Source organism: Thamnophis sirtalis, unplaced genomic scaffold (assembly GCF_051295495.1).
Source record: "Thamnophis sirtalis isolate CommonGarterSnake01/CBP01778 unplaced genomic scaffold, rThaSir2_p1.2 scaffold_10, whole genome shotgun sequence".
In the NCBI taxonomy this organism is placed as follows: Eukaryota; Metazoa; Chordata; class Lepidosauria; order Squamata; family Natricidae; genus Thamnophis; species Thamnophis sirtalis.
This window is the reverse complement of record NW_028261390.1, coordinates 55,874,647-55,946,735: the sequence shown is the minus strand read 5'-3', so window position 1 is coordinate 55,946,735 and position 72,089 is coordinate 55,874,647. Positions and strand designations below refer to the sequence as shown.

At 37.3% G+C, this 72,089-nt stretch overlaps 2 protein-coding genes across 3 annotated transcripts; one reads left to right on the top strand and one right to left on the bottom strand.

Moving 5' to 3' along the window:
* The first annotated feature begins 32,005 nt into the window (after positions 1–32,005).
* CTSO (cathepsin O) lies at positions 32,006–41,889 on the top strand. The gene is made up of 8 exons (XM_087724653.1): positions 32,006–32,170; positions 32,422–32,530; positions 32,796–32,935; positions 34,481–34,648; positions 35,283–35,404; positions 38,843–39,006; positions 40,319–40,411; positions 40,852–41,889. The coding sequence occupies exons 1-8, from the start codon at positions 32,030–32,032 to the stop codon at positions 40,884–40,886; spliced, it is 972 nt and encodes a 323-aa protein (XP_087580779.1). The 5' UTR covers positions 32,006–32,029; the 3' UTR covers positions 40,887–41,889.
* An 850-nt stretch (positions 41,890–42,739) lies between these two features.
* On the bottom strand, positions 42,740–71,864 carry TDO2 (tryptophan 2,3-dioxygenase). Of its 2 annotated transcripts, XM_087724652.1 has the most exons (13): positions 71,810–71,864; positions 63,667–63,735; positions 63,273–63,378; positions 59,698–59,788; positions 56,209–56,279; positions 55,558–55,685; positions 53,085–53,271; positions 52,647–52,754; positions 47,334–47,445; positions 46,756–46,813; positions 45,863–45,942; positions 44,658–44,748; positions 42,740–42,997 (listed from the first exon to the last, which is right to left on the bottom strand). In XM_087724652.1, exons 2-13 carry the CDS (start codon positions 63,699–63,701, stop codon positions 42,844–42,846), a joined length of 1,221 nt encoding a protein of 406 aa, XP_087580778.1. In that variant the 5' UTR covers positions 63,702–63,735; positions 71,810–71,864; the 3' UTR covers positions 42,740–42,843. The 2 variants fall into 2 exon arrangements, with proteins under 2 accessions (XP_087580778.1, XP_087580777.1); XM_087724651.1 differs by lacking the exon at positions 71,810–71,864 and having other exon boundaries at positions 63,667–63,960.
* Between the last annotated feature and the right edge of the window lie 225 nt (positions 71,865–72,089).

Genomic DNA, 72,089 nt, shown 5'->3' with positions numbered 1-72,089 from the left:
ACAATAAATACAAAATACAAATACAAATAGTATGCACCTTGTGTCCCGTCTAATGTAGTAGGCAGTATGGGTCTGGTACTTACTGCCTTATATGTGTTTACTGTGCTTATATGATCAATGCCTCAGTGCTATCTTTTAATCCAGCCCTTTCCAGCCACTAGTAGGTCTTCCAGTGTCAGTCACTCAGCTATCTATCGATGCACATCCCATACAGGGTCTTGTCTTGCCATGGCATCAACTCTACTTGATTTTTCTCCCATGTTGCTGCTACTCCAGGCATTTTCTTGGCAGATCATCTTTGGGTAACAGCCATCTGAAGTACTCCTGAATTCTCTGCAGCAGTTCTAACATTCATCAGATATCACTCACCCTCTTTGCAGCTGGTGTACAATCTCTGATGAACTTGGGATAGAAATCTCCATGTCTTCCTTTGACCAGCTCACAGAGTGTCTGATGACTGTCAGGATATGTATGTTGATGGCATGTGCCCAGTCCTTCCCATTGAGCCGGCTCTTCAGGACCTGCCTTATCCTTTGGTGGTACTTGAATGTTGCTGTCTTTCTTACATCTTTCCAGGTGACTGTGGGACACCAAGGAACTTGTAGTTGATCTGCAATATGGCCCACTAATAGTTCCATTCCATCAGTCTTAATGATCTTAATTATCTTCCCTGTTTTTACTGCGATCTGAACAACACATGTATATAGGTACATACACATACATGAACACACACATACACATACAGACAATCCCTTCCTGCGGCACAGGAAAAAACTTGGAAGTCACACTAGCAATAGCAGTTAGCAATAGCAGTTAGACTTATATACTGCTTCATAGGGCTTTCAGCCCTCTCTACGCGGTTTACAGAGTCAGCATATCGCCCCCACAGTCTGGGTCCTCATTTCACCCACCTCGGAAGGATGGAAGGCTGAGTCAACCTTGAGCTGGTGAGATTTGAACCGCCGAACTGCAGATAGCAGTCAGCTGAAGTGGCCTGCAGTACTGCACTCTAACCACTGCGCCACCTCGGCACTTGGGGTAACTTCAGCCAAGAAACTTATCAAAGCCAATTCACTGTCTTTGTTGCTTGCATCAACTTCAACTTTCCCAGACAGAAATGGGAGTGGGGTTGTTGAAGTACTGTAGGTTGTTGGACTATCTTTCGGAGTGATTAACCAATTTCATTGTATTTATTTTGTACAATGACAATAAAAACTATACTATTAAAAGGAGACTTAAGTAATCATTCTGAAGAACTATTTATATCCATGAAATACTCTTACAGTACAAGCAGTTAGATTTGTTATGATGCTAGCCTTCCTTCTAATTTTACTGAGGAGACCAGCACCCCTTTAAAAGCATTGGGATTGTACTGTTTTTCATCTGTCCCTGTTTCTCAAGCTAGTAGCAGTCAGTATCTCAAATAATAGGTCTGCAGAGAAAGGAGGAATCATATTTACTCCTGGAACCTTGCATTTTCTCCTGTTGAACTGGCAAGATTGTCTATTTGGCAGGAGGAATTGCTACAAAGGAGAAGGATACAAAGCTTTAGCCAAGTAGATTTAGATCTCCAGCAGTGCATTTTTTCCCTTTGGATCCTATCCATTGCAGTAAATATTGAAAATCCATTTACTATCTTAAATGTCTTTGGAAGTTGATCTTTAAAAAAAACAAAATCTTAGTATGCTTACAGCAGTCCTTTTGAGTAGTAGAAGCTTATTTCAAATACTTTTTAACAAGGCCATGTAAGGAATAAGCTCTTTGACTTCGCTTTTTGTGGCTGCATATCAGTTGCTAGGAAGTCACATTTTCTACATATTGGCCATCCTTCTAGCTTGTGTCTTTTCTAATTAGATAGGTTTGGATTTTAACTTCAGAAGTTGTGTGTCAACAACTGGTCTGTTCCGGTTAAATCAAAACATCTGCTCAGTTCTGCTGCAGCTGGATGCTTGCTCTCAAGTCATGTATAGTTCTGCAGGTGCTGGCTGATTCTTGCATCACCCTATGAGTACAATAATTTATATTAAATTATGTATCCTATTTTCCTTCCACGCAGATGTGTCCAAAACAGTCAATATCAATTAAAAATGAAACAAGCCATAATGCAAACCCTTATAATCTCATTGAAGTAGGAAAAAAAATAATTACAGCAGTATACTATATCAACAAATTAATAAGCAGAAGAAAGCCATACTGATTTAAAACTTTAAAAACAATCCAAAATAAATCCAAATGTTAGATTTAGAATAGAAAAACAAATTTAAAAAAGTCTTTGCAAAAACAACTGCTTTCAAGCAGTAGCAGAAGAAAGAGAAAAACAGAGTTTTCAGGACACAATGTTCCATGTATTGAATGCCATTAGAGAAATTATTTGTTATGTGTTGCCTTTAGCTGTATCTCAGAAAGCTATGAAAAGGACAAAACAGTTTCATTAGGTAATCTTAACTATGTCTGAGGAAATCAGCACGAACCCTCCCTCCCACCCCCCATCCCCCACCCCCATCCTCCACCCCCACATCTTAAGTACAACTTAAAACAAATTATTAAGTTTACATAATGATCTTAGCAGCCATGAGAGATCAATGTTGTATTGTGACTACTTTATGCAGCGCTAATTCCCATGATAGAAATATTGCTCAGTTCCATCTACATAAGCTTCAGTTACTGTATTTTACGAAGTAGTTTTAAAAATTGCAGGATTATCTTTTGGTCACAAGATTGTGTTTATCAAACTCCTGGGCTAGAATACACACTCCCATCTTAAACTGGTTAGGATTAGGATGAGAATATTTTAAGAACTGTCAATGTATAGTTTAGCATTTATTGTCATTGTACAAAATAAATACAAAGAAATTAGTTGCCACAGCTTTATCTTATTGACTGAATAGATGCCACAATAAGACTTTCAAATCACATGCTGCAGAGGCTGTTTCAGTTACCCTTTTTAGTTTAATAGATGATCCAACCCGATTTAGTTTACTGTTACATTTTTTCAGAGCAAATAAGCATACTGTCAAGTTTCAAAGTGTATTCAGGCTGCTTTCATTTTTACGGATTCTTAGCTTGCCAATGAACTATGGAGGAAGGGAGAATTGGAATTGGATTTTTAAACATCAAGCAGTCAAGCTGTGAGAACCAAGGTCACATCAGCAGGTGTTTGGCAGACTTTCAAGACATCTTCTCACAACAATATTATGACACTTAATTGGACAATATGACCTGCATTAATTGGAGGGAGGGAGTATTCTATGTTTCAATTATATTGAATTTCCCAGAAATTAGTCAGAGCTGGTTTTGCTTTCATTCCATGCCGAAATGATGAACTCAAGAAAGTTTTGCATAAAGAAACTGCATCGTCTCATCAATGCTTGCTGGGTTGGGTTCGTCAGTCGGAACCTTGACACATACTTCTAAAGTACTAAGTTATAGCCAATCGTAATAGTTATTTCCTAAAAATGCCAATCTACATGTATGAATTGCAAGTGCTTTACTTCATACCAACCCAGCTTCTTTAAAAAAGTAACATATAGCTTACAAAGTCAGGTGAAACAAGAACCCTTTAGTTACCAAGGAAGTATTTGTTATGATAGAAAGTATTTGTGGTATATCCTACTCAAAAAAGATAATATAAGATCCTTTTAGAAAATTAGTACTGCTTTACAAAGCCTTAGTAAGACCACACTTGAAATACTACATCCACTTCTGGTCATCACAATATAAAAAAGATGTTGAGACTCTAGAAAGAGTGCTGAGAACAGCAACAAAATTGGGAGGCTGGAGGTTTAAACATATGAAGAACGATTACAGAAATTGGATATGTCTAGTCGAATGAAAAGAAGCACTAAGGGAGACATGATAGCAGTGTTGCAATATTTGAGGCTCTACACCTACCTACCCCTACAAAGATAAGGGGGTCAAACTATTTTCCGAAGCATCAAAAGGCAAGACAAGAAACAATGTATGGAAACTGTTGTGGCCCAGCAGGAGCCGTTGGAGCTGCCACCAGACTCCGACAGCGAGGGGCCCTATGAGTCGGCTCTGGAGAATCTGGACAGGGTTCCGACTCTGAGCAGGGCGCAGAGAGGCTGGTTAGCCACCAGGAGGTGCCTGAGCCTTGGACCAGTGGGGAGGAGACATGGGAGTGTGATCCGATGTCAGCAGTGAGTTGTTCCTGGATGCCCGGCACCGAAGAGCTAATAGGCATCAGGAACAGTTGCATAGTTACAGGAGGTAATTGCACTCAGCTGGTGGTCATTAGGCTCCTTTCCAGACTCTAAAAGGACTGCTTGTGCACACGCCCCTTTTGCAGAAGTCAACGCAGGAATTAATGTTGGAGAACATTAGTGTGAGCTTGGCAGGCTGGATTGCTACCATGGCTTACCTGTGCTGGATTGCTGCCCAAGCTTGTCTGTGCCGGTTTGCTGCCAAGGACCTGTCTGTCTGTTAATTAAATGCCGTAACTTATCTTTGGCTCGGAGTGTGTTGGTGTGGGACGAGGGGGGTCAGAACAGGAAACTAACCAAAGAGGGGAGTAATTAGAACTAAGGAGAAATTTTCTAACACTAAAAGCAATCAACCAATGGAATAGTTTGCCTTCAGAAGCTGTGGGTGCTCCATCACTGGAGGCTTTCAAAAAGAAACTGGACAATAATTTATCTGAAATAGTATAGGACCTCCTGCTCAAGGAGTAGGTTGGATTTGAAGATATCTAATGTCCCGTCCAACTCTATTTTTCTATATTCTAATCATATTCATATTTATGAATAATTGCATATGTGTTGATTCTAAAGAATAAAATTAAGTCCACCGTGGTTTTAATTCCTGATTACACCATCATAATACAGTTGCTCTTCTTTCTTTTATTAGTCTAAAGCACATTTTACTAAGGAAATCTGTAAATTTTGGATGTTGATTTCCATAAACTCCAATAGCTGGACTGATAGGTGATAGGAAATTTAACCTAAAAATCTGGACTCTATCACACTGATGAAGTTTTTTCTAAAGCAGAAACCCAAGGTGTCATGTGACCCTTAAAACTTTGAGTATGATTTCAGGGACTTCCAAACTTTATATTTTTAATGATTATTAAATCTAATGAATTATAATTAGATTAATTTAAATGTAACCAAATCATGTTAAGGATTGAAGGCTTTGTTCATGTTTGTAGCCCTCTTCACCCATTTCTTTTTGCATTGTGTTCCTAGGGGCATTTATTCAATAGCCAAATGTAATTTTCTATCTAGAAAAAAAATGTGTAACCCTCTTCTAAAGCATTCAAAGCATTATATGGCTAAAGCTGTCTTGGAAGAAATCTTAACCTCCATATCTTTATTTAGCTCTTCCAAAGCAAAGCATAAAAATAGCTAAGAATTGTCAGTAATTTGAAATATGTGTGTGATTATAAGAGACTGGTATTTCTTTTTCACTGTGAAAAGTCAAGATTCACAACAATCCAAACCTGACTTTCTCTTGATAAGATCCTGTTCTAGAAAACTGGTTCTAATTTTTACCCTCTGAAGGTTTCACTGTGGTGCCTAAACTTTATAATTGAAATGACTAATAATATGTTTCCTATCCTTTTAGCTGAATTTTATTCCACTTGGGAGGTATTATGCAGATACAGATGAAGACTGAAATGCTTATGTCTATAAAAAAATTAGAAGAGGTGTTTTTGGAATAGGCAAAGGGTAAAATCTTTCCCCCCCTTTTTTTTTTAACATTCACTGGATGTTAAAACTGGATAGGGATATTTTTGACAGGAAGTACTCTTACTAATGTGGTTTATACCCTACATGATAGGTATTTTATAGCTTAGTATATTTATGTGGGCCATGTTAATGTGAAGTAAAATGTGACCACCTCAGTAAGCTCATCTCAGGGTTAACATATAGCTTACTCCACAAACTGAAACTGATAGAAATATTGCTGCATTTTAGTTTTCCCCAAAACATTTCTAGAGTTCAGAATTTAATTTCTCATTATAAGTGGATAGCAATATTTCTCTTTGTACATAGAATAAAACAGTCACTTTATTCTAACATTAGAGAACATTTAAAAAAAAGAAGTCGCTGCATATTCCCAATGGGGTATTCCTGAATGACTAAACCCACACCATAATCTCAGTTTGAAATGACTAAACAGCACTTTGCTGATTGACTAATGCTGAAAATCTTTTTTTTTTCCTACAATTAAGTGAAACCTATAATACAGTGTAAAAGAAAGTACAATCACTTTCTGTAAAGCAATATGAATCATTTGTAACTAAGAAGTTTCCAACTAACTTCATAGTGCTTGCTTTGAAAAAGTTTGCCACTCCAGGAAATTGCGCAAGAGGTGTAAAAAAGAGGTTCCAAGTTCCTGAATTCACATATTGCCTGAGGAAAAAAAAAACGGTTTTGTGTTATTTCATTTTTGAAAGAACTGTTATGTATTTCCAATGTAATTGAAAGGTAGATTTTACAAAGCAAAAAAAACCCATGTTGCCATGAAACAGCATAGAGGTCTGACACATTTAGAAAAGAAAATGTATTGCTTATTTTTAGGTATCATTTGTTTGGTTTGAACACTACAAAATGAAATGTTGGGCGACAATGAAAATCATCAAAAGATAAGGACCGTTCACAAAAATGATGTGGCATAAGAAAGAATATATAAAATATATATAAAAGCCTCTTGTGGGATACTCTTCTACACTTCTCAGAAAGCAGATTACAATCCCTCAAACTCACGCTCAAACTTGAAGTCAATGAAGTGGTGATCCCAACATTTTATATGCCGCAAACCTCACGTCACAAAAGAATTCTTCTGTCAAAAAAAGCTGTAACAGTACGTGAGAATGATCTTGACAGATAAAAGGAAGAGTTGCAGACTACACAACAATAAGATAAGAGGCAACCGAATCTACTATACTAAAGGAATGGAAGTGTAGGAAGTTATTACCCAGCCCTCTCCCAGAAAAATGAAATATCCTAGGAAATATTGAAAAGGCAGAATATTTCTCTAGATGTGAAAAGAAAGCAACATGTTATAAAAGACAGAATAACTGCCTGTAGCTTCCTGCCCATCCCCACTTTGTCAATGGGCCATTAAGAAGGCCAAGCCAGTCCACTTTACATAATAAAGACTTCTCCATTGCAGCTCCAGGGGGATGGAATTAAAGCATGATAATATTGGCCCCAACTCACCACATGGCATCTGAGAACTCAACCAAACCTGGATTCAAAACACAGCCTAGAGAGTTGCCCCTGCATGGCCCCATGGGAGTCTGACAACCAATCAGAATTCATTTCTTACACAGGAACAGGAAACAGAGAGGTGGGACTGAACAGGTTATAAAAAGCCTAGCAAGCCCTTTTCTCAGCCCTCCTCTTCTTCTCCACCAACATTGAAGCATGTGATCACCTTTTCTGTTCAGGACTCAAGCCATGTGGTCCTGTCCACCAATAAACCCTCTTTCCAAGCAGCCTCCATGTCTCCAGTGTCTTTTTCCCCACTTGGAGCCAAACCCAGAAGTACATTTCTTTCATCAGAAGTATGACAAAGGAGCCTCTCTAGTTTATTTGACTGTTAAGATGACTGTAAAGGGAAGATATATATTTTCAAACTTGCAAGATTCTGTTAAGGAAGTAATACAGGAACATTGGAACTAGTACTTCTGGGTATGTTTTTTTTATCTGGACTACCTTCCAATGCTGACAGAAATTCACTTTTGTTACTACTAAACAATTCTTCCCCCCAAAAATTCTAGGAAATCTGAATTAACTTTTATAAGGTTATACATAATTATTAATAACACTAACATAAAAGAAATCATATATAAAAGTGAAATAGCACATTTACATCATTATTGTGAATAACCAAAACCTAGATTATCATATAATATTAATTACTTTTTGGGATAGGTTAGTTTTATTCCCCAGCATATGTCATTTCTCCAATCATCAGAAAAGTAAGCAATAAATAATGCATGAGGTTTCAGAAGAGCAAACAGTTTAGGGAAATTTAGAAGGTGAAGCACTTTCAGATCTCTATCTTAAATGTTTGCTTATGTTGATTATAAATATCATCACACATTCCTTCCCTTCCCTTTCCTTCCTTCCTCTCACATGAACTCTCTGTTTCCCAAAGACATAAATATTATATGGCAGTATCTGAAATAATCTGGAGTAGATTAATTGCATTATGAAGCATGTGTTCATTTTAAGTGAGTAATTATAGATATATATAGAATAGGGAATCAGCTGTTTCTCCAAATATAACCATTTTTATCTTCTTCCTATCAGGAATTTAAGCAAACAAAAGAAAAAAGTAAATAAAATAATTTATAGATCTCCAGTTGGTTGTTCCACAATCTTTAAAAAATAACCTGATCGTACAATAGTTAATTTGTTAGAATAACTTAGAAGAGAGGCAAAAGGGAACTTTAGGCAATAGTATAGTCTACTTCTTTGAAGCTGGATCATGCTTACCTTCAATTTATGAAAAGTATAATAAATTGTTATTTGGTCATCAAACTTTGTGGATATATGTCACCTTTCCTGTGAGAGCTGCATTGGCTCTTGATTTGCTTCTGGCTGCAATTCAAGTGCTGGTTATTTCCTTTAAAGTCCTTAACGATTTGAGACTCTTCCTGGCCTATTAGAGTGGGAAGGCAGGCGATGTTCCACATTATAAAACTTGCTAAAAATATAAATGTCAGACTTAGCTTTACTCTATTTATGAATATATAAAATTGCCTAAAGGATGTGTTTTTTAAAAAAAAAATTAAAATTTTATTTTACACACATAAACACATCAACAACAAACACATGACTTAGGACAACATAGGAACCAAAAGTTCCATCAAAAATCATAGGGCAGTTCCGTATCGGTTTCTTTACAGTTAGTATTTTCCCTTTCTATAATTAGCTATTTATAACCAAATATTGTTTATCTCTAATGTGCTATATATACATACATACAATTCCAGGTAAACATGGTTATTCTTTTTCTTTGCCCATCTTATACTATTGTTATTCCATTTAAGAAATTATAGAGTAAAGTTTCGATTGTCTTGATTACCATCCCAGGCCTCTATTATGACACCACCTTATTTTCTTTTTCTTCTTTTCTCCCTCCCTTCCTTCTCTACTTCCTTCCTACCTCCTCTCCTTCCCCTTCGTTCTTCCCTTACCTCTCTCCTACTCTTATCCCCTCTCTTCCCCTCCTACTCTCCCTCCTTCTCTTTTTTATCCCTTCCTCCCTCCTCTCCTTCTCTTACTCTCCCTTCTACCCACCTTTCCTTACCTTTTTCTTCTTCCCTTACCTCTCCTCCACTCTTCCTCTTCCTTCCCTACTATCTCTCCTTCTCTTTCTCTCCCTTCCATCCTCCTCTCCTTTCCCTTCCTTCTTCCCTCCCGTCTAAAGGATGTGTTAATTACACTTTTTTATAAAAAAAATAGCAAACTTTTTTTTGCATGTAACATTTAATAATCTCATTTTGTGCTATTTTCCTTATACATTTTTATACAGTAGTTTCTGTCATATGTAACTTTGAGCTAAAGTGAGAATTCTGCAAAATTTATAAAATGGAAAAAGAAATATGAAATACTTTTAAGAATTTTTCAAACCAAAAACAAATATTTTCAATAATTGTGCAGCTTATAAACATGACCCAAACATTTTTTTAAAATCCAATTAATTTGCTTAAATTTTCAACATCCTTCAATAGTTAAATCCTGAAATTAGTGGGAAATTGAAACAGTGACACTTGCTAGATTGTGCTCAGAGTTAATATTTAAAACAATTTATCATATTTAATTAGCTACACACAACACTTATAAAACAGTCAGGAATTATGCCAGATTGGCCTTCCTTTAGGTGTGATAATAATTTCAAAAACATTCATGCCAACATAATAGGTGATATGATTTTTGGTAGATAAACAGCATTTTCCACTTAAAGTCATCAGTAATCAGCTGTGCAATGAAATATACCATCACGACTCAGAAAAATGGCATGGTAAATGGCAAAGACTGGCTTAGCAAAATGTCTAAAAATACAAAGGTAGCAAGGAAGTGAAAATTCAGCAATCTAAAAAGTGCCAAAAACACAATACACAGCAAATAAATGATATGTCTAAGCTGATAATGAAAGCAAAGCCTATTAATTGTGCCATACAAATTCAAGAATGATTTTATCTTGGAACATTTCTGCATCAGTTGCATCTCAAATGAACTTGTTACAATATGCTTAATGAAGGATGGTCTCTTAAGAAATATTGCTCCCAAAATCTTGACTGGTATCATGTTAATGAATTAATCTGATTTTTGTTTTATTGAGCCTGCTGCACTGGCTCATGAACATAATTCAATTGTTAGCTTTTACATTTAAAGTCTTGCAACTCAGTTCCTCCCACATGAAATTGATTTTAACTGGCTGTCCATGACGCTGTTTCCCAAAGTCTGATAGCAACAATCTGAATGGCTTCTTCTGCCCTAGCATTCTGTTTGGAGAACTCCTGTCCCTAACATCCCAAAAACTTTACTTAAGTGTGCTAAGCTTAATTGAATTCAAGAAGAGGGGGATCACAAATTAAACAAATTGCTTTATCACGAGTGCTGTAGATTAACTAAAATGTTCCTCTCATTTCAATTGTATTTCTTGCTTGTATTATTTCAGAGTGTTAATTGTTATTCTTTATGCATGCATGTACATGCACACATTCATTTTATACAGCTGATTGAATGAAACACAAGTCCAGATTTATGACATATAATTATAATATAGCCAGTTAGCAATAAAATAAAAATAAAATAAGAATGGAACATCAGCTGGTATTTCCCAAGTGTTAGGCTTGTTGATCAATCTCTGATATTCCATTATGGATTCATTTTCCAACTCTCCCCTGAGAGTGCTCTGTTGATTCAGCTGATACTACAGGAAATCCATACCTGATGTCATAATTAATAGTCATGCCTTAAAGATGTAGTCAATCTGTCAGACAAAATAAACAGGAAATTATACTTAAATGAATTTTGGAACCTTGTACAAGGCCCACACTGAAATATTTCTGGGAACTAAGTTTTATTTATTTCTTTTCCTTATTTGCTCCACCCCTCCCCGCAAGAAATAACAACAAAATGACAAACAATGTTATACAAATATTAACAATTTTATTAAAATATTAAAGTAGCATATGGTATAAATTAATAGAACAAAAAGTCTTCTTCCAGCTATTTGTCCTATTTCCATATTTATCATTTCAAAAAAGATACATGAAATATAAAACAAAAGAAGGAACAAAAGAAGAGCAAGATGTTGAAAGTTTTCTCAAAAATCCACTTCCTTGCCTGCTGTCCAAAAACAACTTCTATAATAATAAATAAACATTTATTTATTTTTGTATGTAGAAATAATTAAATAGCAAGTTCCATCTGACAATCATAAACACCATTTCTTGTATCCAGTTCTTGTAGATGCTTTGCTGATATATTACAACATCATAGATCCATGGGAAGAACTTGATGTATATGAAAGCCAACCACATTTAAAGACTTGGCAGCTGTGTTTTCACATTTTTTGTACAATCTTCTTCTTCTTCTTCTTCTTCTTCTTCTTCTTCTTCTTCTTCTTCTTCTTCTTCTTCTTCTTCTTCTTCTTCTCAATAAACTGATATCAAGCACACTGAAGTCAAGAAGAATAGAAGTGAATGCATCCTGAGAATTGTTTTTGTTTTTGTTTTATTAAACATTTATAGGCCGCCCTTTTCCCTGAGGGGACTCAGGGCGGCTTACAATAATAGGGGAGGGGAGTGCAGGACAAAACACAAAAAGAAAATGTGAGTAAAAATAATTAGCGGTAAAACACAACATTCACTCAACATTCGGGAGGGGCGAGAGTAAAGTCTTATCCCCAGGCCTGACGGGATAGCCAGATCTTGAGGGCTGTGCGGAAGGCCTTGACGGTGGTGAGGGTGCGGATCTCCACGGGGAGATTGTTCCATAGCGTCGGAGCTGCAACTGAGAAGGCTCTCCTCCGCGTAGTCGCCAGTCGGCACTGACTGGCGGATGGAATTCGGAGGAGGCCTACTCTATGCGATCTGATGGGACGAAGGGAGGTAATTGGCAGAAGGCGGTCTCTCAAATTCTCTCAAAGAATAAAGAAGATCTTAATGTCCAAGTGGAGGAACATCATCAAGGGATCATCATCTGGACCAGAAAACCAGAAAATATTGACAATGAATCATGCCCTTCATCCATGTAGTGATACTGACATATTTTATTTACTAAGGACCATAGGTTTACATGGAATGTTGCACATTTTTTAATTTGATAGTTAAAAAAAGAAAGGTATTGGAATAATATTTGAAAGACACACAACTATGAAGATTTAAAATCACATAAAAACAATAACTGGTAAAGTCTAGGAGCAGGAAAATTGAATATGAGACAGAGGGGCAAATTCTGGCTACATAATACCAAGCCTTAAGAACAAATTCAGAATTGAAAAAACAGCAACAGAAAGTAAATGTTGCTTCTCTGCAAAAAAGCAGACCACCTACTGCAAGAATATTGCACCTACTGTATAACAAAGTAGCAACAATGATGCATTGGAATATCTCCAAGAAATCTCACTGCTCTGCAAGCAATTACTTCATAATAGACAAAGTAATAGAAAATGAAGAAGATAAAGTGCTCTGGAATTTTAGAATTCAAATAGACAAGCATCTGCCATTCAACAACACACAGGTTTAACAATTGTTGATAAGAAATAAAATAATCTGGGTAATGGACATTGTAGTACCTGGAGATGGATGAATAAACTTGAACTGGAGAAAATCACAAACTACAAAGATCTGCAAATAGAACTAGAACGACTGTGGGAAATGAAACCAAGGGTAGAACCAATAGTAATTGGTTGATTGCAATAGCAATGCAATCCCAAAACAATTAGAGCACCACTTGTACACCATTGGCATTAATAAATTTACCATCAATCAATCATTTGCAAAGGCAGCTTTACTCAGAACAGCTTGTACCTTGTGAACAATACTTCTCAATAGGTGGGTAAAAATGCCAAATTCAGTCTGAACATCTGGCTGACTGTATGACGAACCATAATAATAATGCTTATTAAAGAATAAATGGTGGATTTCATCTTTTAAAAAATGATGAATATGGAAACAGGAGAAATTTAACCTGAACATCCCACAATTCCATGAGACATTAAGAACAAAGAAAGAGTAGATCAACTGATCCAAGAATATTTTGAAGAACCATACATAAAGACAAGGAAATCTGGCTCATCAAATTTTATTGGATTGCAGCTCCCATTAACTTTAGTTCACATAGAACTGCCATTACTACTTGAGCCCTTTGTGCTAACTGATGACATGCAGCACCTACTGCTTTATTGATCAGGACAGTGACATCCTATTATTCTATGACTGCTATAGTCATAGCTGGCAGGGACGTGCAGTCAGGGGAGGCAGAGCCTCACCACTGTCATCATGAAAAGAAAAAAAAATGTAAAAGGAAAAAGGCAAGAGCTGAGGTCAGGCTGAGCTAGTTGCTGCCAGAGTCACCGTGGATGACTCTGCTTAACTGTTTAAAAAAGCCTCTAAAAAGCGCCCTCTATAGGAGGAGGCAGGAGAATGACGTGCCTCATCTAGTCTGACTTTAGGCGTTTTATGATCACTTGAGCAGAGTTAAGCAAGGGTTAAAAGCCTAAAAAAATCCTGATGTAGGTGAGGCACATCGTTCTCCTTTCTCCTCCTGTAGAGGCCGCTTTTTTAGAGGCTTTTTTAAACAGTTAAGCAGAGTCATCCACGGTGACTCTGGCAGCAACTAGCTCAGCCTGACCTCAGCTCTTGCCTTTTTCCTTTTACATTTTTTTTTCTTTTCATGATGACAGGCAAGAGCAGAGTTGAAATCCTCTCTGAAACAGCTGGAAAAGGTACGTGTGGGTCGGAGGGAGGGGGAGGAATTCAAACTTTATCCTCAAGTGTAGATCCCTCCCCAAGTGTAGTTTGATTGCAGGCAGGGCCACGTTGCCTTTTCAAAAACACATACACATACACACAGAGAGAGAGAGAGAGAGAGAGAGAGAGAACTATATAAGCCCAGCTTCACTGATTACAAGTTTGAAAAGGCAACGTGACTCCACCTGCAATCAAAGGCTCGGATCAGCTCCCCTCCGGCTTCTCTGTCTCTTCTCTCACCCCAGCCTGCAAGCAGGACGTGAGTGGGTGGGTGGGCTTTATTGCATTTCAGGCATTTCCCACCCAGACAGCAGGCTGCATTTGCAATGGTGGATGTGTTTGGGGAAGGCAGCAGGGGAATGGAGGAGTATGGCAGAGGAGCTGCTTTCAAGCCATTGGAAAATATATCCAATCCAACTTCTGTGTTTGTTTGAGAGAGAGAGAGTGAGAGAGGGAAGGGGGTAGGAGAGATAGTCAATCCAACTTCTCTGTGTGCATGTGTCTGTTTGAGAGAGGGGGGAGAGGGGAGAGAGGGAGGAAGGAGGGGGAGGGGGAAGAAAAAGAATGAAGGAAACGTTTTCGCAAAGGAGAAAAACAAATGCTGTTGCTTTAAATTGTAACTGAGCATGCCTGGTTGTGGAATTCTGGGAGTTGAAGTCCACAAGTCTAAAAAAATTTGAAACCCACCACTGTGTCAGTGCCTCACCAGCCATAAACCTCACCACATGTTACTGATAGCTGGCATGACCAATGGTCAGAATAATGGGAACAAATTACCTGTAGGTTTGCAGTTGTCCATTTCACAAACCGCTCTGAGGAAGAGAAACAAAAATGATTAGAGAGCTAGAGACTAAAACATATGAAGAACAGTTACAGGAACTGGGCATGTCTAGCAATAGCAATAGCAGTTAGACTTATAAACCGCTTCATAGGGTTTTCAGCCCTCTCTAAGCGGTTTACAGAGTCGGCATATTGCCCCCAACAACAATCCGGGTCCTCATTTCACCCACCTCGGAAGGATGGAAGGCTGAGTCAACCTTGAGCCGGTGAGATTTGAACCGCCGAACTGCAGATAGCAGTCAGCTGAAGTGGCCTGCAGTACTGCACTCTAACCACTGCGCCACCTCAGCTCTATTTAATGAATAATGTCTAGTCTAATGAAAAGAAGGATTTTGGGGGGGGGGGGATATGATAGTTTTGTTCCAATATTTCAGGGACTCCTACAAAGGTGTGGGGGGGGGGGTCCCAGCTATTTTCTAAAGCACCAAAAGGCATGACAACAAACAATGGTTGGAAACTAACAAAGGAAAATGTCCTAATGGTGAGAGCAATTAACCAATGTACAGCTTGCCTTCAGAAGTTGTGGATGCTCCATCTATGAAAGGTTTCAAAAACCATTTTTCTGAAATGATATAGTGTCGCCTGCTCACGCAGGGGGTTGAATTAGAAGACTCCACGGTCCCTTCCAACTATATTATTCTATGTAATGCAGCTTCCAGTGATGTAGGCATCCAAACAAATGGTTTATTGATACATTTTAGAAGGACAAAAAGCAAAAATAAACTTTTTATCAACCTAAGCTTTTGCAAAATAAATTTTTTCATAATCCAAATTTTTGTGATGACTTATAAATATTTGTGTTCTTAATGCAGAAGTGGATTGTGAAAGATTAATATATTTTATTCTTGATATTGTGCAGTTATGCTATAATGCAAAGGCCTATACAATATTTCAGATTCTAAGAGCATTTAAAGGAGTGTTATTTAGGGTTGGTAGTGAATGAAAATACACTAGTTCCAACAGCGATCTGACAACATGACAAAATCACTCTAATTACATAATATGCAAAATATATTCAGAAGTCTGCTCAAAAGCTTGCTTATTAGAAAAAAATAAACCATGTGGCACAAACAGACACTTGGGACAGACATTGTGCATGTACTTGTATAACCCTTCCAGAGATGCCTATTTCTAGTGGAAAAACCCTGTCTTCCTCAGCCTACAAAAAGCAGCATTGGTTTTAAAAAAGCATTGCTCTGTATCTAAATCCATCCAAATCCATGACACATTGAGAGCACTATCTTTCTCTGGACTTTTCATCTTAAGAGGAAAAGTGATGGAAATAGCTTACCATTTCTAATTGCCAGCCCAGTAGAAATCTTTGCAAAATTAGATGCTGAATTCTAGGGAAGGGAGTGGTGCTGGTGCTCCTTCCCATTTCCGTTTGAAAGAAAACAGCCCCATCTTGAGGCAGATGTAAGAAAACTGGGGAGAAATCATTTAGGGCATAATTCAAATTATGAAAGGGATGGATCCATTCACATATTAAAGGCAAATATCCATTTTCTAAGGAAAAAGCAAATGAGTGTGATAAGGAGATAGGGTGCCCAATTCTGCTACTTTTCCATTCTATCTCGAAATTCCTTTTTTTATAGCAAAAATGGAATCAATTAACAGAATATTCACTCGTAGCTTAGAGTATCGTTTGTCAAGGTTTATTTATGAAGAGATATAAACCTACTGCAAATAGAAACCACAATATAATAGATATTTTAGCTTCACAGAACATTCTGTCAGTTACCTTTAAGCAAATACAAAGAATGATTGTAAAATAGCTGGATTATATTTTATTAGGTTTATTTTCTACAGATTAAACAGAAACCAGTATTATCATATAGCATCTGTAAATTAGCTCTCCAAAGCAAAAAAAAAATTACATATATATTTATTGGAGTCTTCTTTTGTTGGGGGTGTTACTTGGAATCCTGACATTATATTAGATAGATATTCTCTGAATAGCTTCTGTCTCTAGATAATTTATTTGCTTTTAGCCATTCTTTTTTAACTATCTCCCCCAAGTACAAAATCATGCATTCCTTTCTGAAGATAAATTCCATGCATCTGTTGATGAGAACCTTAGCCCAGTGCTTTTCAACCTTTTCCCAGATAGTACCACTTTTAGGATATGGCAATATTCAAATACCATCAGTTGCCTAGCAAGGTGTCGAAAATTTAATGAGCCGAAGTGGCGCAGTGGTTAAAATGCAGCACTGCAGGCTAGTTCAGCTGACTGCAGTTCTGCAGTTCGGCTGTTCAAATCTCACCGGCTCAAGGTTGACTCAGCCTTCCATCCTTCCGAGGTGGGTAAAATGAGGACCCGGATTGTTGTTGGGGGCAATATGCTGACTCTGTAAACTGCTTAGAGAGGGCTGAAAGCCCTATGAAGCAGTATATAAGTCTAACTGCTATTGCTATTGCTATTGCTATTGCTAATGACTAAAAAAAATGAAAAAAGTGCCTGTGTGGCACTGATGTCACTTCAGCTCATCCCCCCACTATACTTTAACACTTTTTAAAACATTTTTTACAGTGCTTTTCAACCCATCATTTGCATACCACCTGCCAGGTGCCGAAGTACTACTATTGGGGTACCAGCGATATCCCACCAAAGTTTACAGCATGACAACATTGTTTTTAGGACTATTTTTAGTTTAGGCTGGAGGTGGAGTTCTGGAGGTGGTGCAACTAGTTATTCTGGATCTCTCAGCAGCTATATCAGGAGGGAGTTTGGTTCTCACCATCTTCTGTGCATGCTGATGGCCTGTGTTTGGACTTGGTCAAGGTCAACTGTCTTTGCATACCAACTGAATGAAGCTTTTTGAAGATGCACCCCACATGACACCTTAGGGAGTTGCAGATTGGTTATTGGGTTGGGGTATTTGGGGGGAGGGTGCTGGGCAAATGTTTGATATGTATATGTTCCCGCCTTTCTGGCTCAGATCTTGCTTTCCTTTTGCTGCTTTCTTTTCATAACCAGTAAAAGTATCTTTATGTCTACAAAAATGGAGTTGGGAGTTTTCTTTCTTGGTTATTGACGGAGGCACTCCTGACAACTCCCCTTTTCTCTATCCAATTGCTGACTCACAACAGCAGAATGGCAGACATGCTAGGCCACTGAAAATCTATATGCAGATGTGATCAATTTTATATATAGTGATCAATTTTATATATATATATATATATATATATATATATATATATATATATATATATATATATATATATATATATATATATATATATATATATATATATATATATATATAGCTGATGAGAGCTAAATAGCTTGGAATAGATCTATACTAGTCTCCCTTTATTTATTTATCAGCACAAATACAACACACACACACACACACACACACACATATATTTAGTGTCACAACTCCTGGTAAGCCCCAATTATGGGAGGAAGCTAATTGCTTCCATCATCTGTCAATTGGCTCGTCACAAGAGTCCATCACGACAGAAACCCAATATTTGTGGGAGGAAGATCACTACTTCCATTCTCTGTCCTTCGGCTCGTCACAAGAGACCATCCAGGCAGAAACCCAATATTTTTACTGTTGCCTTTTTGTTACATTTTTTTGTTGTATTAGTGCTGATAAATAAATAAACTTATACACATACACACACACACACACACACACACACACACACACACACACTTTATTTATGGTCCCAGACCAAAACACGAGTACTACAAAAGAGACATAAGAGAATTGATCATAGTATCATAGCAATCAGTCACCAAAAGCTTAACTAAGGGAAGTTACAGCGTTCTCCTCTAATGGTTACAGCTCTTAAGAAAAATTTGGAAACCTGAGAGGTGATATATGAGGAGCCATCTCCAAGGCAATATACAAACAAATTTCAGCCATTAGATCTAGAAGGGACGATTTCAAGAAGAGACAGTATCTTAGATCTGTCTGCGTTATACATGGGGCAAAATAGAAGGACGTGCTCCACAGTTTCATCCTTGGCTCTGTCACAGGGGCATAGCCACTCGTTAATTGGGAGCTTCTTAAAACAACCATCCAAAAGTGCTGAGGGCAAGACATTAAAGCGAGCTAGGGAAAAAGCTCTTCTATACTTGGGAATGGTTAAAGTATAAAAATAAGAAGCCATCCTCAATCCATAATTATTAAGTTGGTTGAGAGTCAGGGGGGAGCAAGTTTTGTTGGCTCTGGCTCGTAGATATCGTAAATCAATGTCCACAAGCCATTGGACTACCCTAAATTGGGTGTCCTTGAGATCGTAGTTTCCTCCGTAAAACCTAGCAGATGAAGTTTCTTCAGCAGCTCTTTCTCCCAGCGAGAAACATAGGAGTCCGCGAACGCCAGGGAGAGGTAGCTGCCAGGAACTGCCAGAAAAAGCACCCGAAACCACCATTTAAAGGTGTTAATCCAGGCCATACCTTCCACTGATCAAATGCCCAGTTCCAGGTAAATTGGGGCAAAATCAACACAAGGGAGAAGACCCAGAGGTTTTCTAAGAAAAGCAGCCTGGGTTCTTTCAATGCAGTCCTTGAAGCCCTGTATCCATATGGGATTACCGTGAAGGGTTTGGGCCAACGTTTTGGCTTTGTAAATACGTAGGGCAGAAGGAATGAACTGGCCACCCTGGGTATAAAAGAATCTTAAAATCTGCTGGTGACTATAGGAGACTACAGCACCTGGGTTCGGTGTCTAGTCCAGGCACCGGTGTTCTGAAATTGAATACCTAAATACTTAAAATGGGAAACCTGCTTAACAGCATTGCCACTGATATCCCAGTTATACAATTTCCAGGCTCTAGTAAACACTAGTACTTTCGATTTATCATAATTAATAGATAAATGGTTTTCAGCACAGTAAGACCCAAATGCAGAAAGTAATCTTTTCAGTCCTGGCCTTGACAATGAGAGGAGAACCACATCATCAGTGTAAAGAGGAAGTGGGATCTTTGTAGATGTCAACTTTGGGGCGTGGGACTCAATATGTAACCGGCCAGGTCAGATAAAAATATATTAAACAGAAGAGGAGCCAGAACACATCCCTGCCTTACTCTATTCTTAATCGGGATAGGATTAGAGAGTTCTCCCTGCAGGCCACACCTGACCTGGCTGGAGGTCTGATTGTACAAGGACCTAATTAAGAACAACAAATGTCTGTCAATAGAACTTTTAAGCAGTTTTGACCACAACAGACCCCTGGGGACTGAGTCAAACACTGACTTTAGGTCGATGAAAGCAGTGAAGAGTTTGCCACCTGGTATAGTAGTATATTTGTCGACCAAGAGCGCTAGGATGAAGCAGTGATCCAGTGTGGCACAGCCCGCTTTAAACCCAATTTGTTCAGCAACAATAATATTGGATTCTCAATCCAAGTGAGGAGTCTGCGATGGAGATATTTAGCATACAATTTCCCATTAATGGAGAGCAGGCCTATGGGGTGATAGTCAGCTGGGTTGTTTCTATTTCCTTGTTTAAAAACTGGCACAATAATTGCTAAGCTCCAGGAGGTAGGTACCCTGCCAGAGGAATTAATATACGTAAAGAGTCTTGCCAAAAGAAGAATCCACCATTCAGGATTGGATTTTAGCAGATCCGGGGGAATAGCATCAGGGCCAGGAGCTTTGCCTGAGTTGAGTTCGGAGATATTTATGAAATATTTCTGCTGTGTGAGCTGCACTTCTTACCAGGTGTAATCAAACAATTTGCTAGCATGTACTTAAAGCCAATTCCACCTCATTCTAGGATAGGATCCTTTATGAATCTGCATCCCGTTTGTGCCATAAAGGTAGAAAAGAGGGCACTTGATTGATTCACTGTCCTATGTTTTCTGGCTGGAAATTATAAGAAGCCTAAGATGTCCTTTTCATATCCCACCAAGCTAATCAATCATGACCTACTTGATTACATCTCATTCTGTGCAGTCCTTGGGATCTCACCCTCTGGAGTGTTTACCAAAAAATCTAAATTACAATTAAACTATAGCCATCCATCATTTGTAATCAAATTCAAACAAACCATATGGAGCTAAAAGTAAATGTCAGGTGTGCCTCCTTCAAAGCCCAAGAAAGAAAACCCCCAACTCTATGGTTTTAGAGTAAAGGTACTTTACTCTAAAATCAGGCAGTGTTGGCTAGCGACCCCCAGGGGGAGAGCCTTCTCTGTGGGAGCGCCTTCCCTCTGGAATGAGCTGCTCCTGGAGCTTCGTATAATCCCCGACCTCCGGTCCTTCCGACGCGCCCTAAAAAGTTGGCTTTTCCAGCAAGCCAGCCTGGCCTGAACAAAACAAAACAAATTATTGATTACTGTTCATTTTAATTCGATTTTTTTTTAAAAAATGTCATTGTCAATTTTAATTGGGTTTGGGATATTCGATTTAATTTTTTTTTAACTTTTGTATTATGTGTTTCTTTTAATGTTGTACGCCGCCCTGAGTCCTTGGGAGAAGGGTGGCATATAAATCTAATAAACCTAAACCTACTGGGTGTGAAGTGATAGCAGTAAAGGAAAAGCAAGATAGCAGTAAAGGAAAAGCAAGGACCCAGGCCCAATCCCCAGCCCCCATGGGTGTCATGTGGGGTGCATCTTCAGGTGGCTTCATCCATCTGGTATGCTGGTACAGATGACCTTGACTGGGCATATACAAGTCCATTCAGCTACGCCGTAGACCAGAGGTAGTCAACCTTTTTATACCTACCGCCCACTTTTGTATCTCTGTTAGTAGTAAAATTTTCTAACCGCCCACCGGTTCCACAGTAATGGTGATTTATAAAGTAGGGAAGTAACTTTACTTTATAAAATTTATAAAGCAGAGTTACAGCAAAGACCTACCACCCACTATGAAAGCTGGAACGCCCACTAGTGCCAGTAGGGACCAGGTTGACTACCACGCCTCCACCAGCTTGCTTCCCCCTTTCCCAAATACCTATGCCCCTCCCCCCATTAATATGGCAGCCAATAGCAAGCAAGCAAGATAGATAGAGGCTGACAGTAACTTATCCCAGAAAAACAGGTTACAACAGGTTACCAAGCCAATCAGGATATTTCTCCCAAATCCTTCTAAACTTCCAGTGATGGAAGTCCATGGATAATCTTATTCTTCTGAGAATAGAGAAAAAACTCCATCAAAATAAATAAAATTAAAAAAAATTGGAAAACACCCATGATATCCCTGGAAAGAATAGCCAGACTCATATTGATGGAGCATAGCAATATTATTAGATATATAATAGATATATAGTAGATATATATCACTACATATTGCTTTATTCTTTAAGCGGTTTACAGAATCAGCATATTACCCCCAACAATCTGGGTCCGTATTTTACGAACCTCAGAAGGATGGAAGGCTGAATCAACCTTGTCTCTCTCAGAATCAAACTCCTGGAGTGAGCATTACTGCAGTACTGCATTCTAACCACAGCACCACAGCTCTTCATTAATGATGCTCAAGCATCATTGAACCACATGCCAAATAAAATAAATTAATATATTGTCTCTGGCAAGGGGAGACCAAAACCTGTCTCCCTCCCTGTTAACCTTTTTTCACAATGTCCCAGGTGTATCATCATTCTGGAGTACTTTTGGACAGAGTTTGATTGCCTTATGATGTCATTTCAGGCCACATGAACAATTCTGCACCAGTTATTTTCTGCTGAACTTCCTAATGCCTATTGTCAATGTACTTTTTCAATTTTTTGTTCTGGTGCATTTATGGACTCTTTTGTTGGCATGGTGACTAAAATGTTGAAAAAGACAAAAACTACATGCTATTTCATATGAGAATGAATGTTGAGTCTTGTAGCCATGTAACATAACTGCAAGTGTAGAAAGTAACTTTTAGGTGCTTAGATAAACAAAATAGTTTCCTTTATTAGTAGATTTAATAATATTTAATTTAAGAATTGATATTTCAAGAGAATGTTTCTCTCTCCCCCACTTCCTCCCTCCCTGTCCCTTCCTTTCTGTATTCTAAAAAAAAACCCAGCTACCATAGCAACCATTTTAGTACATTGGTTGAGAGACTTACAAGATAAATTTATTTAAATAAATTTATTTTATAATGTGGAGGTTGAATATGAACAGTATTTAACTTCCACATTATAAAATAAATTTATATATTATTACTATATAATATATATTATACAGTATTATATATGTGAACAATACTGCATAATATGCATTAGAAAATATAGTAGTTCTTTAAATATATCTTTTTTATAATATGGGATAATTTTTCATCAATGGTCCTTTCTAACAATAATGCATCTGTTCCATTTTAGAGGCAAGACCAGGGAATTTGAAATTCTAACATTTGGAAATAAATTCAGATAAGAAATGTTTAGAAGAGTTGGAAACACTGTATATTCAGCTTGTATAATTTTAATAGAGAAATCAAAAAACAGCTGCCATGTTAAAAGCATATTCAGAAATGTGCTTAGAGAATCTCTTTCTCCTTTTCTGCATTTAATAAATATAGCTATTGAAAATGAAGATGAAATGATAACAAGTTAACAAGCTTTGATTAACTATATACATAATAGTATATAAATTTATAAACTATAAAAATGCAAAAAATAAGAAATTAAAAGAAAAAAGAAATTATTTTTCTCATGCATTTGCTATAAATTTATAAATTTATAAAATAAAATCCTCCTGAAAATTTATTAGAAAATTGTACTATACTATATGAAGAGCCGAGGTGGTGCAGTGGTTAAATGCAGCACTGCAGGCTACTTCAGCTGACTGCAGTTCTGCAGTTCGGCTGTTCAAATCTCACCAGCTCAGGGTTGACTCAGCCTTCCATCCTTCTGAGGTGGGTAAAATGAGGACCCGGATTGTTGTTGGGGGCAATATGCTGACTCTGTAAACCGCTTAGAGAGGGCTGAAATCCCTATGAAGCGGTATATAAGTCTAACTGCTATTGCTATTGCTATTATTATTTAGTTAATAAGTTATGGAAAGTAAAGGCAGGAATAAAATTGCATTGGATTTTAGAGGGATAAATATACTTCAATAGTACATTGTACCATTCCTTTTAAAAGTAAGCCATATTATGTGGGATTGTGGTTGTGAAAACCAGCCTTTCTTTTTTTTTTTTAATGAAATGAAAATTTTGAAAAAAAAACTTTTACAGATATTTATCAGTAAGAGGACGTGCTTTTTTTTCTTGGTTATATTAGCTGGAAGGAATTCAAACAAAGTAAAAGTATTGGCTTCTGTTTAAGACCCATCTACTTTGAAACTGGTGGAAAAGCTAACACCATCTTCCTCCGTAGCAAGAAAAAAAAAAAAGGAGAGAGAAGAGGAAAAAAAATCTTCGTAATTCCCAGGTCCAATATTTATTCTTTGCTTCAATCACTGCTCAAAATAAATCACTTATAATAAGTTTGTAATCAGCCAAAGGTTTTTCTCTGCCTTAACATATTAATTATTTAATATACATTTCTACATATAAATTAACATTTGCTCATTTAACATAATAATGCTTCCAGGTTCAATTCGAACTACTGGTTTTGCCCTTTAAAGCCCTTCATATCATGGGACTGACTAACTTGAGGAACTCTTTCCACCGAAATATATTTCATTAGGTCCAACAGAAGAGATATGCAATGGGTTCCACTTGTAAAAGAGTTACATCCAGCAGATTTCAGAGATAGGCTTTTTCTGTCATGGCTGCCACACTATAGAATTTAATTTCACTGAAGTGAGACTGGCCTATCCCTGACATCCTTCCAAAAGTAGAAGGTAGAAGTAGAATATAATGATGTCATCAGAGTTGGAAATCTCAAATCCTTTAGAATATGATGATGATGATGTCATCAGAGTTGGAAATCTCAAGGAAATGGTGACTTAGTAAGGTGGCTATATTGCCTATCATGACAGATCCCTCTGATACTCTGCCGTTGGTAACTTTGTCTGGTGTTTTTAATGGTAGAATGCTTTTTAAATAGTTTTTGTTATGTTATTATTATACGCTACTGAGAGGCAAGCTCTTAACCAATAGTGGAATTGAGCGTTCAATCAAAAAGCTTCATTTATGAAGACATAATTTATCCAGGATGTTTTATGATTTATAATCATAATTTGAAATCTCTCTAGTATAAACTTGGATATTCTGACTGAAGGGCATCATTTGTAGCAGAATTGAAGCATATTGTAATTTGTCAAGAAAAAGGTATCTTTTGAATTTTTCTTTTTTATAGGAAAAGAAGAAAAAACTACTTTATATGCTGCCATTCATTTATTATCTCGGCAGCTCTGTAATTTATTTTCTTTCACAATAAATGGCAACATTTTTTAAATTTATAGTTTAAAAGGATTATTAACATTTTCTATTTTTTTTAAATTAGATTAAAATAATCTACTATGAGATTATTCTGTCTTCAAAAGAGGGGAGAAAGGGCTGAATACTATACTCTAATCACCACATCTCTGTGGTATATGGCCAGGAGGTAAGCTGTATTATCATTATTTCGGCCTTTTAATCACAAAAAAGGCAAGCCTATCTTTATCGCTCACTGGAATTAGAGAGTCGATGCCAGAGAAATGATTTGGTGATATCACAGGTAGCATGAAAAGCAGAAGATGGGATATAGCCTTGCATCATGTAAACCCAGCAATCTACCATTGCATTGGCCCAAATAAAATGCAAAATGTTTTTTCCAAAGATGCTTTTTTCAAGAGGTAACTGGACTTTCTTGTTTTTCTTTGAAGATGTTTCTCTTGAGATGAAAAAGCTTCTTGGAAGAGAAGTGAAATGTCTTCAACAAAAAACAAGAAAGTCCAATTTCCTCTTGAAAAAAAGTAGCTTTGGGACAATCATGACCTGGATGACTGAGAGTCTCCATATGCAAAGTGTTTCTTACTAGAATTGTCTTGATAGAAGGCATTCCACATTATTTGGCCTGATATTTTCTGGTTCCACGTTAGTCAACCCAAAATTTAAAAGGAGTGGAATATAAAATGTAAAGAGCTGAAATAATGAATTGTGTGACTCATTTTGATTGCAGGTTGTAAAATTAACAGTAGATATTTCATTTATTTATTTATTTATCATACAGCAATAGAAAACAATATACAGACATCTCAAAATTTGGCAGTAATGTTTCACCTACCTTAACACTATTTAATGTATGAATAATGATAGGTAGGTAGGTAGGTAGGTAGGTAGGTAGGTAGGTAGGTAGGTAGATAGATAGATAGATAGATAGATAGATAGATAGATAGATAGATAGATAGATAGATATAGATAGATAGATAGATGCAGGCAATAGCAGTAGACTTATATACCGCTTCATAGGCCTTTCAGGCCTCTCTAAGCGGTTTACAGAGAGTCAGCATATTGCCCCCAACAATCTGGGTCCTCATTTTACCCACCTCGGAAGGATGGAAGGCTGAGTCAACCCTGAGCCGGTGAGATTTGAACCGCTGACCTGCTGATCTAGCAGTAGCCTGCAGTGCTGCATTTAACCACTGCGCCACCTTGGCTCTTGCAGGCAGGCAGGCAGGCAGGCAGGCAGGCAGGCAGGCAGGCAGAGATAGATAGATAGATAGATAGATAGATAGATAGAGAGAGAGAGAGAGAGAGAGAGAGAGAGAGAGAGAGAGAGAGAGAGAGGCAGGCAGGCAGGCAGGCAGGCAGGCAGGCAGGCAGGCAGGCAGGGATAGATAGATAGATGGATGGATGGATGGATGGATGGATGGATGGATGGATGGATGGATGGATGGATGGAAGGAAGGAAGGAAGGAAGGAAGGAAGGAAGGAAGGATGGATGGATGGATGGATGGATGGATAGATAGATAGATAGATAGATAGATAGATAGATAGATAGATAGATAGATAGATAGATAGATAGATAGATGGAAAGAAACAGACAGACAGACAGACAGACAGACAGACAGACAAGAGATCTATCTTCAGGAATGTATGTTAATTAGAATGTTTGATATGACAATCATTCATAGTTCTGTAAAAATATATTATCTGCCCAAAGCTGTCTGTCACATAGAAATAAATTATTAAAGTAGTTATTTAGAAAAAGCACTTAAAAGGACAATTATTCAAACAGTCTGGCTCAAAAGGACTGTTTCTTCCTGAAGTTTCATGATTTAAATAGATTTTGTGGACATTCTGATAAGTTTTAATGAAGAAATGTATGAGTCATTTGATTCAAAAATCTATGCTATGCAATGCTTTTGTAGCCTTTTAATACTGTTTTAGTCTATTAAAATTTGTTTGAGTTGTAAGAGAAGGAGAGAAAATCATTATGCCTCCATCTATGATCCTTAGAGACACATGTTCGAGAGAAATCTGACAGTGTACTTCCAAAATATAAATGTGTCTGGCAACAGATAAAGCTAGTGGCTTTGCTAAAACAATCATATTAATTTTTTCTGTGTAGAGAAGAGCTCACAATTTGATAATTGAGTCTCTGCATGTTGCAAACAATATGACACCAAACTGAAGCAAATGGAAATTTGCTTGAATTTCTATGCATTCTACTGAATGATACTAGAAAATTACATTTTTAAAAATTTAGCCTGTTCAAATAGTATGTGCATGTGTATATGTGTGTTGTGTCAGTCACCTTATATTTTCCCCTTTTTAATATTCAAGGAGAAACTTGCAGGAGCTGCTTCTATAATACAACAAAAGAATAAAATAGGTCACTTAAAATAGTGAACTGTTATTTTGCTTTAAAATCTGATGGTAATTCATGCCCTAGTTTTTGCTGTTATCATTTTCAACTTCAATAAAATCTGAAAATAATATAAAGTTGTGAGACTGAAAACCAGCAGCTTCCACATGAAGATTTTCCTCTGTTTTATTTTTATTTCTTCATGTAAAAATAACTATCACAAATAAAATATGAACCAACATAATTTGTATGCATGCCAGAATAATGGGGACATCCAAAAATAATATTTCCTATGAGCATATAAGCTTACTTACCGTCTGTCCGTGGTTGTGTTACTTCCTATCAATATAGTATAGAATGTCAAAGTCTGGTAGAGAAAATTATTCTTTAATATCCTTAATTTCACCACATGAAACATTATCATCAACTGCTCGTTTTAAACATTTTATCTTATTTTCAAATGCCCGTTTCCCTTATATGCTTCCAACAAATGGAAGAATCTGATATTGGTTAAGGAAAAGAAACTGCTAACCTCATTATATTAGTTAACATTATTGTTAACTGTACCTGATTAAACTAGTTGCTAATTGTACCTGATTAAACTAGTTAACATTATTAAGGCACCGCCATTATAACAAATTCAGCATTCACCCCAAACATTAAAAATTGTATAAGCACACTAAAAATAATTGCAGGTCTGTGTCACATAGATACAAAAAAAAAAGTCTGTATCTCATGTATTATACAGCACACCTTCTTCCTATGTAAAGACATGGAAATTACCAACTTTTCCTGATGACAAGCTCATTAAAAAAGTTAGAAATCACGCAACTTTTGCATTGTCCTTGAAATATTTTTCAGTCTCACTTTCCTGCGTGATTATTGAGACTTCAGGGTTGTGAGGGAAATGTGTCTGTGCCCACCCATTTCTGCAAAGGCAGAGCCCCCCCCCCCTCGCTGCAGGGCGATCCAAAGAGGGAAAGAGGATGCTGCAGAAAAGGCTGCCTTCCACCCAGCCACCTGCCTGCTCCTCGGCTGCACTGCTGCTTACCACCAGCAAAGAAGCAGAGCAAGAGACAGAAGATGCTAGCGGGGGGGGCAGCCCCTCACGTGGGGAATGGGCCACAGCCAAGTCTCCTTCCCCCGGGAGCACCAGACTCCACAGGCCGAGTAACCGGAGTAGCACCGTCAGTTGGATGGGCCGATCTGCAAAGAGAGCAGGCAGGTGGTTGGGTGGGAAGCCAGTGGGCTGTTTCGGAGTCCGAAGCCCCGTGGAGACAGCATGAGAGGCATGCGGGCCTGGATGGAAGGCAGCCTTTTCTGCAGCATTCCCATCCCCTCTTTGGATCACCCTGCAGTGGGGAGGGGGCTCTGCCTTTGCATAAATGGAGGAGGCACATGTGTAGCAGCCCCTTGATGTCCATTTGCCCTCCTGGAGCACTTTTTTTCTTCCCCCACTGCCAAAAGAGAGAGAGAAGGGAAGGGACTCGGAGCCTGCTTGGAAGGGAGCTGCCGCAACCTGTCTGTCCCTTTCAGGTACTTTGACCCCTGGGAGGTAGGGGGCCAGGAGAGACCATAAAGGGAGCAATAGTTCTGCTGTGAATGGAGGGGGGGGACTTCTGCTTCTCTCTGCAGCATTCAACTAAGTGCTGCTGCAGCAGAGACAATCCGAACTTTTTTTCTTTCCCTCCATTCACAGCAGAGCTGCTGTAGCATCTCCCCCACCTGTTGCCCAGTTATCTGCCCAGCCTGCTCTGCCCTACAATATTTGGGTTGGGGGGGGGGGTCCTCTGTTTGGGGGGGAGAATTTGGTTGCAAAAATGACAAGTGGTGGGCAGCCTTGGAGGGCCTGTTCCTCAGTCCTCTTTTCCTCTCAGCCTGCAAAACCAGAACACCCCCCCCCAAAAAAGCAGCAATTGAGCCTGTGCAGGGGTGAGGAGGGGTGCCAGGAGAAGATAATCGGACAGGAGAAGCTGAAAGCCAGGAAAGGCAGAGTGATCCCAATTCTGCAGCAAGAGAAGTTTCTGCGAAAGGGAGGGGGAAGAAGCAGCTGCAGCTTCCAAATGCCTTTTAGCCATAATTGCCATCAGAGCAGATATTGGGGTGGGCAATGAGGAAAGGGGTCCAAGAAACTCAGTACCCCAAAGAAGTCTGCATGGGGCTCCGCCAGCTGCAAAGTGCGGCACAAGGGGCAGAAGTCCCAAAACCCAATGGTGCAACGCAGCTCCAGCACCAGCACACGACCACCTGGGATCAGAGTGGGGATGGAGGGGGCGGGTATTGCGTGCAAGGGCGCCACAGCAGGCCTGATCCCAGGCAGCTGGGCACTGCTGCTGCTGGAGCTGTGTTGCCCTGCTGTGTCCCTCATGCTGCGCTTTGCAGCCAGCAGACCTCTTCGGGATGCTGGCGTTCCTGGAGCAGCACACTGCCCTGATCTATTCCAGTGTTTCTCAACCTTGGCGACTTTAAGTCCTGTGGACTTCAACTTCCAGAATCCCCCAGCCAGCTATGCTGGCTGGGGGATTCTGGGAGTTGAAGTCCACAGGACTTAAAGTTGCCAAGGTTGAGAAACACTGATCTATTCTATTCTTCTTCAGAGGAGCCAAGGCCAGAGCTGTGTTGAACTCCCCTCCTGCATCGGCTCCTCCGAAGAAGCATCACGCCCGCTTCTTTCTCTTTGAGAGCCGCCTTGCAAAATGGGGAATTTTCTGACATTTTGCAAGGCGGCTCTCAAAGAGGAGGAAGCACCCTGGCAAGCACGCAACAGCAAGTGTGCCATGCATGGGGCAAAATGGGAGGTGCCCGGCCGGCAGAGGCTCCACATGGAAGGTGAGGTTGCAGTGGCGAGGGAGGCTGGCCATCCCTCATCACAGTGCTCACTTCCCTTACCGCTCACCACCACCGCCCCTGAGAAAAATAGGGAGCAGTTTAGAAAACCATTGTGTATGCATAGGGAACTTTCAGTTGCACTAAGAGTAATCACTAAGAAAGAATACCCATAATTTGCTCACTTTTGCATAAATGTTTTAAAAAAACTTTTAAATGTATAGCCCACAAAATAATCTTAGGTTTATATAGAGCCAAGGTGGCGCAGTGGTTAAATGCAGCACTGCAGGCTACTGCTAGATCAGCAGGTCAGCGGTTCAAATCTCACCGGCTCAGGGTTGACTCAGCCTTCCATCCTTCCGAGGTGGGTAAAATGAGGACCCAGATTGTTGGGGGCAATATGCTGACTCTCTGTAAACCGCTTAGAGAGGCCTGAAAGGCCTATGAAGCGGTATATAAGTCTACTGCTAGTCTACTGCTATATACTAAAAACAATATAATGGTTAGTTGCAGGAGGGGAGAAAAGGAAAGGGTAAACTGATTGCTTGGATCGGCGTGGGATGTGGAGAGAGTAGAGCTTCTCAATTCTTTTTTTCGCTTCAATCTTCTTCCTAAAGGTGTCATCAAAATTCCCCAAACTGTTTATACAAGGGACTAGTAGCAAACTAAGGAGAATATGGATAAGGAGCATGTGACTACTAAGAAAGTCTCCAGGATCAAAATCACGCGCTAAATACAAACCAACTCCGCGTGGCAGTAACAAAACACACATACACACATAAATAAAAGTCATTTTCTCTCAGCCCTAGTGTTGGAAGAAATGTCCTTCTGGGTTCGGCTCCAAGTGGGGGGAAAGACACTGGAGACATGGAGGCTGCTTGGAAAGATGATTTTAATGGTGGACAGGACCACATGGCTTGAGTCCTGAACAGAAAAGGTGATCACACGCTTCAATGTTGGTGAAGAGAAGGGAAGGAAAAAGGGAGGAAGAGAAGCTGAGTCCCTGGTTTTATACCCTCTCTGGCCTTTGATCTTCAGCTTGTATTCTGATTGGTTGTCAGACTCCCATGGCCCATGCAGGGGCAATTCTCTGGCTGCATTTTGATTCCAGGTTTGGTTGAGTTCTCAGATGCCATGTGGGTAAAGGGCCAATATTATCATGCCTTAATCTCATCACTCTGGACCTGAAGGGGAGAACTCTTTATTATGTAAAGTGTACTAGCTTAGGCTTTAATGGCTCATTGACAAAGGGGGACGGGCAGGAAGCTGGAGGCAGCTATTCTGTCTTTTAAAACGTTTCTCCCTTTTCACATCCAGAGAAATATCGTGCCTTTTCAATATTTCCTAGGATATTTCATTTTTCTGGGAGAGGGGGCTGGGTGATAATTTTCTACACTAGGAAGCAGGCAATGGCAGGCCACTTCCAAAACCCTTTGCTGAGAAAACTGCAAGGACTAATCCAGACATTGCCAGAAGTCCATACTGACTAGAAGGCATTAGACACACTTTTTAAAAGGAAAGATGATTAGTACGTGGTAAAGGTTTAGTGCTTCGTTTTTTTTATGTCTGGGTGTACCGTGGGATGTATCTGTCTCTTTTGCTTGTTCCTTATCTTTTGGCACTTTTGTACTTTTTGCAAATATTCAAGTAGCAAAGGCGATTAATTACAAAGGGTTACTCCAGCCAAACCGGACAAAACCTCGCCGGACCTCTACGCTTAAGCGGGAGGAGGAGGGGCCAGGCGAAAGCGAAAGGGAAATCCGACGCGCTCTCATGATCCGATGGCCGTGCGCGCTCTTAATCCTGCTTCCCTTTCTTGGGAATGGCTCCCGCTCCGAATTTGCACCGGCAAATCTCTCCCTCCCCTTTCGCAATCCCAAGGGCAGCGAGTGGAAGAAAGAAAGCGCCTTGCGGGTAGGTACGAAAGCACGAAAAAGCTCCTTCCATCCCCCGTCGTGGGTAATCTACCCACCACCCTTTTTCTTGCGCAGGCTCAGTTGGGAGGCTCCGCTTTTCAGCTTCCTCTTCTGTTTTGTTTTTTTCGCCGATTCCCCGGCTTGCGGTGTTGCTCTTTAAATTTCGGGCCCCGAGCACCCTCTTCCTTTTGCCTGGTTCACTTAATGGAGGGGGTTTGAAGTCTATTTATGGTCTATTTATTTTCCCAGGAAAGTATTAAGAGGATTAAGCACTGGAATTCATTATCCTTCGGTGACAATATTACTGCTTTGTACGGAATAAATCAGTTTTCTCACTTGTCTGCTGAAGAATTTAAAGGTACAGAACATATTACCAAATTTACTTTTTGCCGGTGGTACCCCTTTATCCTGGATGAATGCATTCTCAGAATTTGATATTATCCTTAAGAAGTTTCAAAAAGGCAAAGAGCATGCTTTGAACATGTTGGATCGTTATTGCTGCAAAAATGACCTGTATTAGTATTAAATTAAAATGTATTAAGTGTTTACTTTCAAAACAAAATATCTGTACTGATTGCAGTTGTGGTAAAGTCAAAATAAATGAATTGTTTTTTATATTAAAGCTATTTACCTACAAAGTAGGTCTTCTAAAGTTCCCAGATATGTACCTCAAGTTGCATTACAAGGAACAGACTCACCCTTGCCACCAAAGTTTGATTGGCGGGACAAGAATGTTGTTACAGAAGTGAAAAATCAAAGACAGGTAAACTGTCTATTTCTTTTTACTTAATCTCAGTGTTAATAGTTTTGGCCATAACATATTTTAATTCTATGGCAGCCTTACGCTGTAATTACAGGAGCCACAATTTATAAGGAAAAATATTTCTGCATTCTTTTCAACTTAAGTGTTGTAATGCGTTATGCCTTAGATTTGCATGGTGCAGCTTTTACTTATGGTAATTTATATTTAATTTATTACTTGGGAGCTAAAGACAGTGTACAGAGTTCTTTCCCTCATTCTCATTTAATCTTTACAAACCTGTGTGGGAAGTTATCACCCAGCCCTCTCCCAGAAAAATGAAATATCCTAGGAAATATTGAAAAGGCAGAATATTTCTCTGGATGTGAAAAGAAACATGTTTTAAAAGACAGAATAGTTGCCTATAGCTTTCTGCCCATCCCCAGCTAATGGGCCATTAAGATGGCCAGGCTAGCCCACTTTACATAATAAAGACTTCTCCTCACTGCAGCTGTAGGGGGAAGGGATATTACTCAACTCTCCACTTGGCATCTGAGAATTCATCTATACCTGGACTCAACACAGCCTAGAGAGTAGCCCCCTGCCTGGCACCATGGGAGTCTGACAACCAGTCAGAATACATTTCTTACACAGGAACAGGAAACAGAGAGGTGGGACTAAACAGGGTATAAAAAGCCTAGCAAGCCCCTTCCTCAGCCCTTCTCTCTTCTTCTTCACCAACATTGAACCATGTGACCACCTTTTCTGTTCAGGGCTCAAGCCATGTGGCCCTGTCCAACAATAAACCATCTTTCTGAGGAAGAAGGCGGGGCTTAGCAGTGAGAAGACGGAGTTTCAGGCCATTCCTGAAATTCCCCTATTCCGGAAGAAATGGACGGGTCGTTTATGACCCTAGCTGTCCCGGAGAGACAGTGAAGGTTTGGGGAGATCCAGTGACCTCAGAGACGTCCGCAGGTCTCGGGGGGGGGGCTCGGATTTCAACCCCTTTTGCCATACCTTGCCGGATTAGCTGTATGCTAACCGAAACTGCAGGCAGCCCCTAAGAATGGTAGAAGTGTTTCCAACTGGTAAGCTGGAACACCTTTTCTGTTCAGGGCTCAAGCCATGTGGCCCTGTCCAACAATAAACCATCTTTCCAAGCAGCCTCCATGTCTCCAGTGTCATCTTCCCCACTTGGAGCTGAACCCAAAAGGACATTTCTTTCAACACCTGTGACATAAGATAGATGAATGATCATGATGGGCTCAAAGTGTGCTGAGTAAACCCTATGCCAGACTAGAGACTAGGTTTTTAAAAATTATATTGCAACAGTCTGAAAGTACTTAGAAAAAACGTCTGCATTTAAAAAAAAAAACCCAACCAATATCTGTCCACCTCTCTGAAAGGAATCAAAAGGGGTTTTCTTGAAAAATAGATTGAATATTATATGTAAACTTTATACATAAAAAATCATAAGTAGTGCAGTGAGATAACATAATATGTATAGTAAACATGCTTTCTTAAACTGTTAGTCAAAGAATAATACCCATGGGATTTTTTTTCTTTCAGTGTGGTGCCTGTTGGGCTTTCAGTGTTGTTAGTGGAATAGAATCTGCTTATGCAATTAAAAGAAACACTCTGGAAGAACTCAGTGTACAGCAAGTCATCGATTGTTCATATAATAATTATGGTTGCAATGGGGGTTCAACTATTAGTGCGCTGAGTTGGTTAAATGAGGTATTTATTTAAAATCTCTATTGATAAGTTAATAGTGTTCGTGAAGAGAAGACAAATCTTATAATTATTTTTTAAAAATAGCTTTGGTTGATGTCATACTAATGCAAAAATTACCCTCCACTGCTATATTGATTTTTCAAGCTAGTGGATTGGCTTGAAATGGCTATATTGACCATGTGCCCAGGCGTTAATTACATATATTCTTCAAATATTTTCCACAAATCCCTTTAGAAATAGGATTGAGAACAGTTTTAAATTCCTGATCTCTTTCTCTTCATAGTATGCAATACAAGAAAAAGGAATTTCATGCTTGTTTGACTAGACTATTATTTAGCCCTCTTGCATAGAACCCATCAAAGATAACTTTGGAAAGCATAAATATATTGATATTTATATTGTTAATTACATATGTTCTTCAAATATTTTCCACAAATCCCTTTAGAAATAGGATTGACAACAGTTTTAGATTCCTGATCTCTTTCTCTTCATAGTATGCAATACAAGAAAAAGGAATTTCATGCTTGTTTGACTAGAATATTATTTAGCCCTCTTGCATAGAACCCATCAAAGATATCTTTGGAAAGCATAAATATATTGATATTTAATTATGAATCATTGATTTTTTTCCCCGAAGACACATGTGAAACTGGTGAGAGATTCGAAGTATCCGTTTCAAGCTCATGCAGGATTGTGCCATTACTTCAGACGTTCTGATTTTGGAATCTCAGTAACAGATTATGTTGCATATGATCTAAGGTAATACTTAATGATTATGTTTATGGTTTTTTTTCCTTGACTGGCTTAAGGTAGAGAAGCATCCACCTTCCAGATGTCACAGCTTCATCTGATCTGTGTGATGAGGGACAATTGGAGTTATGTTCAAAAATTGGTTCTATAGCAATAGGGAATTGGTATATAAAACAGATAGTTCAGTTGGTTAACAAGCAATTGAAATTATGGCAGACTTCAGAAAAGCAGATATGATCAGTCCTTGAAGTTATGATTGCTGCATCTACCCCCTGCAGTCACATCACAGCGTGACCCGTCAAAACCGCGGCCCACTAAAGCGCGCCCGATTAAAGCGCGTACCTGATGTCATCAGCAGCACGACAAATACGACCGCGGAGAAAAAAGGGCGCTTTAAAAAGCGCTTTTAAAGCAAGCCGATTCACATAAAGGTAAGGGTTAGGGTTAGGTTAAGGGTTAGGGTTAGGGTTACGTTAAGCGTTAGGGTTAGGTTTAGGGTTAGGTTAAGGGTTAGCGTTAGGTTAATGGTTAGGTATAGGGATAGGTTTAGCGTTAGGTTAAGGGTTCGGTTTAGGGTTAGGTTTGGGGGGGTTAGGTTTAGATTTACGCGTTAATTTTAAGTTTACCGCTCAGAGCGTGCTGTTTTCGTCACGCTGTGATGACGTCATGTACGCGCTTTCGTCGAGCGCGCTTTAGTCTACCGCGGTTTTGTGGTGGAACCCATCACAGTGGTGCTTGGCAGCCAGCTCATATTTATGACCAGGTTGCACTGTCTCACAGTCATGTAATCATGATTTGCAAGGCTTTGCTGTTTTAGAAAATGGCAAAAAACACTCCTGAATATGTTGGATCCACTGGATGAAGAGATGGGCCATTTATACTGTTTAAAAGTAATTCAATAACCATGTGGTTTGTGATTCACTCTTATGATTATTGCAAAAATGGTCATAAAATCAAGTTAGGTAATGTGACGTGCTTAACTTGCAATAACAACTTACTGCTAAAATTCTGGGCTCAATTGTGATCAGAAGACAAGGACTACCTATATATCTATGCTTAGATTGTCTGCATCCTTTGTCTGTATTCAAATGTATAATCAGCTTAACAATGAGTGGATGTCATCAACACAGTAAAAACTTAACAAATATTCTTGAAATGATAGCTACTTCATAGTTCTCAATAAATTTAATAGTAGTTTGGATTCTGTCCCTCTCTTCCTTTTTAGAATTTTAAATAAATTTCTTGAGTCTCCAGACACAATAAATGTATCCATCGTACATGTGGCAAAAAGCATAATACTTTTCTGCTTTTAATGTAACACGCTATTGATGACAAAGCAGAATGGTTTTTAAAATATGTGGTAAAGGGCATCTTTTTCAAATCAGGTCAATCTGTGAGGAGACAGATACATGTTATATATTTACCCAATTGTCCCTAAAAAGAAATAGATACTGTTTGCAATGTACTGACTCTTTTCCTATGTGGCCAGAATAAATAGCGATACTGAAAACAACAAAGCTGTTTCAGTTTATATAACTCATCAGAACAACCAGAATAAAAAAGAAAATCTCAAATGTTTGCAAATAGTTGAAATCCAATATTTATTCATAAATCTGTATAAATAATTAACTAATATTTACTAATGCCAGTACATAAATGAAAACTATTCATTTTCTTTTGCTTGTTCAAACCAGTATGTAAATAGTTCTAGATACATGTTTTAACAAGCAGTTCTGTTCAAGCAAGGAAAGCAGAAAAGTCAGATCTAACAATTCAGTTCCTCTTTTTTATAACTAGGTAGTATTCAACTTACAACAGTTTGTTTGGTAACCATTCAAAATTACAACAGAAATGAAAAAAAAAAGACTCTTGACCATTTTCCCCATTTACGACCATTGCAGAATCTCCATGATCACATGATCAAAATTCAGATGCTTAGCAAGTGGCATGTATTTATGACGGTTGCGGTGTTCTGAATCATGTGGTCACTTTTCGTAACCTGGCAAAGTCAATGGGGAAGCCAAGTTCACTTAACAACCATGTTACTAACGTAAGAACTTCAATGATTCACTTAACAACTGTGGCAAGAAAGCTCATAAAATGGGGCAAAACTCACTTATCAACTGTCTCACTTACAGAAATTTTGGGCTCAATTGTGATTGTAAGACAAGGACTGCTATATATGAACATGGTAGATGCAGCTGCTAGATAGACATAGAGTAGCCTAATATCGAATAATCTATTCCATGCATCTTTTCAACCAATGATTCAACTGACAGGTAATACCATATAGATTGGATTGGGATTGGATTGGGACTGGGAACTAAACTCAATTATTAAGTATGTGTTTACAAACTGCCTATCAGGCCTGCATTTATATTCCTTTTAGAATTTTGCCCTGCCACACTTTCTCTTATTTCATTATGCTGTTTCTTTAAGTATAGTCAATGGGAGGGGGGATTAGAAGGAGTAGGATTTTTGGAATGTATTGTTTTTCATTCTTTGCTAGAAGTCAAGGCCATCCTTTGTCTCCACACCAGTACACCTGACCGGAAGAAGCTGGGCATGGACGCCAGCATAGAAGAAGGAGATTGGACCATGTGATGGGTTGTGGGTGGGGGGACAAGATCATGAACTTTTAACTGGGTGGGATTCTGATGTAACTTCCAGAGTTGGGATCCCACAGCTATGTGCCAACATGCCTGCTTTATTAAATTGGAACTTTAAGCATAGTTTTGCCTTCGATTCTGATTTGATTCTACATGGTATTTGGAACGCTGACACTGCCTTGATTTAACAACATTCCCCTTGCTCCTCTCCCACCCAATTCAGCAGACTTTGGATACAGTAAATCAGTGGCCTCCAACCTTTTTGACACCAAGGACTGGTTTTGTGTAGAGAGAAGTTTCCATGGACCGAAGTGGGCATGATTTTGTGTGTTGCCTGCATCCTGCGGATGGGACTTTGCTTGTTTGTGCAGCCCAATTTCTGGCATGCCGTGGACCGGTGCCAGTCCATGGACTGTGGGTTAGGGACCCCTACAGTAAACAACTTTTGATTTCATCACCAAATAATGTAAAAAGCCTATTCAATGAATCAGTCCATCCAAGTTAAATTTTCATTTAAAGTCAAATATTTGCCTTTAATGGGACACTCGCTCTACCTGGTCCATTGCATTGAGGTGTTCTGCATTTGAATTAAATTTACAGAGTTGATTATACATTTCCCATGTTCTTTGCTTCATTTGAATAACATTTTTATTTAATTATTGGTACAGTGATAGTAAATATTTCCTAATATAAATTCACTGGCACAAGTTACTCCAGTTTCTGAATAGACACAGGAATGGTCAGCTTCTTGATATAGATTGACCAGAACTGTTTTATATCAGAGTGGTGTTTTGAGTATTGCATTCTAACTATATATCATTATTTCTGTGTCTTGCAGCAAACATGAAGATGAAATGATGAAGATGCTGATTAAATGGGGTCCTTTGTCAGTAGTTGTAGATGCTCTTAGCTGGCAAGATTATCTTGGTGGTATCATACAACATCATTGTTCTAGTGGGGAACAAAATCACGCTGTGGTTGTAACTGGTTTTGATAGAACAGGTAAACTTTCATTTGTTTATTTTGTTATTTACTTCAGTGCAAAATAGTTTTATGTTGGCTATTTATTTATGAGAAGGCCTTGCATAGATTCCTTGACTGTATCAATATATATATATATAAATTGGCTATTATACCTGAAATTATATTACAAGCTTAATTTCTCATTTTAAATCCATCGTTCCAGTTTTTATAATTATAAAGTCTGTACTTGGATACAGATACCTATACTGCATTTGTTCATACAGCCAGACCTCCACTTACAATTGGAATTGGACCTGAAATAGCAGACTTCAGCAAAGTGGTTAAGTGGCATGCCATGTGCAGTGGTGGGATTCAAATTTGTTTACTACTATTTGTGGGCGTGGCTTGGTGAGCGTGGCAGGGGAAGAATACTGGAAAATCTCCATTCCCACGCCACTCCAGGGGAAGGATACTGCAAAATTCCCATTTCCTCCCGATCAGCTGCAACTCAGGAGGCAGAGAATAGATGGGGCCAGTCAGAGGTGGTATTTACCGGTTCTCTGAAATACACAAAATTTCCGCTACCAGTTCTCCAGAACCTGGTCAGAACCTGCTGAATACCACCTTTGGCCATGTGACTGCTTTGCATAATGACACTAGCCTGGCCCGCTGAATGATCCAATTGTGATAATTAAATGCCAAGGGATGTGCCCTCTCCCTGCTCCACTAAGGTGATCCACTAATGATCACGAGTGTTTTTGTCATATTTGAGGTCCATTCCTCCAGGATTAGGGAAGAAACAGAACTTATAACTGGTGAACAATTTAGTGAACACCAGCCTTGGTGTTGCCATTTGCTAGCATTTTCCCCTTCCTTCTGAAAGGCCCAGAAAGTTCAGAGAAAAGAAAAATGCTAGCAAACAGCAACATTCTGAAAGGCTCCAAATGCTTATGTTTACTAGTATTTTTACCAGATTTGTAGTTTGTTTTTCTAACATGCACACTTCCTGAGTGGAAGGGAGGGGAAATTCCGTGACAAGCTGAAGACATAGACCTTATATCTGATGTTCTCTACACTTGCAACCTTCCCTTCTGGCTTCCCAATTGCCTTTCTGGGAAAGCCAGCAGAGAAAATTGCATGATTGCTGGGCATTAGGCAACCAGTTGTAAATATGTAAGTTTCTCAAGCACCCAAAATGAGGTCATTTAACGAGAGAGGTTGGCACAATGTTTTACAATGGTGCAAGTGCATTTCCGAACTGACATGACGGCAATTTGGCTTCCTAAGAAACCAGATTCCCTTTTTATTTTTAAAGAGAAATACTTAGATACTTAACAAAATCATTTTACAGGTGTCATTCCCTATTGGATTGTACGGAACTCCTGGGGACGTACATGGGGAATAAACGGCTATGCTCATGTTAAAATGGGTTCTAATATTTGTGGTAAGTTTGGATTCTGTATAATAGTATAATCATTATTGTCATTGTATTTAAATACAACAAAATTGGTTATTTGTATTGAATTTAAATGTGAATGATTCCCTACACAACACCTACTGTAATAGTCTTTTGTTACAGTTTGAATTTTCAGATAGTATTTTGTACACTGGAAAACTTTACTTTGATATAGATATTTATGTTTTGTGTTATATTTTATAGATGTTCTATTGTTATTCTGTTAACTACTTAGATCAGTATTTCTCAACCTTGGCGACTTGGCTATGCTGGCTGGGGGATTCTGGGAGTTGAAATCCGCAGGACTTAAAGTCGCCATGGTTGAGAAACACTGACTTAGATTAAGAAAAGTCAAAATACTTTTTAAATTTAAAAGAAATAATAGATTTTCTAAAATTTAAATGGTAACTTTTTTTCTTGCTCTCTAGGTATTGCTGATTCAGTTTCTGCTGTATCTGTATGAATTAGCTTCTGAGGATTTGTGGCAAATATTGCAGCCACTAGTTTATAATATAGAATTAAAAAAGGACTGTTGATGTTCAGATAACACCAATCATTGGATCTGAGAACAATCTTCCAGCCAGCTTCTCAAAAGTAGTTGTTGATTTCACAGTTTATCCCTTTTTTATCTTTTATATTCTACTGGAAAACCATTTGGGATTAGAAGCATATTTCTGTGTAGTTTTTGCTTCGCCATTTATGAATTTGATTCAAATTGAATAGAATCCCGCAATAATTGGAATTGCCAATTTGGATAATAGTAGGGGATGGAAGTCTTTTATACATATATACCATATTTTTCGGAGCGTAAGACGCACCAAGGTTTTGAAGAGGCAATTTAAAAAAAAAAGTTTTTGCACTCTGCAAAACTCCCCAAAACAGCCCATTTTTGTGAAACAATTTTCACAAAAATTAGCCTCGTTTTTCCCCCCAAAAAAGGCATGAATAGCCTTAAGGAGGCGGCTCCCAAAAAATGGCCCATTTTTCACAAAAACGGGCCATTTTTTTGTCAAAAAAAATGCATGCTTAGTCTTTAGGAGGCTTATAGTTCTCTGTAAGTACTCCTGGGGGCTGGGGGTGCAAAATTGAGCTAAAAACAGCCCGTTTTTCACTTATTTCTGCCCTCCCCAGCCCCCAGGAGCTCTCTGAAAGCCACCTACAGACTCTGCATGGCCATTTTGGTGAAGGGGGCGGGGTTTCAGGAGGCAAAAAATGCTGTATTCAGTGTATAAGACACACCCAGATTTTCAGCCTCTTTTTTTTAGGAAAAAAAGTGCCCCATACTCTGAAAAATATGGTAGATAATTTTGAAGTGTTTGCAATTAATAGTTGATCACAGTTGAAATATTTCTAACAGTTTAATAAGTTTTAATTAAATGTCTCAAAAGGTCATAAGAAACACTTTTTGTATAGTCATGTCAATATTATCTGATATGTTTAATAATAAAGATACATTTTTTTAAAAACTCTTACTTCCTTTGCATTTGAACTTCAAAAACTGCTCCCACTATGGTTTTCTACTTTGGTTCATAATAACAGAAAGAAATACATGGAAATTTATCATAATTGCAGATTAGCTAATTTATCTGAAAGGAAGGCAAGTCAATTCCATCAACCATCTGATAAAAACTACTTCAACTTTTTTTAAACTGGTCACATACTTTGTATTCCGTCCATTAAGCACCCATTCATTTTGACCTATCATTTTTAATGTATATCTCACAATTCTTAAGTATCTCATTTCCCTTCAAATGTTCTGTTTCTCCTGATAACATTAGTTCTCATTTCTTTATTTTAAAAAAATGAAGGTTGCTTCAAAAACATTTAATAAAAACTTCTTCCATTTTCCAATATGTGCATAACATGTTCTTGCAATCCACTCTAGCATATATTGCCAATTTTATATAAATCTCTGGTTTCTTCAGTTTTTTTAATATATAGGGCAATTTTCTTCCTTCCTCTATTCCAACTTTTTAAAACTCTTTTCAGGAGCAAGCTTTTATAAGGAAATTTGAGGGCATAATTTAACTGTAATAAACCTAAAAACATATATATATATTACAAATTTAATGCAACAATCAGAAAAATCTTGGTTCATCCTAATGAATGAGGTAAAACTGATAAAAGTAAAGCTTAAAATTGAGTTGGTTATTTCTACATATTTGTATAATTACTTAATTGAAATATATATTTTAAAATCTATATTACTATATATTGTGCATAAATACATACATACATTACATACATACATACATACATACATGTAATTAATCTACACAGTATACTTTTTAAAAAAAAACAGTGCCTCTAGGTGTGTTGACTCCACAACTTCCACGCTTTTATGCCACCATCACCATTATCAAACTAGAGCTCAATATATCAAAAGTGTGGGGTTTGTAATACTTGTCTAAGTAAAGCTGTTAATCTGAATCATCACTGCTGAAGTATGAACTATCACAATATTCTGCGGTGTAAAGGAATTTATGAAGTGTTGGATTCAGTTTTGGGATCCAGCTTCTTGGCACCAAGTAAGTTGAAAGATTGAATAAATCAACAAATACTTTATATCTGTCACTGAAAAAGAAAAAAGAAAAACATTAATGGAAATTGAATCCCATGGTATTTTATAATAACAAGCAAAACCTATAACACTAGACCCGATATATTATGAGCTTTCTAGTGATCTCAAATGCTTCTGATAATAACTTTAATTATATCCTTAACTATAAAAAGTGTGGAAAGCCTTTTACCTAATGCTCACTAATATCAATAGAGCAGCAAAAGATTGTTTGCAGCAAGGGGACACACTGAGGGCAAACATCTTTGTTTTTCTTCTTCTGGGAAGAACCTATTGTCCAGAAGATTTCAACTTTATTTGTCCCTTTAAGGTGAGCATTAACAAAAAATGTTGGTTGGAATCAACTTACCATTCACCTTGCAGATGATAATTGTGATGTGGGGATAATGATGATCTCTTATTAGTCATAATTTATAATAATTGTTTCTTTGATTAAAGGGGTTATATAAATGAATATATATATATATATATATATATATATATATATATATATATATATATATATATATATATATATATATATATATGTTTTTTTATTTGTGCTGATAAATAAATAAAGGGAGACTAGTATAGATCTATTTCAAGCTATTTAGCTCTCATCAGCTAGCCATACCCTTACTGGGAATCGAGCCTGTGCTGTATTGCCTCTAAGGCAGATGGAAGCAGTTAGCTTCCTCCCATAATTGGGGCTTACCAGGGGTTGTGACACTCGAGAGAGAGAGAGAGAGAGAGAGAGAGAGAGAGATTTTTACAACCCCTGGTAAGCCCCAATTATGGGAGGAAGCTAACTGCTTCCATCATCTGTCAATCGGCTCATCACAAGAGTCCATCACAACAGAAACCCAATATTTTTACTATTGCCTTTGTTATATTTGTGTTTTTTTTTAATTTTATTTATTTTTATTTATTATTTTTTTATTATCAGCACAAATAAAACACACACACCACACACACACACACACACACACATATATACACAAGAAGAAAGCATAATTGTGTAGCCAAACATTTATACTTTACCCACAGCATATTGTGGTTTCCTACAAACAGATCAATATGAACTCCCTTGTAAACTTAAAAGCATGAGATCTGCTCTGCAAATATTGCTAAGAAATATTGCTAAGAAGACTGTTGTCAGGCCTGCAGCTGGTTCCTTTTAGGATCTTTGGCCTGCCACACTAATATTCTGTTCTACTAGTCTATTTCATTAGTAGGGAATTGGGAGGGGGAATAGTAAGGAGTAGAATGTGTTGTCAAAATAAAAAATTCCTTCTAGAAACCAAGGTCATTGTTCTCTACACTTCTGAGCTGACCAGAACTGGATGGGTGGAACTGCCAGTGGGGCAGTGGAAGATTGGACCATGTGATGGACTTGCGGTTGTGGGGGCAAGATCATGAACTTTCAACTGGATGGGGAAACCCAGGAAGCTTTCAGATTTGGGGTTTTCCATAGATGTACTTAATAAATTGGAACTTTGAGGAAAGCTCTGCCTTGAACTCTGATTTAATTTTGGATGATATTTGGAATGCTGACAACTGTATGTAGATGCCAAATAATTATTGCTTCACATTTTCATCCATTTTTGATATGAATATGGTATGTGTCTTGCCATTCATAAATAATAACAAAAACTGAAGTTGACTTCTTAAACTTACCTCACAGTTGAGCGTAGATACTGGTAGCCTGATGAACCTCCAGTCCCAGCCTTGCTGCCAATCATTCTGTGCACCATACACACATGGTTATCTAAATATATAAAAACTTACTTAGTTCATTTTCTATTTTAAGATATAAAAAGATTATGTAACTTGCAGGTGAGAATTGTTTCATCAGTTCCACAAACTTAAATTTTATATTAGTATATTCTACTTTATTTATAATTAAATAGATGCATACCTATTTTATTTCAAAGTTGATACCATAAAAGTCTAATAAGTATGTTCTACAGGATTTAATATAGCCTAGATATACCAAAATGAGTATAAGATCATAACCTTGGAATATATTTATTACACAATATATTATCATATATAGTATTTTTGCTGCATAAGGTAGTTGTCAGGCCTGCAATTATATTCCTTTTAGAATTTTGGCCTGCCACACTTTCTCTTATTTCATTATACTGTTTCATTAGTATAGTTGATGGGAGGGGGGGAATAGACAGGAGTAGGATTGTGGTATGTATTGTTGTCATTCTTTACTAGAAGCCAAGGTCATCTTTTGTCTCTGCACTTTCACACCTGACTGGAAGCAGCTGGGTGGAGATGCCAGCATGGAAGAAGAAGATTGGACCATGTGATGGATTGTGGGTGTGGGGACAAGATCATGAACTTTTAACTGGGTGGGATTCTGATGTAATTTCCAGAATTGGGATTTACACAGATGTCTGCTTTATTAAATTGGAACTTTAAGGATCGTTTTGCCTTGGACTCTGATTTAATTCTACATGATACTTGGAATGCTGACAGTAGTTTTGTGATATCATCCCACATTCCAGATGAGCAGAAGTAAGGTTAAAATAAAATGATTTGCTAAATGTGGATTACTTCGTGGCAGAAGCATTATCTTAGTATTTCAAATGTATTCATCACTTAAACCTAGCAAAACTATGGCATGCAGAGCCATCTCTCCAGGCACGCCAACCATTGCCGGTTGCTTTTCTGGGTTCCAGCACACACATGTGCACTGGCCAGCTGGTCTTCTGGCATGCATACCAGAAACCAAAAGACCGGGATGGAATAAATATTGAGTAAATATTTAGACTGTCAGCCTTGAAAATATGTTTCATGTTGACTATAGTGGCAATGTCAAATGAAAACAATGTTATTTGCATCAAAGGAATGCTCAAAAGAGAACTTACATCTCCATTTAGTCATTAGCACATCGATATCCATAAGAGAAGTAAGAAGCTGAAAAGGAACTTGGAAGCGAGGTTCCTCTCTTAAATAATAGAAGAAAGTTGATTGAATTCCCATTTATCAGTTTGTGTTAAGGCAAAAAAAGAAAATAATAAACATAATTGGTAAAGCAATTTGAGAAAGTTTAACAGCTAAAAATAATCAGCAGAAAACAGAAAATAGATTTTAAATTTGCTTCTCAAAATTTGCTGCTCCTATTTACATTCGTTTGAATGTAAATAGGAGGCATAAATGAAGCTTAGGGTCAAAGTAAATATTTAGTGCAGCTCTCCTCCATTTGTTTTCTTATGTTCTACATGGGGGGGGGGGGTGTTTGTCAATTCAGTTTGCAAAAGATTTGACTAATAGCTTTAAATAAAATGGAATTGGGCTGACTCAAAGGAGAGATTTTCTATAGAAATCACTTGGAGAGAAAGATTTCTAGAGAATGCTCTAAGTTGTTTTTACAACATGCCCACAGCTCCCAACCTGATTTTGATGTGTAGAACTGCTTACTCCCTCCTCCTATGCAATATCTCTGCTCTGCAAATTGGGCAGGGATTAAAAACCACAAATCAGGGACAGTACAATATCTATTAGCTGCAAGGGCAATCAGGTGACTAAGGGATACAGCACAGTTTGTAAATAGTTGGTAAATGAACTGTAAACTTTTTTTCCCCAGTGCTGTTATAACTTCAAATGGTTGCTAAACAAATTGTTGGTAAGCAAGGACTCATTTTCTTATTCTCAATAATCCTAATCCTGCTTGTTAAGGATGTTAAAACAGAAACCAAACACTTCAGTAAAGAAATAACACTAGGAAAGCCATTTACAGAGGCAATAACCTTTTGCATACCTGTAGAAGTATATCATTAAGGCTCCTTTCATTGCTTTATAGGACAATCTTCTATCACCTGCAAAAATTAAAAAGTGGAAAATAATACAGAACTTCTAATGGAGATATTTATATTGTCTCTCAAGAACTGAAAATCCGCTTCTGCTAATTCTATTATTACAGATAGTCCTCAATTTACGACCCCAATTGAATCCAGAATTTCTGTTGCTTAACAGCTGTTAAGTGAATTCTGCCCCATTTTACAACTGTTCATGCCACTTTTGTTAAATGAATCATTGTGGTTGTTACAGTAATATGGTTAAATGAATCTGATTTGCCCATTGACTTTGCTTGTCAGAAGATCATAAAAGATGATCATGTGACCAGGACACTGCAACCGTCATAAATATGAGTCAGTTGTCAAGCATCTGAATTTTGATCAAGTGACCATGGGGATGCTGCAATGGTTGTAAGTATGAAAAATGGTCACAATTTATTCATAATAAAATATTTTATTCAGTGCTTTTGTAAGTTTGAACCGTCACTAAATGTATTGTTGTAAGTCGAGAACTACCTGTGTTTGCCTTTACTATGCTTACCTTTACTAAAAAGATGTTCATGGAGTTTTTCATCAAATAATGACATAAGTACTTCTTTTTGCTTCTTAAGTTCTGCCATTTGATCTTCTTTTTCCTCAGAGTCTTCTTTAGCCTTTCAAAGACAATTATTCTTTTAAAAAACACATTTTACTTATCTAATTGCATTTATGTGGAATATTTTCCCTTTGCATTTCATATATTCGCAACTTTTTCCCACAAGTCCTTTCTTTAGCTTGTGACAATCACGGTTCATTCTGTGTGCATGTGTGATTAAAATAAAACACAAAAGGTTCAAGGTTCAAGATTCATTTTATTTATATGCCGCCCGGCGGGACTCAGGGCGGTGCACAAACCCAAGGGAGGGGAAGGGAAACACAAAGAGCTACAACAAAAAAGTACAAGGGAATTTAAAACAACCAACAGCCACACGATTCGAGAGGGGAAGGCAACTCATCGACCCCAGGCCTGCCGACACAGCCAGGTTTTAACGGCTTTTCGGAAGGCCTGGAGAGAGGTGAGGGTCCGAATCTCTGCGGGGAGCTTGTTCCAAAGGGCTGGAGCCGCCACAGAGAAGGCCCTCCCCCGGGTAGTAGCCAGATGACATTGGCCAGTAGACGGAACCCGGAGGAGGCCTAATCTGTGTGATCTAATGGGTCTTTGGGAGGTAATTGGCAGCAGGCGGTCTCTCAAGTACCCAGGTCCAATACCAAAAATGTCAACATGAAAAGGAAACTACTGCAGACTTGGCTGCCTCTGCTTATGGATCAATTGATAGATCATGAACTTTTTCTAACATGGTCCTCTAGTTTTCCCAAGACTGCAGCTTTCAACACACCTGGAGGCAAATGGGAAGAGCATGGAGTATCCTAAATATGGATGGAATTTATTGACTATACCGAACTATTATCCTAAAACAAACTTGAGCATAGAAATGAATAACCAGTCTATATTCTAACAAAATAACCACATTTATTAATGACACATTTTCTTATATATCCTTAAAAACTGTTAGCTTGTAACTATATAATTATTCCTGAATTAATTTATTTTGACTATTTTATTTGTTTAAATGTCCAAATAAGAACTTTAGATTTTGTCAGATTATCTGATTCAGTGTCTGAACTTATTAAAATAAGTCAACCTCATCTACAGCACATCAACATTTGAGAACTGAACTATTTAAGAAGACATTCATGTACTATTGCCATAGATGATTGTTCTCCCCATCAGTAGAATCTGCATGATTAAGGTGACCAGACGTCCTGCATTTGGCAGGACAGGCACGCCTTCTCATAATTTTTCCCACGTCCCGGGCCATTCCCAAAAGATCCCGCTTAATTTTGGTGCCTTCTTCAACTCGCTCCCCCGCCCATCCACTGCCGCTCGCATGGGCGGGGTAGCGTAGCGAGTGAGTGGGCGGATGGGCGGGGTAGCGAGCTCGCCTTTCCAGCCCCGCTTCCGGAGAAGCCATGGGAAAGCCTCTGCGAAAAGAGCCACCTGGGGCCGTCACTTCTTCTCCGAACTCAGAGTAAGTGACGGGCGGGGTGAGTGAGTGGGCGGATGGTGGTGGGATCGCTGCCCACTCTGCAGCTGACCCGCGCCGGGCCAGGTGGGCTGGGAGGCTTTGGGCGTCCGGGCAGGAAGAGCCCGGAGGAAGGAAGAGCGGCGCTCAACACGACTCTGCTACTTCTGCTGGAGGAGCCCCTAGATAGGGAAGGCGGGTGGCGGGGCGGAGCAAGGGAGCGCAAGCAGCGGATCCCGGGCTCATATGCAGACGGAGCTCTCCAGGCACAGGAGTGCTGGAAAAGTGCTCTGCTCATGCACCCACCGGGACGGAGCACGCTCGCTCACTCGCTCCAGCCCTGCCTGCCAGCATGCTAAAGTGCCGGCATGACTTTGAAGTGCTGGCTTGCCTTCCACATCAGCCCGTGCGGAAGGCAAGCCGGCACTTCAAAGTCATGCCAGCAGTTTAGAACTCGGCCGCCATTCAGCGAAACATGTTTCGCTGAATGGCGGCTGAGGGGCACGCTAAAGTGCCGGCATGACTAAGGTGACCAGATTTTCAGATTGGTAAAGAGGGACACCTTTGACCGGGGGGTGGGGGGGCCTTGATTAAAAATTTTATACGGAGCAACAAAAATTTTCATACAATGCAAAAATAGTATTGTAATATTTTTTTTATTTCAACATAACTACAATTTACAAATATAAATTGTAACTGTTGCCAAACATCAAAATTTTGACCACGTGACCATGAGGATGCTGCAATGGTCGCTAAGTGTGAAAATGGTCGTTAAGTGTGAAAAATGGTCATCAGTCACTTTTTTCAATGCCATTGTAACTTTGGTCACTATACCACCTTTCTTGCCACAGTTCTTAAGTGAATCTTAAGTGAAGATGTTATATCTTAAGTGAATCTTAAGTCTTAAGTGAAGATGTTATACAGTAGAACCTCTGGTCACGAACGCTTCTGACCAAAATATTCACATTCTCCCCCCCCCCTGCTGATTTCCCCTTCTGCACCATTTTTTTTTGTAAGCGCCAAATTTCCAAAATTAGGTTTGATTCATGACCAAATCAGTTTGCGACCAAAGTTATGGAACAAATTATGGTTGTGACCAGAGGTTCTACTGTATTCATGCCTTTACATACTCTATATCACCTCAAAATGTTGCACAGCCTTCATAAGTTTCTAATACAGATAAAATTAAATACAATATCAAAACCATAAAAAAGTAAAATTAACCTGGCTGGAAAATCCTATGCCTGTCTTGCTATTATTACTGACACACTTGCTGCAGTATTTGATGGCTAAAAGAAAAAAAAATTGTTAAAATGTGTATTATGTTCACTCCCATGTCTTGTCTGCTGCGTTGATTTTGAATTCATTAAAAGAGTTTATTTTACATCAAATCCCTCTCATATTATTCTCCTATGTTCAATAAACCCTAAGAGACAGCATACTATCAATGTTCCCTCTAATTTTTTTTCGGTGTGAGCGGAAAAGTATAGTGTTTGAACTGCACAGTTTCATGCCTGAGCACCTAAGAGAGCAACAGTTTGAACTGCTGTCACGTCTGCTGGACATTTGCGCAACATTCCAAGCGTCAAGCGCCAATTGCGAGCAAGGTTTTAGCCTGAGGAATGCCAGGCATGAAAATGTGCCACTCAAACACTATACTTTTCCGCTCGCACTGGAAAAAAAGGCTCTCTGCTCAGCTTTTACATTGTTAGACTGGCTAGAGAGAGACATGGCACCAGCAGCCGGGGTCCTGGCATTTTGCAGATTCTGAGGTAGATATATTCTTAAGTAACATAACATAGCATATAGTCCAAACTTGCTAGACTATTTAATTGATCTTACTACTTTAAAGGGGGAGAGTTTCATGATAAATTATTTTATTACATTTATGTTGCATTTATATATTATATTTATTACATTTATATTCCAAATTATATCTTTGTATTGTTATTTTAGTGTTTATTGTCAATTTTGATAGATATTATATTGATATATCAATACTGATTTTAATCATACTAAATAACAATTACTGCTATTATTTATCAGCATTAAATATTTACAGTTTTTAATATTGAGTTAGTCATATTTTAGAATAATAGGATTATCTTTTAATAGGATAATTGGCAAAATCTAATTCAAATGTGATGGGTTGCATTCCAAAGGAATGTGAGAGGACAGGTTGCCTGCAAAATGCCAGGACCCCGGCTGTTGGTGCCATGTCTCTCTCTAGCCAGTCTAACAATGTAAAAGCTGAGCAGAGAGCCTTTTTTTTCCAGTGTGAGCGGAAAAGTATAGTGTTTGAGTGGCACATTTTCATGCCTGGCATTCATCAGGCTGAAACCTCGCTCACAATTGGCGCTTGACGCTTGGAATGTTGTGCAAATGTCCAGCAGACGTGACAGCAGTTCAAACTGTTGCTCTCTTAGGTGCTCAGGCATGAAACTGTGCAGCTCAAACACTATACTTTTCCGCTCACACTGAAAAAAAATTAGAGGGAACATTGATAGTATGCTGTCTCTTAGGGTTTATTGAACATAGGAGAATAATATGAGAGGGATTTGATGTAAAATAAGCTCTTTTAATGAATTCAAAATCAACGCAGCAGACAAGACATGGGAGTGAACATAATACACATTTTAACAATTTTTTTTCTTTTAACCATCAAATACTGCAGCAAGTGTGTCAGTAATAATAGCAAGACAGGCATAGGATTTTCCAGCCAGGTTAATTTTACTTTTTTATGGTTTTGATGTTGTATTTAATTTTATCTGTATTAGAAACTTATGAAGGCTGTGCAACATTTTGAAGTGATATAGAGTATGTAAAGGCATGAATACAGTAGAACCTCTGGTCACAACCATAATTCGTTCCATAACTTTGGTCGCAAACTGATTTGGTCATAAATCAAACCTAATTTTGGAAATTTGGCGCTTACAAAAAAAATGGTGCAGAAGGGGAAATCAGCAGGGGGGGGGAATGTGAATATTTTGGTCAGAAGCGTTCGTGACCAGAGGTTCTACTGTATAACATCTTCACTTAAGACTTAAGATTCACTTAAGATATAACATCTTCACTTAAGATTCACTTAAGAACTGTGGCAAGAAAGGTGGTATAGTGACCAAAGTTACAATGGCGTTGAAAAAAGTGACTGATGACAATTTTTCACACTTAGCGACCATTTTCACACTTAGCAACCATTCCAGCATCCTCATGGTCACGTGATCAAAATTTTGATGTTTGGCAACAGTTACAATTTATATTTGTAAATTGTAGTTATGTTGAAATAAAAAAAAATATTACAATACTATTTTTACGTTGTATGAAAATTTTTGTTGCTCCGTATAAAATTTTTAATCAAGCCCCCCCACCCCCCGGTCAAAGGTGTCCCTCTTTACCAATCTGAAAATCTGGTCACCTTATGCATGATGGTCAAGGAGGCCAAAATGAGAATAGCAGTGCCATGATTGTGCAATCATGACGTAAGACCTATTCCTATTCCTCTTATATATGCATGCAATGTTGCAACATTGCATGCATTTCCAAAAGGCCAAAGCTTCACTGCAATTCTGCTTTCATTATTTCAATAAAAGCAATCAGAACCCATGCATGCCCATTCATAAATATATGCCTCAGCAAGTTTATATTAATCCATATGGAAATTCATACATATATGGAGGTTTAACTGGCAGGTTAGAACTGCAACCAGGAAGTTTTGCTACAAATGTTGATCACCTCTGGAAAGCTCCTTTATTAATCTAGGTACGGACAACATGATAAATTGGAATACGTACCTGTACTATTGCGTATTCTTGTTGTAATCCATTAAGTACATTTGCTTCAAATTTTCCCCAGAAATTAAATCCTTCTGGTTCAAGTCCTGGTGTCCTTTCCAGCCATGCCTTATAAAACACAAGGAAGTAAACATCAAATGATTGCACCAGTTGCAATGTGTGAATTAGCAAGCTAGTGCTTACTGATTAGCCATAGCAAAACACAGCATCAACAGACAAAATAATAGGAGTAGCAGCCTTCCTTCCCATATCCCACCAGAACACCCACCCAGTTTTTAATTCCTTATATTTTACCAATACCTATTCCAGTGTGGCAAAGTTCAACTAAGCTAAAAAAATAAATAAAGAAAAAGCTGTGAACAAATCCCAAGAGTGGATGAGCCCTTTTAGATCACAACTCTGCATGATCAGTTAAATAGTAAATGAGAAAAATCATACGTTGACTAGCTGCAGTAGTGTTGGCTCTTGTTCTGATTTAAGCAATAATTCATATTCCTTTCCCTTGAAGTTATCCCGATAGTGCCTTCTGTTATATGGAACTCTCAAACTTTGAGGGACACCGATCTTATTTTCCAATAATCGAAACTGTAAGCTCTGGAATCCTGAAGCTGGACTCAGATAATCTCTTTAAAAATAGGAGAAAGAGCTGTAATGTATTATTCTGCATAAAAAAGCATGTTTGATTTTGTGGTGTTAATCTAGTACATCAAGTAATTATGAAGTTATTGAATCATCAATCTTTGTTCAAGCAATCACTCTGGACAGAATCCCAATTTTAGGCATAGAATCATATCTTTGGAAATAAATTAGATTTATGTTAATCCTGGATAACTTGTCTCATTGATTTTAATTAGGTCAATTTCGGTGCCTTCCTCCCAGCATTTTGTATGCTTAATCAAAAGTGACTCAAACATTGTAAGGCTTATTTCTAAATATATATGCCCAGTTACAGTATGTGTTTATACAAACTGGAATTAAGTTTAAACTTGCTACTTAATTTTTATTTTAATTCATCCAGAATGCCATCCAAAACATCTGAATAAGGATAGAAATACGGCATTCATATTTTTCCTAAAGGACTTGAAAAAAGTCATTCACATCTCATGTGAAGTTTCCAGCCTAATTCTTAAGTAGCAGGATGTCCTATAAGAGGTTGACCATTTCAGGTAGACCATAAAGATAAACTAATTAAGGAGAGAAGAAACTTAGAATTAAACAGAAACTTCCTAACAGTGAGAACAATTAACCAGTGGAATGACTTGTTTCAGAAGGTTTTGAACAGCATTGTACAATAGGAACAATGTTCTGTCTCCACCCCACCCCCTCAAAAAAAAACACAAACACACACAACCCACAATTTTTAAAATTTCTGAAATCTTAGATTAGTAAATTTGTGAAATTTCAATGGTTCCATGCAGGATCATTAAACACTCATGTGAGTTGGTGACCTTGTAAGATTTGGCCATTTTAAAAATATGGTAATGTATACCTTAGATGCCATCTAGTAATGTTATATCTATTTTGTATACCACAGACCTGCCAGTTAAACCTGCAATTCATATGTAGTTTGAAGTTCTTTACTGGTTTCCCCTGTGTTCATTGTTCTCTCTTTTGTATTTTTTTCCTTTTTTTTGTATTCTAGATTTCTAATCCTGTCAGGATAAAGACTTCTTCAATTCTGTGAAATGCTGATAAATTACTGTTATCATCACTACAAATCCTGATAAAAAAATAATACTGAGTATTTTCTGAGGGGTCCTTGGTGTTCTCTGAGCTTGGTTGTTTCATTATCCAAACTAGGTAATATCATCAATTCTAGAAGGGAGTGGAGTTGCTCTAATTTTATATTCTACTGGTTGCCCTGTCAGTGTTGGTGGGAGTGGTCTTGGAGATACTTTGGTTGGGTTGTTCACAGTTACCTTGTTTGGACTTCCTGTCTAGAAGCTTAGCACACTGACAAGTTAGCCAGACATAAACATAAACAATATCTACATAATGTGCAAAAAAGACAATAAACAAGCCAAAAGGGAACACTTCCCCACCAGCAATCAATACCCAGATGACAGAGGTAGGTTCCTACCAGTTTGCACCTATTCGGTAGAACCGGTTCGTCAAATCTACCGAACCGGTTAGAAGAGGTTCCATCAGCGGACCCGGAAAGCAGACCACACCTACAGAAGAGGTTCCAAAATTTTTTGAAACCTACCACTGGTCCTTGCATATGATTATTCTACACTATCATGCTCATATTTATAAAACTCAGTGCCTCTGTGAAAGGTAAGGATGACTACTGCTTTTGTGGTGCAATCAGAACATTGCGTGTGTTGAAGTTGCTTTAATGCAAACCAAAGATGCCTTTTAAAAAACAAGTTTACATCATATTCTTATGCATGCCAGGGCTGTGTGTGAGGTAATTTAAGGTGGTTCTGACAAGTGTCGTCGACATCTTCATATCCGGTCACATGGATGGCAAGCCACTCCCATCCGGTCACATGGGTGGCAAGCCACTCCCACAAAGGAGGCCACACCCACAGAGTAGATTCGAACAATTTTTGAAACCCTCCACTGCCAGATGAGTATAGATTAACAATCAAGAAGTATACAATACCCCAATCAAGGAATTGCCAAATACGCTAACAGTGAGCAGTCCAAACAAAGAACCTGTAAGACCGTTCCCACCAACACTAACAGGGTAAGCCACTATAATATAAACAAAGAGCAAACTCTACTAGCACTGCTGATGTTACCTAGATTGGATAATGAAATGTCTGCAAGAAAGCAACCAAGCTCAGAGAGCACCAACAACTCCTCATTTGAATCTGAAGCTACAAAAAATTTTCTTTATCAGTATTTTGTTTCCTATAAATTCATTTTAAGACATTTGTAAACATAGTAACTGAAATGTTTGTACCTAAAGTCAAAGAAGTCCAGTGCTGTCATTGTTTCTAGGACAGAAAATTGTTCCACAAGCAATTTAAGGATTATTGAAATTCTCTGCATCCGAGTAACCATTTTCAGCATGTTTCTTTCATCTCTCACCTTAGTTTGAATGTATATATAGAAAATACTATTATGATTTGGCTGATAAAGCAGAACAATAACAATAAAATCATAACCCACAATAGACTGCTTGAATTGTACATTTCGATAACATTTACAAATAGCCCACCTTACTAGGGTTTAATCTAGGCTTGTTTTGCCCCATCCATCATCCATTGGTCCCTCACAGCCCCCAGGCACAATTTTGATATTTCCATATTTTCATCTCCTGTTGCCTGATGTCCTTCTTTCTTTGTCAGAATACATCGGTGAGTACAGTGGGATTTCCCTCCAAATAATAAGATTTTCTTTCTGATAAAAGTGTATAAGACTGCAGCCCAAAGAATTTTAATTGTGCTCTTCAGTCATAAATTTTAGAGATTTAATCTAACTGGCATCCAAAAAATGGTGATTATTGTAGATGTTCAGAATATCCAAATTTCACAAGCTGAATTTCAAATTGTTTTTTATAAGAATCAGAATCCAAAGAGAGATTTAAATAAAACAGTTCTATTCTACTTACATGGCCATTCTCAAATATCACTCGAACAGAATCCAATTCCCACAGGATCTGCTTGAACCATAATTCATAAGCTAAAGTTGAAAGGAACATTAGTTCAGTTTTCAAGCAATAAATGTGAATTAATAGAGATTAATATAATATTTAAAATATTTTTAAAACTCAAAAGTGCTATAAATCAATATATTTTTCTATCCTGGTTATTCTTCAGTTGCTTTTCAAGGCCAATGCAGTACTTTGGCTGAGATTTGATGGTTTTGATATAGAAAGCAAAGTTTGTAGATGTATCACTCTGAATACAAAGATTTAAATCAGAATCACATCAGTTTTCAAAAATCCTCATCTTAATGTTTATGCCAAATAATCAAACATCTTTAAAAAAGTCTAGCTACTAAAAAGTACAATATGTATGTACAAACTTTATAGTAAAGTATATTGTAAAGAAACACAACCCCATTTGTCCCTGAAGTAGCATTTAAATGTACATCTGAAGAATCTACAATGTCAAATCAATACAAGTTGCTAGTTGTAATATCACAGTGCAGACAATAGTCCCAGATTGTTCTTTTGCAGTAATAATAAAGACCAGACCAAGCACTCCATGATTCTGTTCAGAGCAAACAACATGATACTCATATCTGAATAGTTAAACCAGTGGTGGGTTTCCAAATGTTTTCCTACAGGTTCGCTCAATTCTGTGTATGTGCAGAAGCACCTGGGCAGGTGGGCAGAGCCCCCCGCTGCCGCTACTACCAGTTCGGGAGATCCGGGCTGAACTGGGAGCAAGCCACCTCTGATTTAAACAGTACATAAACTTGCAATCATCAGCTCTCCAGCAGATTTACATTCTGTAATCACCACCAATAATTTGAATTGCAGTCTTCTCTACAGATAATATTTCTATTTAGGCAAATTATATGCTTGTCTATACAAGAAGCATGTTACTGAGAAATTTGCCCCTAGTTATATAATGTATCTATCTTTTAAAATTTGTGAAAGTTGCTTGTGCCCTTATTAAAAAAATATTTTAGCACAAGAAGGCTGAGAATAGACAGATGATTCAAAATGCTGCGACTTTGTATATAAATGACTAATTTGTATGATTGCTGTTACTAGTTAATGATGCATCTAATGACTGTATAATTTTGGCCAGATGCTCGTGTCGCCAAAATCTGGAGATAATTTAATATCTAGGGTGCTCTCACATATATCCTTTATTTCTTTATTAATAATAAACATTAATAGCAAATGGATCAATGATTATCTTTACATCACCATTCTGCCAAATCAGTGTGGACAGTGTTTCCCCTCACCCTTCTTTTACTCTGCAATGACTTGGTGAAATAGCTTAATTGAAGTGATATGATTGGGTCAAAGATTATTCTGATGGTTTTGTAGATGAATGAGGATTTGAAACCTACACTTTCTAATAAAACTTTTTACTGTTGCAATTGTAATAGAAACTCCCCAAGATTTTAATTTACAGTTTACAGTTTCTGTAAGTAACATCTCCATTCCAGAATGACATTTATAATTTTAAGGCAGAAGCATAAGTAGCAACATTTTCATCAAAATTTTGCAATATAGCTTGTGATTCACAATGACAGCTTACATATTTGCATGTGATATTACAACACAAATGTAAAAAGTACAGACTTTGCAGCTTGATACTACAATGCAAAATACATATATTGGGTTTTGCTACATAAAAATACTGTAACTTTTAAAAAGTTAGCAAAATAAAACTATGCTCCAGCGTAAACCTACCGTAGCCAGGGAAATTTATGGATGAAATTAAATGAAACCTGAAAGCATGTATAGAACATAAATACAACATAATGTGTTTGTGTGTGTGTGTGTGTGTGTGTATGTTGTGACTCAGCAGTTATGCTGAGAGCTTTTTCAGCATACAAAATTCAGTGTGGGGATTCAGCAGTTCTGCTGAGAGTTTTTTCAGCATACAAAATTCAGTGTGGTGATTCAGCAGTTCTGCTGAGAGCCTTTTCAGGATCAAGAGTCATTAGGCAGCTGGGAGTGGTTAGAGGCAGGTTTGGAGATAAAAGGAGAGATGCTGCCACGCCCCAGTTGCTGGAGTCAACATACATTCATTTGTTTCTTTGTGTGTTCCGTTTCTGGTACAATATTGCTGGCTTATTACTCGTGATTATGCCTGTTACATTTGGAGAAATGCTTTGATGTTTTCATGTAAAACTATTCCGTGAAGACTTCGGAAGAAGTGCATCTTGCTTGTAAGCGTTTGTTTTGGAATTCTTATCAGAGTTTTGTTTACATTATTTTCTGAGCTCGAAGCCAGTTTGAACTGAAAAACTGATAAAAAGTCCTCTTAAGCCTTGTTTGTCTGCGTTTGTTAACAAGCCGTCAAGGGGGGGTCAGAATATATATATGTTTTTATTTGTGCTGATAAATAAATAAAGGAAGACTAGTATAGATCTATTTCAAGCTATTTAGCTCTCATCAGCTAGCCATATCCTTACTGGGATTCGAACCTGTGCTCTATTGCCTCCCAGGCAGGGAGTTAACCATTTGAGCTACAGAGAACGACTCCTTTTATCAGCCAGCCAGGGTGGGAGGTATATACTTAAAGTATATACCTCCCACCCTGTAAGGATATGGCTAGCTGATGAGAGCTAAATAGCTTGAAATAGATCTATACTAGTCTTCCTTTATTTATTTATCAGCACAAATAAAAACACAAATATAACAAAGGCAACAGTAAAAATATTGGGTTTCTGTCTGGATGGACTCTTGTGACGAGCCTAATGACAGAGAGTGGAAGTGTGACCTTCCTCCCACACTTGGGCATACCAGGGGTTGTGACTTTAAGTATATATATATATATATATATATATATATATATATATATATATATATATATATATATATATATATATATATATATATATATATATATATATATATATATATATATATATATATATATATATATATATATATATATATATATATGTATATATATATATATATATATATATATATATATATATATATATATATAAACAGAATCAGATCTGTATCCATGTACATGCTTTAAAATCACAAAGTTGGATAATAAGCACAATAAATACCTGCATTTATTGAATATTACTGAATCAATAATAGTAATTAATGAACTTCAGTTTATTTGCATTTTCTTATGTATTGCATATATGTTCTGCATTCTGTAAAGTTAGCAGTTTTGGCATAAGTTAGAAAGATTGCCTATACACATCTTAACTTTTTTGGTTTTAAGAAATCTAGGGATTGTTCAAAATTTGAAGACAATTCAAATGTTATTCATCAGCCTTTTCAGCTAAGATATAGTTATGGAAATTGAAGCCTTATATTAGCAGTTTTTGCACATGCTTTTACTTATACTAAAATAGTATATAGAACAAAATCATTTTTATTAAAAAGCAAACATGTATTTGTAATCACCAGATAATAAAATAAACTGGATTATTCAGGATTTACCTTGATGGGTCACAATAAACAGATGTTCATCATGAATTTTGTTTCCCTTATTTTCACTCTGAAGTTCCTGTGCATTCAATATTTTATCCAGCTTTAAAAGAAAGACAACAATAATTCTGCAGATAATGTCATTTAATTCTGTATCACATAATCTTTATTAAAAAATCAGTCTTGATAATCAGTCTTTTATATTTTGAAAACAATAGCTTTAAAGCTGTGTCCATACATAGCATGTCTTTAAACATATTAATTAATAGGGCTGTTCTTAGATTAAGGATGAGTAGGACACCAAAGTTTGGGAAGCACCAATGCTTTCCTTTCTCTGAATCATTCTAAAAACACAAAATGTTCATATTGGAAGGAGATGGTCCCATAGTTAACATGGCCTAGGGATACCGTGTATTTTTGAGCCAGCGCTTATGTTTAACATAGCAAAATTATTGCAGCCACCCCATCCTCACATTAATGTAATTAGATATCAAACAAAGCTGATTTTCTGCTGAAAAATACAACCGCTGCCAGAGCAGCAGGACAAGAATAATTTCACAGGGGTGGGGAGTGGAGTGGGCAAGCCAACAGCCAATAAAAGTGACTTTCAGCCTAAAAGTAATATAGGAGATTATGGATCTGGATAAGAATGTTTGTTCAAGCTGCATTTCTACTGGTAGAGCTTTTTCGGTATTTTTTTTTACTATTGATTTTTGTCTGGCAGGGAAACCCTACTGGAAAAAGATGAACAATTGAAAAATAAAAGCATAACATGATATTTTTCTCCTGCCCTATGGAGATTTCACTTTATTTTTAAAAAAATAATCCATGACTATTATTTATACTACAACTGGCAGAGCCTAAGATATTATTCTGTTACAAATCCAAAATGCTAATATTCAGAACATATTTTGCTGAGAGAAAAGAAAAAGTTGATATTAAGTTATGAAGACCAATTATTCCTGATCTCTATGCCACAACAAGGAGCAGAGGCAGCCTATGATGGCTGCCACAAAATCAGGATAGCAGATGCACTGCTAAGCACAGTGCAGGAGCAAACTTTGGTGAACAGTGTATGAACTGGGTGAGAAGAATTCTTTCTATTCAAATTTTAACCCCAAATAAATTCGGAGGAACTATTGACTTACAGCTATTTGTTAATCAGCAAACAAGCACTTTGGAAAGTAATTAAGTGATTAAATGAAGGAGGAGATTTGAGAGAGGAAACAATTTATTCTCTAAAAATACAAAAAAACTGGACTTTCAAAGTGAGAAGACGTGTTATTGAGAAGGCATTTTAAAATGGTGGAACTATGGATTTAAAAAAATTACCACTGCTTTTTCACTTGAATTAGAAATATAATTAAAATCAGACGTCTCGATAACAGCATTGTGAAGTAGAGTGTCATCTGCTGACAAGAGGAAAAATATACAAGCTTGAGAATAACCATTTAAAAGACTGTGAAAACACTTCTTGGATTACATTCAACTAGCCTAAAATTACTGGAGACTTGAATATTTAAATAAGATCTTCAATTAAAAGACCTCTGAATGTTATGTTATATGACTGAATTCACAAAAGTGATTTGAAAAGATTTGGATAACCTTCTGGTCGATTTAAACGGATTTGACTGATTACTTATGAGATATAAAGAATTGTGATTTGTATAAGTTCAGCTTTGAACAAGTAGTTCCTGGACTTTTGGCTAAAAGTGGGACCTACTAAAATAAAAAAAACGAGATGGACCTGGAGTTCCAAAGCATCAAGTATTTGATACAGAAACAACACAAGATGATCATGGAATTATTTGATGACATAGAACAAAAACTGGAAAATAGTACACAAGGGACAAGAGCAAAGACCAGGATGTTCAGGAAAAGAAGGAACCAGTAGAAGTAATGGGGGAAAAAAAATAGAACTGAGAAATCAGCAAAAAGAAGACAACAAAGAAAATATACCATCAAAGCTAATAATGATCAAGGAATTTAAACAGGAGGAAAATAATTTTAAAAACCTAAAAAGAGAATGGGAGAAACAGGGAGATATTTTGGGAAAGGAGATAGGGTTAGAATAGATAGTTTTAAAATTAGACAGTGGATAAGGGTAGGGAGAAGAGAAAAAGTTGGATTGAATAGTCAGGATGCAGATGTAGATAGAATTAAGGATCCTAGAGAAGAATATTTGAGGCAAGTTTTTTAAAAAAAGGATAAGACTTACAGTAAGGTACTGTTGAGGCCAAGAGACGATGGATAGAAAAAAAAAGGAAGGGAGATTCTTTAAGAATATATTTAAACAAAAACATGTATATTAACATTAGAATTATATAGACTGGATAATTATTTTGTATGTACTGTGATAGGCATTAGGATAATATTTCAATACAAAGAGTGAAATATGGGAATTATGAATAAGAATTGCATTAATTGGAAAATTAGAGAATGAATGATGGTATTATTAACACGCTCTAATAATATAGTGACTAGCAGTGAAATAATAAAATTAAAAATAATAAATATTAATAAAATTAAACAATGAGTAATTAGATAATGAAATAATATATTTTAATATAAGCATGTGTATTAGAAGTAGAATTACATGGATTGGATGAATGGAAGGAATATGGATAGATCTACCTTATATGTTTAAATTATACTGTGATTGATATTAGAATTGTATGTTAAAACACTGAACAATGAAAGAATGAAGGATAAAACTTTAATATATATACAGATGTAAAGAGTTAAATAAGGGAAATATGAATAATAAAGCAGGTGAAAGATGGAAGACAGAAAAGAAACATCTTTGAATACAACAATGATATGAATAAAAGTTAGAATAGAAATAGAAATAAGAGGGGAACACACACACACACACATATATACATACACAAGATATATGCAATAATAAGAGGGAGGTTTAGAAATTGAATGGCAGTAGTATTAGATATGTTTAAACAATATGAAATGAAAATGAAGTGTAATGACTATGAGTAATAATATTAAGTTTATGTGTAGTAAAATGTATGATATCCAGGTATCACACTGTTCATGCATTGTTATGTATAAGCAATAAAAAATAAAAAAACTTGACCAAAAAGAAAGAAAGAAAGAAAGAAAGAAAGAAGGAAAGAAAGAAAGAGAAAGAAAATACATTACTACAAATTAAATTCAATGTATCACATCATAACTTAGTGGAACTATACATGCTTCAGTCTACATGCTGTTGATGGCTAGGCCCTTATAAACTATCGGTAGAATGGAGAATCATAAAAAAAAAAAACAAATCAAAGTTAATTTGAAGCAAATCTTCAAATGGAAAACTTCCTTTTAAAGTAGGACTTATAACCACCCAGCTGCTTGGGAAAACCACTCTGGGCAGGGGGAAGGGGGCAGATGGTTATTTGCCTATTGGGGTTACTGAGATAGTTTAAGAATCTATAGCTAAAACGTGACAGTATTTTGAAGATTCATTACAATAATCAAGAGTTTCATAATCATAAAACATTCTTAAAAAGCTACAGAAACTGCAGAAAGATTCAGTTACAGATTAGTCATTTTTAAAAACATTACCACTATCTCATACTTACATGTAGATATTCGCCATAGATAAGACCACCTTTGCCAGCCTTGTTTAATCCTTCTTGTGATTTGTCATCTGCCTCATCTTCCAAAGCCAGTTTAGTAAAATTAAATCTATGAATAAAGCAAATGATAACAGGGCTAAGTACTGCCAACAGAAGAGAACATTATAACAGATTACATCACTGTGCTGGTTATTTGAATTTGTAACAAGCGAAGACTGGTTCTGTTTTTGTAAATTAAAATCACTGAAAAAAAAGAAATAAAAATAGGGTACTAAAACTAGCTGCTTCTAGGATTTTTAAAAAATTTATTATTTTAGTTACTTATATATCTATTTCATTTGTTTTTATTTATCCCAATATCTCTTTCTTATTCACAAAAAAAGAGAAATGTACTTACTGGTATTTGTTCTTCCAAAAGGGACATCCAGTCATGGCTCCGGTATCAAATATTGCCTGTTCCAATGTCCTGAGATAAAATAAATTGCATTCCTAGTGCATTCTTTTATGTAATCTGATCATCAATTTAGGCCAGCCCTCTTCCTGAAATGCCCACCCTTGCTATCATTCAGATTCAGTGGGGATCTAGAAATTAACGTCATGAAATATTTGTCTTGTTAACTGAACAATTCCCTCATTCAATTGCAAAACAAAACAAAACAAATTCACAAGCGTAACAGGTAACAGGAGCACTTTTAATGGAATTTCAAAGTCTTAGGTTATTGCAATTTTTTCAACTTCAGATACCTACAGAGCTGAAGGAAATAATATATAAGTGATATAAATCATCTGCATAAAAGTCAGATATACTTAAATATGTATAAATTATAAATTGTTTATAAGTCCTAGGTTCAAAACATAAATAGAAAGACCGCTCTGAAAACATAATGTTTTCAAGCAATCAAATGTTCACATTTCCAAACTTAATAAAATGTTTTGAACATTTGTTAATTCTTTCTGACTGAAAACATGTCCCAATATTCTTCTTCAAGAGATTTTGAATTCTTCACTAGTTTTCCAAATCCTAGTTTTACTTATTGCACATTGTTATTCAATTTCATTTAATCATTAACAGAGCATTTGCTGAAGTGATACATCATGTCCTCTTACTGCATCTCAATTTCACTGAATATTTAACGTGTCATATCTAGAGAAAAGAACTGACCAAAAAAGTTGATCATTCTATTGACAAACTGCAATTTTCTAACCTATCAAGAGATATACATGCATCATATGGAACATTATCAATCATTGTACAGATAATGTAGCAACCATGCATCTCTTCCTTCATTGCTATCTGTATGAATCTAATTTTTTAAACTTCACTGCAACTTTATAGAAAAAAAAACTGTATTCAAAACACAGAGCTGTAGAATACAAAAAATAAAGAAACATATAAGGAGTGATGCTAACTGAAAGTTCAGATACTATGCAAATCAATTTCATTTTTCTACAACTGGAGATATACAGGTAGTCCTCAAGTTATGACCAATCACTTAATGAGCTTTCAAAATTACAACGGTTTGGAATCAGTGGTGGGATTCAGCCAGTTCACACCTATTCGGGAGAACCGGTTGGTAACTTTTTAAGCAGTTCGGAGAACCGGTTGTTGGAAGAAATCTCATTTTGTTTTTTTCCACTTTACAGGGCTAATCCTATAAGGAAGGCAGGAAGGAAACATTCTGGTGTTTTTTCTAGCCTAATTTTTATTGCCCTGCTTACAGAAACTGCCTCTCTGGTTAACCCTTATTACATTGTAACAGCTAAGGTGAAGCGCCCATCAACGTGAGTGATGGTAAGTTGGCCATGACCACCCAGTCACATGACCACCAAGCCCCATCTACCCTGCTGGTCATTAGGGCAGAGATTAAATTATTGTTAAATTATTTGCATCCCACCACTGGTTAGAATAGATGCTTTATTCCTGTTTTGACAGGATTTCTGTGGTTGCACAGAGACAGAATTAAAAAAAAGAACATCATAAATCAGAAAGTAACAGAAAAATATTGCTAGGCTTGGTAGGCCCATTTCAAAGAATGCATTTGGTAGTGTTCTCCTTTCATATTTTTTTTAATTATCTGTTTTGTAGTCTTTTTTTGGGTCTACCACCCGCATTAAAGTCTCCTAATACACATACATTGTCCATCAGGGGACTCTGCCTCTAAAAGAGCCAAGGTGGCGCAGTGGTTAAATGCAGCACTGCAGGCTACTGCTAGATCAGCAGGTCAGCGGTTCAAATCTCACCGGCTCAGGGTTGACTCAGCCTTCCATCCTTCCGAGGTGGGTAAAATGAGGACCCAGATTGTTGGGGGCAATATGCTGACTCTCTGTAAACCACTTAGAGAGGCCTGAAAGGCCTATGAAGCGGTATATAAGTCTACTGCTATTGCTATATTGCTATTGCCTCAAAAAAATCTACTGCCATGCAAATATTGAGACTAAACATGAGATAAGATGAAAGGAGTAAATTGATTAGTGAAACAAGCATTACCATAGTGCAGTGAGCACAATATATGTTCCCAGGGCTGACCCCGAGCAAACTTTATTCCTGTTTTAACAGGAGCTCTGTGGGTGCACAGAGACAGAACCAAAAAAAAAAAAAAAGATAGAACATCATAAATCAGAAAGCAACAGAAAAATATTGCTAGGCTTGTTAGGCTATTGGTAGTCATGCTGGCTTCGATTTCTTACGGGCAAACTTCTTTGTCACTCCTATATATCATCATTTTCAGCAACTAGAGAAAGATCTCATTAATCCAGTTACTCAAAATCATTTTCACACTGTTAGATGACAGAGTAGAATGTTACAGAAAACAGTTAACTTTCTCTGGAAATTTGTTGAAGGTTTTGCTGATTGCTTGAATGATGGGACTTTGCCTCAAAAAAAACCCTACTGCCATGCAAATATTGAGACCAAACATGAGATAAGATGAAAGGAGTAAATTGATTAGTGAAGCAAGCATTAGCATAGTGCAGTGAGCACAATATATGTTCCCAGGGCTGAACCCAAGAGAGCTTTGGAGAAAGCTTTGTAATGGGCTTGAAATGTTTAAGGTGACAGGAAAAAAAGTATAAATATATTAATTGGGATATATTACTGAAATCATGTTATTTTCAATTGCACACAAATGTCCATAAAATTTTGAGGGTTGTTGTTGTGGTGGTGGTTAACTCTAATCTAACCCTTAGCACCATCAAATATGGCCCTTATCCTGCCAAAAATAGTTGCAACTTTGCCATAATATTGTATGGAAATTTCTGTAGACTGCTGTTCTAGGACAGTTGGAAAGAACCGGATTAGGGAAAAACAATTTACAGCCCTTCAGAGTCAATTTGTATATTTACTCTAGTTCTCTTATTATTTGTGGAAAGTTTCAGAAAAATATGATGACCATTTTAACTCTTTCTCTCCCTGCATTTTCAACTCTTAAGATTACTCTTCTAACTTATTTCACTATCATTAAAAATAAGTTTATTAAACATTTTAATCTTTAAAAACAGAAAGACACAACAAGAAAAAAACAAAAAACAAAACATACATAACAATATAAAGTAATTATACAGCCTTCTGTATCGGCTTTCATATTTAGCCTTTATAGTTCTCCGCTCTGCATTGCCTGCCTATTGATTTTACCTATATAATAACAGTAGTACTAACATTTACAATAATATTAATTATTTATATCACCATTATATTTACATTCTCTTTTTTCTGTTTTGGCTTCTGCTTTCTAGCCACTTATAAATTCTATTCCATATTTTATAAAAATCTGATTCTTCTCTTTCTTTTGGTTCTATTGTCATTTTGTCCATCTCCGCACATTCGAGTATTTTTCTAATTATTGTTTCGTCTGCGGGTGTATTGGTTTTTTCCAGTTTTGTGCGAAAGCAATCCTTGCTGTCGTGAGTATGTGTATTATTATGTATTGAAACTGTTTATCCATTTTTTGGTCTAGTAGTCCTAATAAGAATGCTTCTGGTTTCAGTTCTATTTTTTGCTCAGTAATTTCTTCCAATCATTTCCGAATTTTGCATCAGTATTTCCTTGTGATGGGGCATGTCCACCACATATGGTAGAATTTTCCAGGCTTGTGGCTACATCTCCAACATTTGAAGGATAAATTTGGGTACATTTTGGCCAATCTCGCTGGGGGCAAATGCCATCTATAAAACATTTTATAGAGGTTTTCTTTGTAAGCTACTGCAGTCGTAAATTTATAATTTCTTTCCCATAATTTATCCCATTTTTCTAACTCTATATTATGGCCAAAATTTCTTCCCCAACTAATCATTGTCTCCTTCTCCATCTCTTCCTCCATTTTATATCTTAAAAGAAAATTATATAATTTGGTAATCATTCCCCCACCCCGTTCCTAATAATATTTTATCTAATTCCATTTGTTTCTCGTGTGTTCTGTATTATTCCCAATCTTTTTTAAATGTTGTTTTAATTTGGAAATAGGGCCACCATTCCATATTTATTCCTTGCATTTTCAGATCTTGTACTTATTTTAGTTCTCCTTTTTCATCTAAGAGTTCTGCATAGCTTACCATTTTGCTGAGATCTATAGTATTTGGATATGTCATTGCCTCCATCCTTGATAACCAGATTGGGATTTTCATGTAATGGTTTTGTTTTTTTCCCCCAGACCTTAAACAGGGCATCCTTTACTAAGTGTCTCTGGAAGTATGAATGAGATCTATTCTTTCTCTCCCAGAGGAAGCCATGCCAGCCTAGCTGGAGATCATGGCCTTCTAGCATAAGAATCCTTTTATTTTTTTTAGTTGAATCCAGTTCTTAAGCCATGTTGAGGTTTTATTGATCAATCTACTTACGAAAGACCAGGACTCAAGATCACGAAGGTGCGAGAGAAACGGGTTTATTGATGCATCGAGTTCAGCGTGTTCACACACCAAAATCTGAACTGCCTGGGCTATGCCCTGGGCAGTGATTTTATACCTTTAATCAAACTTCGTCAATCAGAAGGCGTTACAAGAGGCGTATTCATACAAAACGTCAAAGCCCCTGCTTTGTACATTTTGGAAAAATACAAAAGCAGAAATGAATACAAAAAGTCTGAAAAACAGGAAAGGAAAATGCTGATGCTATGCCCACATTATTCGGTAACTCTGCTATTCTCAGTATTTTATACCCATGTAGATTTCCTGTGCCATCCTTCTGCAGTAATTTGTGACATGTTCCAGGAATATTTGTAATACTTATGGGGAAGTTTGAAGTAAAGTGAACGAAAGCTAAATGCCAAGCTAATATGAAGTTATAGTTTTTAGCATATTAAAGGCTTCTCAACCTGGCAGATCCCTGGTGGGTTTACCTGTGTACCCCCTCCTGCCTCAATGTCAGGGTTACCGCCTGATAATAAAGCTCCCAGTCTGGGATGCCAAAGCCACCTTTGTTTCTACTATCTTGTAGAAGTTTGAATTTAATACACAGTTTTTTTCCCTGACCAGATAAATTTGGATACCATTTTATTTAGTTGTTTGAAAAAACTTTTCTCTAATTTAATCGATATTGTTTGAAAAGGATAAAATAGTTTGGGTAATACATTCATTTTAATCGTTGAAATTCTGCCAATTAGTGATATCTGTAGTTTAGTCCAATTATCCAAATCTTTTTGTATTTGTCATAGCAATTTATTGTAGTTGTCTTTTTTTTATTGTAATACATTTTGCCGATAACCATATTCCCAAATATTTAATTTTCTTGGCCCTCGAAATTCCCAGTTTCTCTTCCAGTTCTTCATTTTGTCTTTTGGTTAGATTCTTAGTTAATATTTTAGTTTTCTCTTTATTTATTTTAAGCCCTGCCACTTTACCAAATTGGTTTATGTCTTGTAATAATATTAGTCCAGTTTCTAGGGGTTCCTCTATGATAAATGCTAGATCGTCTGCAAAGGCCTGCACTTTGTATTCCTGTGTTCTAATTTTCAATCCCTTTATGTCCTGGTTCTGTCTAATTTGTAACATCAATGTCTTTATTGAGAGGATAAATAACATGGGGGATAGAGGGCATCCTTCTCCATTTCTGGGTCTATCCACACCATGTCAATCCTGGACCATGAATTATGGGGGTTTGAAAAGAATGTGTATTGATTCTTCTGTGGGTTGATTTCTCTCCAGACATCTTTTAGATTTAATTCTCGGCCCATTTCAAAGAATGCATTTGGTAGTGTTCTCCTTTCATAATTTTTTTAATTATCTGTTTTATAGTCTTTCTTTGGGTCTACCACTGCACTAAAGTCTCCTAATACACATACATTGTCCAGTTCCAGTTCTGCAATCCGCTTATGTAATTTACTATAGCATTCTTTCTGGTTCATGTTTGGTGCATATATGATTGCAATTAGTACTTTTTTTTGTTTTATTGATACTTCAATTAATAATGTTCTTCCCTCGTCATCCATGTATACCTGTTTAGGTTTTAGCCAGTCCTTTATATATATTGCAATTCCCCTTTTCTTTGTTTCAGCCAAGGTCAGATGTAATTTCCCTAGCTTCAGAGATTCCAGGATACTACCATTTCCTTTTTTAATATGAACTTCCTGTAGGCATGTGATGTCCATGTTATGTTTTTGGAGTTTAGAAATTGTTTGTCTTCTTTTTATAGGTGAATTTAGTGACATTCTTTTTCCTCTACAATAGTTAGAACAACATGATGACTAATTTCCAATAGAAAACTACAAAATAAGACAGAACTGAACTTTTTTCCTACAGCTTCCATAACAATCTAAATCCGTACAGGTATTCCTCATTTAGCAACCACAGTCAGGACTGGCAACTCAGTCATAAAGCAAAGCTGTTACTAAGTAAAATAGAAAAAGTGCTTATGACATTATTTCAGCTTTCCTTTGCTTTACCTGTGAAGATCATAAATATGACTGTTGCAAAGTTACTTTTTTGTCACCATGATAGTTATGCAAGGATACTAAACAAGGCTGTTGCTATACAAGAACTGCCTTATTCGGGCTGATGGAGATGCCACAAAAAATTCTCATAATGTGCTGTGGGAAGTTATCATCCAGCCCTCTCCCAGAAAAATGAAATATCCTAGGAAATATTGAAAAGGCAGAATATTTCTCTGGATATGAAAAGAAAGAAACATGTTTTAAAAAAACAGAATAGTTGCCTGTAGCTTCCTGCCCATCCCCACTGTTAATGGGCCATTAAGAAGGCCAAGCTAGTCCATTTTACATAATAAAGACTTCTCCACTGCAGCTCCAGGGGGAAGGGATTAAGGAATTTTACTCAATTGACCACATGGCATCTGTGAACTCAACCAAACCTGGATTCAAAACGCAGCCTAAAGAGTTGCCCCTGCATGGCTCCATGGGAGTCTGACAACCAATCAGAATACATTTCTTACACAGGAACAGGAAACAGAGAGGTGGGACTAAACAGGTTATACAAAGCCTAGCAAGCCCCTCCTTCAGCCCTTCTCTTCTTCTCCACCCAACATTGAAGCATGTGATCACCTTTTCTGTTCAGGGCTCAAGCCACGTGGCCCTGTCCAACAATAAACCATCTTTCCAAGCAGCCTCCTTGTCTCCAGTGTCTTTTTCCCCACTTGGAGCTGAACCCAGAAGGACATTTCTTTCATCAATGCTTAGCTCTACTTTGAGCATACGCTGCCAAGAAAAGGTTTGGCTTTTCTCTTGCTTTGTCATTAGGCAATCACATAAGACAGCAGTGCCTTTTAAACTTTTGCTTGTGAGCCATAAAATAAATTATGAATGTTAATAAATAAATTTAACTTCACATCTACTACTGTCCCTATTAAGGCCAGTGGTGTAAAATGGAAAAGGTAAACACTTTCCCAGCTGGGGATACCTCTGTTCACCCTAGGAGTAAGTCTCTGGCATTGACAGGTTCTCAATGAATGCAGAGTAAAGTAAACCCAAGTTTCTGATCATCTGACTCAGTCATTAAGTAAAAGGGGTGGGAAAGAAAACCACCTTCCCTCTAAACCAATAGAAACAGCAAGTTCTTTGCTTTAGTTTGGTTGAAGTTTTTTTTTTTTTTTTACATTTTACATAAGTGATGCAACTGAAGGAGGGGCTTGCTAGGCTTTTTATAACCTGTTTAGTCCCACCTCTGAAATCCTGAATCCAAATACTTTGTCTAATTGAAGCAAATTAGGCTTTTACTCATGAATTGATGTTTCTTCTTCTTCTTCTTCTTCTTCTTCTTCTTCTTCTTCTTCTTCTTCTTCTTCTTCTTCTTCTTCTTCTTCTTCTTCTTCTTCTCTCTCTCCCCTCCCTCCCTCCCCTTCTCTGTCTCTCTCATAAAATGTTTAGGTAAAGAAAACACATGTGTGCAATCATCAGCAATCTTGTTTTTGTGAGACATTTTTAGCTGATTTGTTTGAACAGCATGCGAATAACATTCATTTCAATAATGAAGCAATCATTTCCAGAAAATTAAGATAGATTTATCTCTCCTTTTTGTACATGTATAGCAATATGCTTGCTTTATGGAAAATGTTACAGATGAGATGCTATTTCTCAGCCAAAACATATTAGACTCACAGTTGTGAAGGCACAGCTTTCAGCAAGCCAGTATAACTGAATGTTGCCAGTCAAATTGAAATTGGAACATGGGACCAGCTGAAGCTCATCACTATTATTCAGCACTTTAGCCAAAAGGAAAGAAACAAACCCCGGGATGGACAGCCAGTGTTTCTCCAGCTCTTTGCATCAGCCCAATGACTTAGCATGGCTCCTAAAACCGCCTCTTGATTGTAAGGGAAATTCAACATGTGAGCATGCAAGCATGAGTACACCGGTTAGCAACCCACCACTGTTTTAA

What these genes read in the sequence shown, in the direction of transcription:
- CTSO (XM_087724653.1), top strand. Translation starts at nt 32,030, where the DNA reads ATGATCCGATGGCCGTGCGCGCTCTTAATCCTGCTTCCCTTTCTTGGG. An exon ending in AAGTGAAAAATCAAAGACAG is followed by an intron (nt 32,936 to 34,480) that starts GTAAACTGTCTA and finishes TTTTTCTTTCAG; the next exon opens with TGTGGTGCCTGTTGGGCTTT. An exon ending in AATGGGTTCTAATATTTGTG is followed by an intron (nt 40,412 to 40,851) that starts GTAAGTTTGGAT and finishes CTTGCTCTCTAG; the next exon opens with GTATTGCTGATTCAGTTTCT.
- TDO2 (XM_087724652.1), bottom strand. Translation starts at nt 63,701, where the DNA reads ATGACTGGATGTCCCTTTTGGAAGAACAAATACCA. An exon ending in GTTTATTGTGACCCATCAAG is followed by an intron (nt 56,280 to 59,697) that starts GTAAATCCTGAA and finishes TTTCAACTTTAG; the next exon opens with CTTATGAATTATGGTTCAAG. An exon ending in AAGAATACGCAATAGTACAG is followed by an intron (nt 47,446 to 52,646) that starts GTACGTATTCCA and finishes TGTCTTTGAAAG; the next exon opens with GCTAAAGAAGACTCTGAGGA.